At 48.0% G+C, this 71,200-nt stretch overlaps 1 protein-coding gene across 6 annotated transcripts; it reads left to right on the forward strand.

Moving 5' to 3' along the window:
* The first annotated feature begins 312 nt into the window (after positions 1 to 312).
* On the forward strand, positions 313 to 54,063 carry IL1R2 (interleukin 1 receptor type 2). Of its 6 annotated transcripts, none has more exons than XM_020914327.2 (11): positions 313 to 453; positions 895 to 1,036; positions 5,551 to 5,628; positions 34,750 to 34,877; positions 35,820 to 36,078; positions 38,058 to 38,238; positions 41,703 to 41,871; positions 44,867 to 44,929; positions 48,120 to 48,255; positions 49,774 to 49,916; positions 53,614 to 54,063. In XM_020914327.2, exons 4-11 carry the CDS (start codon positions 34,811 to 34,813, stop codon positions 53,793 to 53,795), a joined length of 1,200 nt encoding a protein of 399 aa, XP_020769986.2. In that variant the 5' UTR covers positions 313 to 453; positions 895 to 1,036; positions 5,551 to 5,628; positions 34,750 to 34,810; the 3' UTR covers positions 53,796 to 54,063. The 6 variants fall into 6 exon arrangements, with proteins under 6 accessions (XP_020769986.2, XP_070331609.1, XP_020769987.2 ...); XM_070475508.1 differs by having other exon boundaries at positions 895 to 988; XM_020914328.2 differs by lacking the exon at positions 5,551 to 5,628.
* The last annotated feature ends 17,137 nt before the right edge of the window (positions 54,064 to 71,200 follow it).

The raw sequence follows: 71,200 nt of genomic DNA on the forward strand, positions 1-71,200 counted from the left end.
TCCTTAAAAATCTTCCAGCTATGGGTTGAAGTTTGGAATTTGAGATCATCTTTGGTCTTGGAAATGGACAGACTGAATGCATACATGAACAATGTCCAGAATATGTATTATAAATATAAAATACAAGTTAATATTTTATATAAATATAAAAACAAAACTGACCCGCAGTCTGCAGCAACCAGAAGCCAGCCTGTTATCTCTAAGTCAGCCTTGTCAGAAGTCAGAGTACTGCTGTAGCAGCCAGCCGGCAGCCAAACTATGACCCCTGTAACGATTGGTCCCAAGTGGCCAGGGCTTGATTAATAAGTGATGACTGAACCTGCTGCAGTATCCTTGCCTGGAGAAGCCCATGGACAGAGGAGTGTGATGGGCTACAGTCCACGGGGTCGCAAAGAGTCAGACACCTCTGAGGGCCTGAGCAGTCCTGGGCTGACTCCCCTGCCGTAGCCAGCTGTGAGTAAAGAGCCCTGGCTTGTTCTCATCTGAGTGGTCTTTGTTTATGGAAACAAAAGCTTGGATCTGACCAACAGCCAGACCTAAAACAGAGTGGGCAGGGCCAGCTCAGAGGACTCCTAACTCAGAACTTCTCCCAATTCCTGGAGTTGGGATGAGATTGGGGTGGGGGGGTGGGGGCACAACCCAAGGCTTGAGGGATAGCTTTAGTGGGTACTTCTAGGGCCCCGATGGCAGGGAGACAGGAGGAAGTTTCAGGAGGGTGGGGGTCCTGGAATTCCCTGGCAGTCCAGTGGCTAAGATTCTGTGCTTCCACTGCAGGGGTCACGGGTTCACTCCGTGGTGGGGGCCCCATGTGCTCCACCACATGCTATGGAGCAGCCGAAAAGAAAGAAAAATGAGTGGGAGTCCTGACTCACTTTCGGTTCCTGGGAATTTCAGAGACCTGGAAGCCCTTGAAAGCCATTTGCTCAAGCAAGCGGTCTCTGGAGCCTGGCACGGGCCTTCCTGGCTGCCCACAGCGGGGTGGCCCCGGGTACGTGCAGATCGGGGACTGCAGGAGGAGGGCCAGGCCCACCAGCAGGTGAGAAAAACCAGCCAGGTGTGGATAGAATTACAGGTGTTAAGTTTTAACTTCAAAAAATGATCTGACATAAATTTACATTTACAAAAAAAAGTTGCAAGAATAGTAAAAAGAATGTCCACATGATTCATCCAGATTCTCCAAATCATTTCATTGTGTTTATTTCATCCTTTGGCATTTTCTCCCCTATGAGTGTGTGTGTTTGCTTGCGCATGTGTGTGTTAGTTTTTCCTGAACCATTTATGAGTATGTTGTGTGATGCAATGCTGACAAAGTCTGGGAAGAGGTGACCAGATTATTTTATAACCAGGTAACTTGTCCTTGGGTCATACAGATGTAGTTCCTATGGGTAATGGACCTGACAACACTCTAGTGAGCATCACTGTGTCTCCCTTATGAATTCTTCCTGCAACATTGCTTGTGAAAGCCAAGAAGAAAACAGCCTAAGTGTCCGCCTCCAATAGGACTGAATCAGTATGATACATCTATTTAAGAGAACACGACCAGTTGTAAAAAAGAATGAGCCAGCTTGATGTGTACTGATGTGAAATAATATTTTTGTCAAAATTGTGAACAACAATTCTTGTTGTTTAGTCGCTGTCTTATTTGTCTCTTTGTGACCTCATGGACTGCAACATACCAGGCTTCCCTGTCCTTCACCATCTCCCAGAGTTTGCTCAGATTCATGTCCATTGATTTGCTGATGCTATTATATGCTAATATAAGAATATATATATATATAATATATTCTAAGATTTAAAAAGTTATGGTACCAAATACCGAGTAAGTTGTAGGCATGTCTTTTTATTCTTAAATACTTTAGGGTACATTTCCTGAAAGCAAGGAATCCTTTTATATAACCACTACACAGTGATCAAAACCAGGTCCTTCACATGATGCGAGTGTGTGTGCTAAGTCGCTTCAGTCATGTCCAGCTCTTTGTGACCCCGTGGGCTATAGTCTTCCAGGCTCCTCTGTCCTTGGGATTATCCAGGCAAGAAAACTCGGGTGGGTTGCCGTTTCCTTCCCCAGGGGATCATCTTGACCCAGGGATCGAACCCGCATCTCTTATGTCTCCTGCATTGCAGGTGGGTTCTGTGCCACTGAGCTACCTGGAAAGCCTTTGTGTGATATTTGATCCAGTTATAGACCCCATGCCCATTCTCCCACTGTCCCAGTGGCCCCCGAGAGGGTAGTCATTCACAGCATCTGGTCGTCCTCTCGTGTCTCCTTCTGTGGAACCAGGTCTCCGTCTTTCTTTTTGTCTCACGTGGTTTACCCTTTAGGAGAGTGTGGCTGAGGGCATCTGTGGAAGGTTCCTCCTCGCTGTCTGGTGTCTGCCTGGGGTTAGATTCAGGTTTGTGCCTTTGGCAGGAACCCTTGTGCTTAGGTCAACCTCCTCTCGTGCCTCAGGTCCCTGGCTTTGAAACCACATGGGCGTTTGGGAGTCTGGGTGAGGTTCTGAGACAAACCTGTGCTCTTGGCCTGCGTGCATTCTGGTCAGCAGAGCTCAGGCCAAAGTTCAGTTGGCCTTCTAGCAAAAAGGCCAAATCCCATCTCTGTCGCAATCAACAACCAACAGAATGTCAGGATTGATTTTTTGGAGGAAAACAGTGACCTCTTGTGTGTCAGAATGGATTTTTTGAGTGATAACAGTGACCTCTTGATAACAATTGATGACTCCTGGGCTCTCATTGCTGAGATGAAAGGCCCACATTGTAGAGAACATTCTCCACTCCTGATAAACAGGATATCAGACTCCCCTCGAAGGTGATGCCTGCTCACCTGAGTCCATTCCAGATCACAGGTGGGTTCCAGCCACCCAGTCCTGGCTTGGCCTTGACTTGAATGGATATTCCCTGCCAGGCATGGTCTGCAGCACCCTAAAACTTTCTTGAGCCTACTGAACAGGATGTATGAACATCTTTTGTCCTTGCTGGCTAATGAATGAGTTTAGTTCAACAACGTCTGTGTGTGTGTGAGGCCGAGTTGGTCCTAGACTTTCTTTCACTGTAACCTGGTAGCTGGCTGTGGTGGGGGCTGTCTGCGTCACGGTCTTTGGAGTTGTCCCTGCTAATGTCACCTTCCAAGAAGTTCCTTCAGTCCTACCACCAAATGGGCTTCGTAAACATCAGCTCTGTCTCCTTTCATGGGAACCAGGGTGCGTGGTGGAGCTGATCATGAGTCATCGGGACCAGGGGTCTGTGGACCTGTCCCCTGAGGCCGGGCTAGGCACCAGGGTCACTCTGGCAGGCGCTCAGGGATGTGGCTGGGCCAACGGGGCCCACTTCACCCCTCCCAGCCCCCACCTTGCCTTCCACAAAGGTCACTGCCTTGCACGCACTTGCCCCATTTTTCCTGGCTCTGGCCTATCTCCACTACCACCCACAGCCCGAATGCCTGTGCACGGCCAGGGAGCAGCGCCTGCAGGTCCCAGCCTGACTTGGCAGGGGGGCCTGGGAGGAGCCAGGTCAGAGGCCTGGCAGGGCTGACTCGACATTGAGCCAGATGCCCGGCTCCCTAGGTCCCCTCCAGCTGCAGGAGGCAGGTCCCAGCCCTGGGGGTGTGGCCAGGAGCTGGGGGAGGGCAGACACCTTCTCAGCCCCAAGAACACAGTGCTGTTTCTAGGGGGCTCTCACCCTGCGCCGGGGGTCTTTAGGTCCCTTGAATCCCTGCACTCTAGCTGGGTCCTCGCACCTGGGATACTCATGAGTTGGGCTCAGTCTTGATGTGCTTGTTGGCATTTGCTGGGTGCTTCGCTTGGGCTTGATACTTTGCTACAAGCTGACCTAACCCTGCAACAACCCTGGAGAGATATTGTTGTCCTGATGTACAGAGTGGAAAGCTGACCCAGAGAGGTTAGGAATCATGCCCGACCACTAACCAGCAGAAAGTTGTGGTCACCTTTGCCTGTAACTCCTTAGCAAACGCATGCATGCTCAGTTGTGTCTGACTCTTTGTGACCCTGTGGACTGTAGCCTGCCAGGCTCCTCTGTCCCTGGGATTTCCCAGGCAAGAATACTGGAGTGGGTTGCCATTTCCTTCGCCAGGGGATCTTCCTGACCCAGGGATCAAACCCACGTCTCCTGGGTCTTCTGCATTGCAGGCAGATTTCTTTAACTGCTGAGCCGTCAGGAAGGAGTTCAGTTCCTTGAACTCTTAGTAAATGTACATTAGGTAAGGTTAGTGACTGATACCACTTGAGCATCCATGCCTTCATCGCTGGGTGACTGCCGAGGTTCAGGGTGCAGACTCTTCTCCAGGGGCAGGGAGGGGGCTGGGCTTTCATCGGGCACCCACCGCTGTGCTATGCTGAGGTGGGACCCGGCTCCAGCCCTGGGGGGGGGGGGGTGAGTGGGCTTGAGGAGGGTGGGTGTGGAGAGGGTATCTCACCCACCTGACCTAGGAAGGCATGGTGCCTTTGGCCTCATTCCACTTTGGCAGGAGCAGCAGAGCTTGATGGAATGTGATAGGCTTAACTGGCAGAGTGAGATACAAGTTAGAAGAAGGAGATGGTAAACAAACCCCTCCCGTGTCTGCAGGGATGTGACCTTCTGGAGTGAACAGTTCCACTGCTGCACGCTGGGAAGTGAGGGGGCGGTTTCAGTCTTGTTGGAGGTGTTTGCTATCTTTTTTGGTGTATGTTAATCTTCTGAGGCTGTGGATGGCCATCGGACCCACAGGGCTGATCTCTTCTCAGCAGTAGTTCTCGGCTGCCACCTCCACCCCCAGGCATGAGGGCTAGACTGTGTCCTGTGATGTGCTGGCAGCTCCCCCTGCAGCCCCTGGGTGGTGGGGCCACGAATGTGGACTCCAGAGCCACAGGGCCCAAGGTGGAGGCTCATCTCCAACCCCAGCTACTCTCCCGGGTGGTTTAGAGCTGTAGCAATGAACTTCTCCATTCTGGTGCCTGGAGGTCACCGATCAAAGTGTTCGCAGGCTGAAGTTCCCTCTGGTGACCCCACGGGAGGGTCCTTCTTTGCCTCTTCTGGCCTCCAGCGTCACCAGCCCTCATCCTTGGCCTCCCTTGTGTCCTTCCACTCACATGGCATCTCCTACTTTTGTCTTCACATTGTCTTCCTTTAGGTGGGTCCATCTCTGTGTCCACACTTCTTTTTATAAGGACACCAATTACATTAGATTAGGGCCCACCCTAATGACCCAACTTGGAGAAGGAAATGGCAAACCACTCCACTATTCTTGCCTGGGGAATCCCATGGATGGAGGAGCCTGGTGGGCTACAGTCCATGGAATCACAGAGTCAGACACGCAATATCCTTGCTTCAACTTGGTTGCCTCATTGAAGATCCAATTTCTGGCTAAGGTCACATTCTGAGTTACTCTGGGGGGTGGGATTCCAATATATCTTTTTGGAAGAAGAGAATTCGACCCCTAACTTGAGCTACTTGGACAAGTTACTTGATATCTGCATACTTCATTTTCTTTATCTGCAGAACAGATAATATTGGGTTGACCAAGAAATTTGTTCAGATTTTTTTCATACCTTCTTACAGGAAATCCTGAAGGAACTCTGTGGCCAACCCAATACATCATAATACTAACGTCACCAGGCTATTGGGATGATTAACTGAGTGAGTATGTAAATAACATGCGTGGAACAGAGTTAGGAGCTTAGAAGGTGCCCGGGGAGAGAGTGACTCCTGTCATGATCCCTCCTCAGAGTCACAGACCTGTAGGATGTGTAGACGCTTTCTGAGGGTGTGAAGTTGAATTAGGACCCAGAGATGGCTCTGAAGGAGGCTGGTGTGGAGTTCAGTGTCACTGTGTGTGGCTGACTGCACCCAGAGAGCCCCGAGCCTGGTCTGGAATTAACTCTCTCATTCTGCTTTTTCAAAGAATTGTTTTCAAAGCTGGTGAGGCTTGGATACTCCTCAGGGAGCCAGGGAGAGCTTCAGTCCTCAGTCTTCAACCTGGTGAAGTCCCACCAGCAGGGCTTTATCATCTACAAAGGGAGGGGGTTCCCCAGGCGGGGGGAACTGAGCCTCTTCCTACTCTGACAGCCTGTGGGTCTGTGAATCTCCAAGTACAAGAACAAAACCCAAGGTGTTCTGACCAAACAAGCCCCAAGAACAGTTTGCTTAGTTACTCTAGAACTTGGCTCGAGGTGGCCCCAAACTTGGACAGCTCCTGGAGGCTTGTTAGAACGGATCCGCTGCCTCCTTCTGTCTTTCAGGGTCTGGAGGAGCCAGAACTTGGGGCTGGGTGGGGAACCCCTGGGGTGCTACAATTGCCAGAGGATTAATAGCAGATTGACTGAATCCCACAGAACCTGGCGGATTCTTCCCCATCCCTTAACCAGGGTTATCATGGACTCTGGAGGTGGGATTCCTTGGCACCCCTTCCTGGGTCCACTCTAGGTTCAAGCCTAGGAGGGCAGGTCTGCCCGTGTGTGATTCTAAGACATTGTCTTCCTGGTCACTGTGGGGTGAAGGGTGCTTCCTTGGAGTATTAGGGATGGGAGTCTTACTCCTCCATCCAGCTGCTGGAAAGATAGGCACGAACCTGTGATTCAGGGAGGGGACCATTTCCTGCCTGATGATTCTCAGTCCTTGGTTTGAGAAGCACATCAGCTCCAAGCGGAGGGGAAAGGCGTGTACTGAAGGCTATTGGAAGCCTGTCAATTTCACTCTGGAAATAGATCCAGGCCCACAGAGTGTTCAAAGAAAGAATTAATTACAATTTGCCATCAGTGCATCATCATTTTATGGCACGTGGCTGTTTTTCCTACATATATAACATGTACTTTCTATAATTTTATTTTTGACTTAGCAACCTTTTTTGGTACAGGTGGAATCAGAATACATTTCACCTGAGTCCTGTTTCAAGTGCTAGTACTATTGATGCCCTGCTTTTACTGGGTTAGTGTAGCCAGATCAAGCCTGAGATACCCCAAGGTGAGGTGCTGCAGACTCTGTGGGTGAGAATGCATGAATCCCAGTTGCCAGACTGAATCCAGCGAGAACTGATATATGAGTGACTCTCTCTAAAGGAGGGAATTGTCCTGCTCAGAGGACCTTACTGTCAGTTATTTACCCAGCATCTCGCTTGTTATAAAGTGAACCATTAACATAAAATGTTTTTTTAACAAAATATTTGTTTAAAAAAATTTTATTTTTCCAGTTACATTAGCATCTCAAGTACCTGCCAATTTTTCCAGGAAATGGAGCTTTTAACAATTCTTTTTCAGAAAATTTTTATTATAATTGCTCTACAATGTTGTGTTTCTCTGTACAGCAGAGTGAATCAGCCAAGGCATACATGGACCCCTTCTTTTTTAGATTTCCTTCCCATTTAGAGCACCATAGAGCATTGAGCAGACTTCCTTGTGCTATATAGTAGGTTCTGTCAGTCATCTATTTTGTACACAGTATCAGTAGTATGTATATGACAGTCCCATTCTCTCACTCCTTTGTTCACTCCTTTATTATTGTCATTTTCCTCTGCTAGAATGTGAGTTCTTGGGGCTGAAAATAATGCCTGACTTGGGGCAGGTGCTAAAAAAACATATTAGAAAAGCAAATATGAATGAATGAGCTGCCACCTCCGACCTTGGTCTTTTCTGAGCTGAGTGGCTGTGAACTGGGGTCTGCTCCCCCAGTTGGCCGTTAGACCTGGAAGCCCAGCTGTCTGCCAGACCCCTCTGATCAAGCCTTGCAACCCGGCCTCGCCTGTGTCTTTCTTAGGACCTGTGCTCCGTGAATCACGCTTGGAGTTTTCTTACTTACTGGCATTTGCCCCCTGCAGGAGCCAAAGACATGGCCCTGGTGGATGTGAGCGGCAAGTGCTCAGGCAGCGGCTCTCAGCCCGCAGGAGGTACAGAGGCCAGGCGGGAACTTGAAGGTATTGCCTGGTCCATCTCTACCTGTCCTGTCCAGGTCTCATTGGTGAGAAAGTGTCCTGGCGTTGATATTCATCAGACGCCTCTTACGGGCAGCAGAGATGAGAACCCCTGGAATAGCTTGTCTCAAATTTTGTCCACATCAGAATCATCTGGGGGTTGGGGGGTGTTTCCCAAACCCCAATTGTTCAGTCCCGCATCTAGTTTCTTTTTTTAAAAAATAACTTTATTTACTTGTGTTTTGTCTGTGCTGGATCTGTGTTGCTGCACAGGCTTTTCTCTAGTTGCAGTGAGCAGGGGCTACTCTCTAGTTGTGCACGGGCCTCTCAATGCAGCGGCTTCTTGTTGCAGAGCACGTGGTCTGGGCACGTGGGCTTCAGTAGTTGTGACGCTGTGGCTGCGGTTCCTGGGCTCTAGAGCACAACTGCAATAGCTGTGGCTCCAAAGCTTAGTTGCTCTGCGGCATGTGGGATTTTCCCACATCAGGGATTGAACCCATGCCCCTTGTGTCTCCCACACTGGCAGGCGGATTCTTTACCACTGAGCCACCTGGGAAGCCCCCTCCTCTAGTTTCTGATTGAGTGCTCTGAGGTGGGGGCTCAGAATCTGCATTTACTGGATATTAGGGTATTATTTATTGTTTTGGCCTCACCATATGGCATGCAGGATCTTAGCTCCCTAAGCAGGGATTGCACTTGTGCTCCCTGCAGTGGAAGCACGGAGTCCTAACCGCTGGACGACCAGGGAAGTCCCCAGAATCTGCATTTCGAACAAGCTCCCAGGATGCTCTGATGTTGTCCAGGCCACTCTTAAGAACTGCCGCCCCAGGGCTCGGCCGGGCCTCCCTGATCCTCGCTGAGCCAGCGCCCTCTGCCTCCTAGCCTTGCCCCTTGATTCTCCTTCCTCCAGCTAGCGCACTTGCTATGCCCTCTGTACTGGTCTGCCCTTCACTGAGCTCTGGGTTAGCCCTGACAAGATAGAGAAAAAAGTGTTTTTAATCTGCTTTTCTCAACCCAAGGGAGATGGGAATGCTTCAAAAGGCATTCTATCTGGGGGAGAAATGGGTTCCCGGAAGAACTGATGCTTCCAAACTGTGGTGCTGGAGAAGACTCTTGAGAGCCGCTTGGACTGCAAGGAGATCACACCAGTCAATCCTAGAGGAAATCAACCCTGAATATTCATTGCAAGGACAGATGCTGAAGCTTCAAGACTTTGGCCACCTGATATGAAGAGCTGAGTCACTGGAAAAGACCTGATGCTAGGAAAGATTGAGGGCAGGAGGAGAAGGGGACGACAGAAAATGAGATGGCTGGATGGCCTCGTTGCCTCAATGGACATGAGTTTGAGCACACTCCAGGAGATGGTGATGGACAGGGAAGCCTGTCAGACACGACTTGGTGACTGAACAAACAACAACGGGGGGAACTGAACGCATGGAAGTGAACACATTTCGGGGGTGGCTGCAGTGTGGGCTCTGGGCTGGTTGGTTTGTATTTGAGAGGCACACTTTTGGGTTTGTGGTTGGAACCTCTAGGAACTGGCTAGTCCACGGAAGGGTCAGAGAGGCCCCAGATGTCAAAGCTAACCTGGTTAATGTAAGACTTGGTTAATCCAGGATGGTTCGCAGAGAAATGGGCATCGGGGGTGGGGTGGAGTGGTGTTGGCTCTGAGCTTCAGATCCATTTTAAAGCCTCTATCCTAAAAGTGCCATCCAGTCTCTAAATTATGCACTGGGATGTCACTGCCTCTTGTCCTCCAAGCTCAGCCAGTCTCTCCCATGCCAGGCTAGGGGTGTCCCCTTCCTTTTCCTCTTTAGATGAGGAAGGGGGTCCCTTGCTCAGGGTTCATGGACTGAGACCAGCTGCCGCCGTGTGAGGTCACAGACCCCCTGCAGCCCTCAGGGGACAAGTGTAACAGCGTGGGGTGTGCTGGGGCAGGGGGGTGACTGGAGCCACGTGGAAGGCACCTCCTGACGGGACACCGAGGGAGCCAGACTCCGTGTGACTCTCTTCACCAGAGCCCTCATTCCAGCTGCCAAAGCCTGCGGAGCCCGCCCATGGCAGCCTGCCCTGGGGGCCGGAGTGTTCCGAAGACAAATCAGGGTGGGCTCAGCCCCAAGTCTGCGTGCCTGTTGGGAGGGCTGGCAGGTGCCGTGCCCAGGTGGGGGTTCTTACCTAAGGTGACACATGGATGAGCCGGCCATGGGTGCACCCGGGGCCCGGCCGGGTGACTCAGGCCCCGCCATCGCTGCTTCCCAGAAATGTGGCACTCGGGTGTCAGCTGAGCAAATGTTCTGCGTGTCACTGTGATTGTTAGAAAGCAAAGGAGGGTCCCATGACGCAGTGGGGGCGGGGGCGGGGTGGGGTGCAGATTGTGGAGGCTGCAGGGGTATCAAGGCCAAAGGGGGCGGGTGGTGTGGGACGGGGAGGCAAGATCTGGAAGCTTCCCTTTCCATTTGGGCCAGACTGGAAGGCAATGAGGACTGCCGGCGGCATGTCTTCCTCCCACCCTAGGTGAGCGGATGCTCGGCTGGTTTTCAGCAGTGGAAGCCTGTACGGTGAATAATCCTTGTGTCACTCATTATAGAAATCAAATCTCTGTGATGAGGAGATCTTCCTCTTTCTGTCTGTAAGACAATGGAGTGTTTCTTCACCCCTGCCACTGAGCAGAGAGCGGGGCTCGTCCTCCACGAGTGATCTGGCAGTGCCCTGGGGGTTCTGGGAGTCTTCTCCTGACCAGCCACGTCCCCAGTGCTGGCCCGAAGGTGGAGGGTAAGGTTAAGGGAAGCGGGGGTACAGTTAGGGGACAGCAGGCCTCGAATCAGAGCAGGAGGGGCCTGCTGGAGCCTCCAGAGCCCGCTCAGGGGGAGGGCTTGGTTTGTGGATGAAGGACGGGGTGTCTGGGCTGGGCGCTCTGGGGAGGAAGCATCAGCATGGCATGGGTCGTGTCCAGCTGGCCTCTGTCCTTGCTCCAGGCCCCGCGGGCAGGTTGGAGGGGAGAGTGGGCAGTGGCCCTGAGTGTCGTCATCCAGTTGAGGGTCTCCCTCTGAAACCAGGGCGAGGAGGAGGAAGCCAAGGCCAAGCTGGAAAGAACAGACCTTTCTACAGTGAAGACTGATTTCTTCTGAACTGAATACAAAACTGAATCTCTCTTGTAGCTCCCAAGTGCTCTGTGTGTTGTCTGTAAGCCACACCATCTAGACAACCTTGGCCCTAGGTGTGATGGGAACCGCGTTGTTCCAGCCTACACTTGTGCAGACCAGCGTCCTACACTATGTAGCATCGTCAGGCACAGACTCTGAGATCGGAAAGGCACCTTCGAGCCTGTTGACGGTGAGCCGTGGTCCCCAAAGCACGCCAACATCCTCATCCCTGGGACCTATGATTTTGATACCTTCTATAGCAAAAGGGATTTGACAGGTGTCATTAGGTTGTGGATTTTCAGGATTATTTCAGTGGGCCCCCAATGCAGTCAGGGCTTCCCAGGTGGCTCAGTGGTAGAGATCCCACCTGCCAGTGTAGGACATGCAGGAGACCTGGGTTTCATCCCTGGGTTGGGAAGATCCCCTGGAGAAGGGAATGGCAGCCCGCTCCAGTATTCTTGCCTGGGAAATCCCATGGACAGAGGAGCCTGGTGGGCTACAGTCCACGGGGTCACCAAAAGTCGGACACGACTGAGCCACTGAGCATGCACACACAAATGGAGCCAGGACAGTCCTCGAAAGGGAGAAGGAAGAAGGTCAAGAAGAAAGGCCACCTGCTGATGGGAGCAGGGCAGGAAGGGCGATGTGCTGGGGAGAAGTGAGGACCGCTCCAGAGGATGGAGAAGATGAGCGAAGGATCGTCCCCTGGGGCCTTCAGTAGGACCGCAGCACTGCTGACACCTGGACTGCAACCACCTGGGGCCCACCGTGGACTTCTGACCTCCAGAATGGTTAGAAGATCAAATGGTTTTGTTTTAGCCATTGGTGGTGGTAACTCGATATAGCAGCCGAAGGAAACTAATACAGCACTCGATGAACTCAGCCCTCTCTTTTTATAGTGGAGTAGGCAGAAGCCTGTGTGCCAGTATATATTTTCATTTTTAGTTTGCTAACTTGTAAAGTATTTATGGGAAAGGAATGACTTTTCTCCTGCCTCTGTGAATAAGACATAGAGTGTTTTCCTGTAATTGTCCTGCTGACCAGAGCAGAGAATTTTCGGTTTTACGGGGTCTGATTACTAAATCCATCCTGTGGATTTGGTGACCATATTTTCTCAAATCAAAATGAAAGAACTCTGATCTGATAAGAATGAGTGGGTCTCCCCTGGTGGCACAGTGGGTAAGAAGCCACCTGCCAATGCATGGGAAACGGGTTCGATCCCTGCTCCGGGAAGATTCCACATGCCGTGGAGCAACTGAACCTGTGTGCCACAACTGTTGAACTTGTCCTCTAGATCCTGGGAGCTGCAACTGCTGAAGCCTGTGCACCCTAGAGCCTGTGCTTTGCAACAAGAGGAGCCACCGAAATGAGAGGCCTGTACACCACAGCTGGAGAGTAGCCGCCGCTAGCTGCAACTAGAGAAAGCCCTCATAAAGCACTGAAGACCCAGCGCAGCCAAAAATAAAATAAATAAATAAATAAAATTATACAAAAAAGAATGAGTGGATCTATGGGGATACTATGGCAGAGGCTGTCCCATTAAACTGGGGACCAGTGGCCCATGTTGTAATACACAGCCCAGTGGCCAACCCACAGTATCCTTGCCTCCAGCTCCCCTCTCATCACCCCCAACCTCTGCCTCCACATCATTGCAAGGAAGGAAGAAAAGGGGTGGAAATCTTGCTGCCGGGTTTGCAGAGGACGCTGCTGATTTCTGAACCAGGATGGACTTTGAAAAGTCCTCCTGAGTCTTAAAAGATGAAGACTCATTGCTTCAACCCTTGCAATAAACATCCTGGGTGACCTTCACCTCAAACCTCAGAGGTTTCGAGATGGCACAGAACATGCTGTGCCGTGTTTATTTCCCATCACTTGGTGGAGAAACTTTGCACGGGAAGGAGGATGCAGAAATGAAGCCCTGGAGGTACCTCAGGGTGGGTTCCAGGCCTCCGCAATAATGTGAATATTGCAATAAAGTGAGTCACGTGGATTTTTTTTTTTTTTGTTTTACAGTGTATATAAAAGTGTAATACACTACTGTAACCTATTAAGCACGCAATAACAGTATGTCTAGAAAAAGCACATACCTTAACCGAAAAGTACTTTCTTGCTAAAAAACGCTAACCATCGTCTGAGCCTTCAGCGTGTCATCACCGTTTTGCAATAGTCCTGTCGAAGATCACCATCACAACTATAATAGTAGTAATGAAAAATGTGAAATACTTGGAGAATGGCCAGAATGTGAAACAGACACAAGTGAGCAAATGCTATTGGAAAAGTGGCACCCCTAGATGTGTGCAAACCCAGGTTGCTGCACGCCTTCAATGTGTAATAAATGCAGTATCTGCTAAATAAAACAAAGTCCAGTAAAATTGAGGTCAACCTGCACTGCTGCGGGCCCGTGCAGTCTGGCTTGGATGGCTGTGAGTCTGAGGCATTAGATTTTTTTTTTTTTTTAATTTTTGGCCACACGGCATGCGGGATCTTACTTTCCCGACCATGGACTGAACTTGTCTTCCCCTGCAGTGGAAGCCTGGAGTCACGTGGATTCTTTACCTTCTGGGCCATCAGGGAAGCCCCTTAACCACCAGACTGTCAGGGAGTTCCCTGCAGCATTAGTTTTTTAAAAGGACTATTCAAACAATTCTTGTGGCTTGAGGGTCAAGGTTTCCCATAGAAAAAACTGAGGTTGTGTAAATTCCTCTTTATGGATCGTAAGATAAGCAGTTACCCTTCAGCATGGCCAAAGGCTCATGGCGTGATTTCGCTTCCTCTCTTGGGCGCTATTTACGTGGGCTGCCCTGTGCTATTGAGTGAGGAGGATCCCCAAGAGGCAGGTCAGCTGGACTCCTGTGTTTGGCTGACCACAGTCACAATAAGGAGAGAATCCAGTGATCGACATGCCTTCATCCTGGGATGCTGGTGGTGTTTGCTGAGATTTACCTGCTGAGGTGAATGCGCAACCTCGGAACTGCTTTGGCTGGACCGCAAATTTATAGCATACTTTTTGATTTTACCATGTTAAAGTTATGGGACAGAAACAAGTATTCCCCCTTCAACTGGTCCTTGGAAAAAGATTAAACAGGGATTAAGTGTCACATTTACTCTTTGCCTAATAAACTCTTTTGGTGGGTATTCCCAGCTCCCAGAGACCCAAGCTCTATTCTTGGGTTGGGAGGATCCCCTGGAGAAGGGAATGGCAACACTCCAATATTCTTGCCTGGGAAATCCCATGGACAGAGGAACCTGGTGGGCTACAGTCCATGGGGTCACAGAGTCAGACATGACTGAGCATGTCACACAGACAGCTTCCATAAGAACCTCATCATGAAGTTATACAAACACTAAATTAATCCAGTAAGCTCACCTGTGTACCCCTGTATGCCTGGACCTCAGTTTGTTCTACTTTAAACTGGAGGGTGGATTTGACCATCTCTAAGTCTCCATCTTGCTCCAACATTGTGTTTTTCTCAGATTTTATTTACCCATCTGAGTAGAGACCCCCAAGAATTACCTTCCTTGTTGTTGTCAGTCACTAAGTCATGTCCAACTCTTATGAGACCCCATGGACTGTAGCCTGTCAGACTCCTCTGTCCTTGGGACTTACCAAGCAAGAATACTGGAGTGGGTTTCCATTTCCTTTTCCAGCAGAATCTTCCCAACCCAGGGATCAAACTCACATCTCCCGCATTGTTAGGCAGATTCTTTACCACCTCCTTGTCAGCAGAAGAATAAAACTAGGGTCAGTGGGAGCTTTTGACTCTGAACCACTTGCTGTAGGTATGAAATTCCTAAGATTTCTCTACAAGGGTTTCTGTTTCTTCATTTTCACCTTTAAGAATATCAGTATCTGAATAAATCCGACAGAAAGTATCTGTTAGGATAGTAACAGGGATTTTTAAAGACATTTGGAAATGTGTCCTTCCTTTCCATCCATCAGCACCAGCCTGGGTCCAGGCTCATCCTCTCTCCGGGACTCCATCCTTTCTAGCTCCAGGGACTGCTCCTAAGGGGGGAGTGATTGCCATCTGTCTTGCACAGACATGAATTTCCGCCTCCAGGGTACAGATTACTCAGTCAAATCCCACAAACTCATAAATATTTGGAAAAAACCCCCTTCTTCCTTCACTAACATTTAAACATTACATAAGACTGGGGGCGGGGTTTCTCCTACCCCCAGAAGGACTTCATGGGGGAAGCAGCAACTCTGTCCCTGGTTAAAGTTCCAAAGTCCTCTTTTTCCTCTTGAACAGGACTGTGGCCGGGCAAAATACACATCCCTTTAAAATCAGCTCACAGCTGGAAGTATGCAAGTTTTAGCGAGTCACAAAAAATAGGGAAACTTACACAGAGTCTCCTTGGCCACTTCCCCATTTGAGTGATCACACACCCAGAGCTGCAGCTCTGACGGAGCTCTCAGTGAGAAGGGAAAAGGTGTGTTCACAGCCACACAGTCAGGGGAGGGACGCGAGCCTGATTGGGAAATCCCTGGACAACGAGGATATAAATTCCTGCCCGACCGCTGAGCTTCCACTGAAGGTGAAAGGCCTGGCAGCCTTCCCAGAAGACAAGCTCCAGGTGAGCAATGCAGAGCTGCAGGTAAGGAGGGGTGGGCTTGATCTGGGAGTCAGGGCATCTGGGCTCCATCATTTCTCCAGGGAACCTCAGAAAGCTTCCCTGATGTCTCTAGACTGCAGAGACCTCCTCCAGGTGGCTCCCCTCTCTCTGTGGCCTTCCCCACCCATGGGAAGGGGACCTGGACCTTTTGAGGTTTCAGTTTCTCTATCTGTCAAGAAAGGGGCTGGATCAGAGGGTTTCCAAGGACTTTCTATGATTGGAGGGAGGGAGTGAAAGTCGCTCAGCCCTGTCTGACTCTTTTGCAACCCCTTGGGCTGTAGCCTGCCAGGCTTCTCTGTCCATGGGATTCTCCAGGCAAGAATACTGGAGTGGGTAGCCATTCCCTTCTCCAGGAGCTCTTCCTGACCCAGGGATCTATCCTAGGTCTCATGCATTGCAGGCAGATTCTTCACTGTCTCTGTGATTGGAGTGACAGGCAAAACTGCCATGCAATCAGGAAGGGGAGAGGAATGGCTGAGAGGGTCTGTCTCTGGCTCAGGGGAGGCTGTGCCTCTGGGACTTACACTGAGCTTAGAGGCTTTCCTCTTTGGAAAGATCACGGGACGCTTTCTTTTCCAAACTATGAGTAACTTTTCTAACATCTGGACTCTTGGGGTTGGCTGAGCTCCAAACCTCCTGGCCGCCTTGGAAGAGCAGCAGGCAGAGTGTGGTTAAGTGCCAGTCCCAGAGGCTGAAGGGCCCAGGTTCAAGTCCGGCTGTTCCTGTTATAACTGTGTGGCATCATGTGTTGTATGTTCCTATGGTAATTGTCTTTTTTTCCCCCATTTATTTTTATTAGTTGGAGGCTAATTACTTTACAATATTGTAGTGGTTTTTGCCATACATTGACAAGAATCAGCCATGGGGTAACTGTCTTTTATAAACCCTGTACTTGAGTGAGTCAGGAGTACCATCAATAGAGATAGTCCACCCAGTGGCCAGCAGCTCCCAGTAATCTGCAGTCAAGAAACGTTAAGCTTACCTTTATCCCTTGCTTTATTCCTGTGATGTAATGATAAAACTGGGCATGATTTTCTAAAAAGTCATTTTTACCATCAATTATCATTAAGTAACCCACACAATTTATTTTTACCCTTCTGGCTCCTGCTGTTTCCCACCTGTAAATCATAATGCTAGTGGTGAGGATGCGTGCACTCATGCTAAGTTGCTTCAGTTGTGTCCGCCTCTTTTGCAACTCCGAGGACTGAAGCCTGCCAGGCTTCTCTGTCCATGGGATTCTTCAGGCAGGAATACTAGAGTGGGTTACCATTTCCTCCTTTAGGGGATCTTCCCAACCCAGGGATTAAACCTGCATCTCTAGCATCTCCTGCATTGGCAGGTGGGTTCTTTACACTAGTGCCACCTGGGAAGCCCAGCAGAGTAAATGAATCCAACCCACATGGAGCTTTGGTGCAGTGCCAGGCACAGGGGGGCGCCATCTGAATGTTTTCTCTGTTAACTGTCCTCCTCAAATCCAAACTCCGCTTTGGAAGCCTGTCCTCTCCCTGGCTCCTGGCTTCCTTGGGAGCCCCTGGCCCCACTCTGCCTCTAATGCTGTGTGATCCTGGGTCGGGGCTTGTCATTCTTCTGAGTTTCTGGTAAACTGAGACCATTGACTGACCTGCCCTTCGGAGTTCCTCCCGCAAGTTGCTGTCCACGGTGGGGCGATGGGGCGTCCCTCCGCGCCCCAGTTCTCCCTTCCCTGAGCTCTGCTTTCCAAACAAGGCAGGGGTGGGGAGGGGGCTCCTCCCACACACATCATAGAAGGGGTACCTTCCTTCAAACCTCATGACAGTCTTGTCCATTTTAATTGTATTTCCCACTTTTAAACCTGTCTGGTTATCCTAATGGGCAGGGGGCTGTGAAGAAAGTCACTGCCCCATTTGTTCCCAGCTGGTCTGGGACCCCCCTTTTGCATGCTGCCAGCTGGCCTTCCCCCTCTCTCCCCAAAGTCTGTACTTCCACCAGCCCTTCAAAGCCAGGCTGTTTGACAGTCAACACCTGTGTGGGCAGGAGTGCTCAGAGCTAGGATAGAAGAGGTGGCATCTAGTGATGGCACAGCTGAAGCAGTGCAAGCATGCAGTGTAGCTTCAGGTGGTCTTTTTTTTTTTTTTTTTAAGATTTATTGTTTGGCTGTGCTGGGTGCCGCATGCAGGCTTCCTCTACCTGCGGTGAGTGGGGGCTACTTTCCGTTGCAGTATGCAGGCTTCTCGTTGTGGGGCACAGACTGTGCACACAGGCTTCAGCAGTTGCAGCGTCCGCTCTCTAGTGCACAGGCTCAGTGGTTTTGGCACACAGGCTTAGTTGCTCCGCGGCATGTGCGATCTTCCCTGACCAGGGATCGAGCCCTGTGTTGCAAGGCACATTCTTAGCGACTAGACTATCAAAGAAGCCCCAGGTGGTCTTTTTATGTGTCCAGCACCTGCTCTGTACATGGGGGATACTTGATCAGGACAGTGCCTTTGACAAGAGGTTCTCAAACTTGAGCTTGCTTCAGCATCACCTGAAGGACGTTGTTAAAATGATGGCTGAGCCCACTCAGGGCTTTGGATTCAGTAGGAGCAGGGGAGGGAGGGGACTGAGCACCTATGCTGCTCCTGAGTCAGCAGGTGGTGCTGGGGCTGCTGGTCTGGGGACCTGGAGAACCACTTTCTTAGGAGGTTAAGAGATCTCATGCCCAGAGGCAAATCAGCTGGAACAAGTGAGTATATCAGTGGCTGAAACCACACCTCCGTTTCCTCTCCATTTGTTCCCCACTCATGAAGGCGTATTTCTTGAAGGAGGGAGGAAGAGGACAGCGAAAAGATGAAAGGGATATGGAAGTTTCCAGTTGATGGGGTCACAGGAAAAATAGTGATGAGGATGGTGTTGATCCTCTAGCTTCTCAGAATACCTGCTTCAGTGTTTTAGCTCTGGTTGAGCATTAAAATCACCTGGAGAGCTTTAAAAACTCTGTACCTGGGACCAACTACATCAGGAACTTTGAGGGGTGGGGCTCAGGCATCTTTGGTTTTTAAAGTGTTCCAGGCAATTCTGATGTGTAGCCAAGGCTGATATCCACTGCTCTGTTCTACCTGGTGAGTTCCTCACTGCCACACTTTTATAAACTGTTTAGGGACTTCTTTCTCTTTAATATTTATTTATTTGACTGCATCAGGCCTTAGTTGTGGCATGCGAGCTCTTTAGCTGCAGCGGTGTGAACTCTTAGTTGTGACATGTTGGATCCCTGACCAGGGATCAAATCCAGACCCTCTGCACTGGGGGCATGGAGTCTTACCCCCTGGCCTACTAGGGAAGTCCCAGAGGAGGGCTTCTTAATGTGGGGTCCACTGAAGGGTCTTAGAATTCTGGGAGTCTGTGAACTGAGATGGGAAAAGTATTAGTAGGATTGTTGAGTTGAAGTGAAATCATATAATTAAACCAGAAGTTATTAAGAGGGCTGATAGAGCCCCTGTTAGAGGTCTCCTTTCAGCACCTGGGTTCTGAACCTGTTATGTATCTGATTGACTCTCATTAGGTAAATGGGCATTTGATTCACCAGTAGCATGAACCGAGAGAAATCTGAGAATCTGTATGGAACTCCATTGAAACATTTCTGGAGCATACTTGAGTTAAGAACCTCATATGAAACATAAATAATTTCCTAAACACAGGAGGTCAGTTATCGTGGCACTTGATTGTGGGCCCAAAGAACCCAGTTTAAAATCGGGATATTATCTTGCTACGTGACTTGGACATATAACTATGTTTCTGGATGTTTCATTCATCTGATGAAACAGATGGATTAGAGAGCAGGGGTTCTTTTGTTATTTTAAAAATGTTTTTGGAAAGTACCCACTTCACTCAAATTTTTCATGACATGTCAAGAGGAAATTTAAGAGTGCTTGGGCTTAATTGGGGATTGCTAGCCTGAGTGTGTTCAGGGGCCAGGAAGTAAGTCAAATCTGTGAGGTTGTGAATGACAGGGCCTGTGACCCACTGCAATGAGTCTGTCCCTTGGAAAGACATTTAATGGAAGACAGCTCCACCACTCTCACTGGAAGATACACACCCACATGTTGAACAGGCCTCTGACCCCCAGTCTGTGATTCCCAGTGTAGCTTTGACACCTTGTGACAATCAGATCACATCACCCTTAAGTTAAAGGGACAAGGGCCAAATCCTGGGCCCACCACTTCTATTTGTATTTCCTTGGAGGTGTTATTTAACATCTGTAAATCTCAATGTCTTTACCTCTAAAAGGAAAATAATAATATCTAGTTTGTAAAGTACTGAGAACATTAAAAGAAATCATACATGTCAAGACTTCACCCAGTGCCTGGCACATGGTGGATGTTCAATAAATGTTAGTTGTCATCACCATCCTCATTGTCAGATTATGAGGTACTGACCTCAAAATTTCAAAAACCACTCTGAGAAGGCTGGATCAGAGGCACAGGGACTTAACATTATCTCTGCTCTTAATTTCTGTGGGTATCTGCCTACTTTATTTAAGGATAGAAAGAAGTGAAGTCGCTCAGTTGTGTCCGACTCTTTGCGACCCCATGGACTGTAGCCTACCAGGCTCCTCCCTCCATGGGATTCTCCAGGCAAGAGTACTGGAGTGGATTGCCATTTCCTTCTCCAGGGGATCTTACCAACTCAGGAATTGAACCCAGGTCTCCTGTATTCCAGGCAGACGCTTTAACCTCTGAGCCACAGGGAAGCCCCTATTTAAGGATAAGCCAGGCCTAAATATCAGTGCTTCTCAAATCACATGAGAATCTTGGTAAAGCGCAGCCAATTCTGGTTCCCTAGGTCTGGGGTGGGGCCAGAGATTTTGCATTTCTCATAAGTGATGTATGTCCATGATGCTGGTCCAGGGACCACACCTTGAGCAATAGGAAGGCTTTAGAATATTTGAGACAAAGTTTTCTTATCTGGGAGCAAGGAAGTTAACATATGGCTTTGGATGTGCCCTAAATTATCTAGAGCTAATAGTTATCAGAATGTTTTCTTAACTGTCTGTGGTTGACAGAATTCTCAGACACCCCTCACTGATCATGCTTTGTGTAAGCCCCTCCCCTTGAATGAGAGTGGGTTATCCAAACACTATGGAACGGCTTTCCCACGATTAGGGGACCATATGCAGCAAAGGCGAGGGAATTTAACAGGTGTATTTTAGGTCAGTTGACTTGAAATTAATCAAATGGAAGACCAGCCTGGCACAACCAGTTGGACTCTTTATTTATTTATTAGGATTTTATTTATTTATCATTTTTGGCTGTGCTGGGCTTTTGTTGCTGCAAATGGACGTTCTCTAGTTGCGGTGAGTGGGGGCCCCTCTCTAGCTGAGGTGTGTGGGCTTCTGATTGTGGTGGCTCCTCCTGGTGCAGAGCGTGGGCTCTATGGAGTGTGGGCTTCGGTAGCTGTGGTTCACGGGCTGAGCTGCCCTGCAGCCTGTCGGCTCCTCCCAGACCAGGGGTTGAACTCATGTCCCCTGCACTGGCGGGTGAATTCTTAGCCACTGGACCACCAGGGAAGCCCTTAGTTCTTTAAAAGATCTAAGGGTCAGAGTCCAGAGTGAGAGAGATGTGAAGTAGAGGTGAGATTGTCCTTTGGCCCTGAGGAAACAAACTGTTCTGTTGAGGAGAGGGCCCCGGGGCAGGACGCGGCAGCGGCCTCTAGTTGCTGAGAGTGGCCTTGGCTGACAGCCGGCAAGAAAGTGGGGACCCCAGCTCTACAGTTGCAAGGAACTGAATTCTGCCAACAGCCCCAGGCAAGTGGGCTGGGACCCCAAGATTTGATATCAGTCTGTGGGGCTTCCCTTGTGACTCAGCTGGTAAAGAATTCACTTGCAATGTTGGAGACCTGAGTTTGATCCCTGGGTTGGGAAGATCCCCTGGAGAAGGGAAAGGCGACCCACTCCAGTATTCTGGCCTGAAGGATTCCATGGACTGTATAGTCCATGGGGTCGCAAAGAGTCGGACATGGCTGAGTGGCTTTCACTTCACTGTGGGACCCTGAATAGAATCTACCTGAGCAGGCAGACCCACAATGATGTGAGCTCGTAATGGGGCCTGGTCTCACGACAGTGAGTCTGTGATCTTTTGCTCCAGGGCAATAGAAAGCAAATACAATGTCCTCGTTCTTCTTTTGGATTGCTGTGCCTGAAGAGAACTTTTGTAGACAACCAGTAGGCTTCAGATTATCTCAACACAAGTGTTGGGGTGGAAAATCGGTGTTTCTATTTGATGTTGTTCAGTTGCTAAGTTGTGTCCAACTCTTTGCGTCCCCATGAACTGCAGCACACCAGGCTTCTCCCTGAGTTTGCTCAACTCATGTCCATTGAGTCAGTGATGCCATCCAACCATCTCATCCTCTGTCACCCCCTTCTCCTGCCCTCACTCTTTCCCAGCATCAGGCTCTTTTCCAATGAGTTGGCTCTTCACCTAGGTGGCCAAAGTATTGGAGCTTCAGCTTCAGTCCTTCCAATGAATATTCAGGGTTTATTTACTTTAGGATTGACTGGTTTGATCTCCTTGCTGTCCAAAGGGACTCTCAAGAGTCTTCTCTTGTACCACAGCTTGAAAGCATCAATTCTTGGGCACTCAGCTCTTTCTATGGTCCAACTCTCACATCTGTACATGACCAAAGGGAAAACAGACAGGCACAAGGGGATGGACCCATGGATGGAAGTAAACCTCGGCCTCCTATCAGGGTGTCCTGACTATCCTAGGTGGCCACCATCCAGCAACACGGGCTCAGGGTTCACAGCGGTAGAAGAGAGTGCTGGGGGGAGGGGCACCAGAAAGAAAACTCCTGGGGGTGACCCATGTCTTCCCACTCCTTCTTATGATAACCAATCCTGTGATCATGCCTAACGTGAGGGGTACAGAGAAGTGAAATTCCTTGTGTGCCTCAAGGTAGCACTGGTCCAGATGTTGGGAACCTGAGTCTATCAACACTTGTGTTGCCAGAGAGGAGACAGGATTTCAGATAGCTCAGCTTCAGGATGCTCTGCTCACACCAGGGATGGATCTGGCTGCCCTGGCCGCCTGGGAGAAGCCAGAGGGAGCACGTGTGTGTAAAGGGAATGCCACCAAAATCTTGGCTTTCTCTGCCCACCAAAGTAGGATTAAAAAAACCCAGAGAGTTTGGAGGAAATAGAAAGGCAGCTTCAATCCTCAGCCGGCGGAGAGGGAGAAAACGGTAGGCTCTTGCCTCAAGAACTGTGTCCCCCTTCCATGAGGAATCTGGGGGCTTATGTTAGATGAGGCCTCACAGTCAGGGCTAGGTGATGAGGAACGAAGGTGTAAGGATCCTGTATTCTTTCTCTTGCATTGTTTTAAAAACAGCATGGGCTGGCATCAGGTGGTCTGTTGGAGTGAGTCCGGCCGTCTGGTAGCCTGGTAGTTGAGTCTTGTCTTTTGTGTGTTGTACTGGGCCTTCTTTCTATTATGTAAAAAAGAGAAAAACTACAAGGGGGGATCTGTGGGGAGAGGGCTGTAAAGGTGAGCACCAGATACAGGATAACAGGTGCAAAATGTGAGTTGGGGGGCAGGAAAGCAAACCTAGTTACAGACTACAGATTAGGAACAATTAAAGTAAAAACTCAAGAGTGGCCAGGCCTGCTCACTTTTCTCTTTATATTCTTTGGTCTCAGGAAAGAAAAGAAAAACTCATTCCTCTTTTTTCCTTTTCCCTGCAACAGAAACTCTCCCTCTGGCCCCAGAGGAGAGCAAAGAGTTTCTTGGTGGGACTTCCTGGGTTGGTGGAAAATCCAATCAGTTCTGGGCTGTCTTCAGGCTAATGACTGGGGATTCTTGTGCCAAGGACTTTCCCCACACCCAATAGACCTGAATTGTTTGGGTTTCCTAGTGTGATTGGTTTTTTTTTTTTTTTGGCTTGATTTTCACCTGCTCTCTTGTCTGTGCTGGGCACAGGGCTGGGGGAAATTATGCCTTCTGTGACCCTTAGGGGACAAGCCATTCTGGGTGGGCATATTTTCCAGGGAGTAAGAGATGATCTTTTGAAGCATAAAAAGAAAAATCTCCTCTGTTCTGACAGCTTAATAACTTGGGGAGGAAATATTTCTAAAATATATGTATGGTGGTGAATATTTGTACTCACTGCAAGCTGATGTCACAAAAATGAGCTTTTAATAACTTTTCTAATAAGAATCTCATTTGGCTCCTGAGGCTCCTGTCAACTTAAAAAATAGTCACAACCTAAAAGTTGAGAGCTATGTCTTATTTGATGGGAATTTTTTAGGACTTCAGGCCTGGGAGACAGCAACTCAAGTAACCCTAAGAGAATTACTCTGAGGAGGTGGTGGGGAGGAGTTAGGTTGTATAGGAGTTTGCAACAAAGGGTAGGTAGTCTGAACATCAAAAGTATTTTTGTGAATTATAGAAAACCAATCTCGAATTAAGGAATTTAGTGCCCACCTGTGTATGAGAAGATGCAAGAGTCTGGGCTCACTGAAATCATTCCTTTCATATGCATCTCAAAACACACACCCAGCATCCTGTGTTTTTTTTCACATCCTGAGTTCTTCAGGGCTGACTGTAGAGAGTGACTGCTCCCTAATGGTTGGCAGGACATGAAGGTGTTCTTTCTGAGTGCCCTGGAGGGCTGGGATTGCTGATGACTGTGACATCTTTGTTTACTGATATGGCAGGAAACCCTCCATTTCTCACTCCTATTAATGAGTAAAGGGGAATTTAAGCTGCTAGCTCATGTTACTCTGGTCTAGGTTGGCCCAGCTCTGCCTCTCTGGGTTTTATTCATACTCTTTTGGGTATATGGCTCAGATCCTGCAGTATAGGAGACCCAGGTTAGATCCCTGGGTCAGAAAGACCCCCTGGAGAAGGAAATGGCAACCCCTTCCAGTATTCTTGCCCAGGAAACCCCATGGACAAAGGGGCCTGGTGGGCTGCAGTCCATGGGGCTGCAAGAAGTCAGACACGACTGAGCAACTAACGCTTTGGGTAGATGCTCCATCTTAGAGTTTCTGAACTTGCCACCTACTTCTCGCCAGGACCAGAGTCTGAGAACTGGGGAAGCTGTGTCCCCAGGGTGTGATGGGGAGGGTGGCTGGTCCCCATCTGCTGGCCCGGGGGCCCTTCACTGGCTTCCATGAAGATGTTCCTGGACCTGGCTGGTCACACAGTGTCCACCTACATCTCCTGCTGAAGTTCATGGCTGGGAAACCTGGGGTCTGGTCCTTCCTGGGAGTCAGAGGCAATGCACTGGCTGACGTGGCCCCACGGTGCCCTTGGTGGCTCCATGGTCTTCTGTGCCCCAGCCATGGCCTTGTTTTCCCCCTGGCTTGGACTGGCTACCTGTGCAGGGGATACCCAAAACATGTACCAACCAGCAGGGCAGGAGCACCGATCCGTCAGAACAGCTGCTGCACTAGGCTTTGGACCATAAGGATCTCAGGGGAGCATCTCTGGAAAGGCAGAGTGTGGAGAGCTCAGGGCTTAAGGAAGTGGTTATTTACTAACTGGTAAGGACATGTTTCTGGGCTTCCCAGGTGGCACTAGTGGTAAAGAACCTGCCTGCCAACGCAGAAGAGAAAAGAGACATGGGTTCGATCCCTGAGTTGGGAAGATCCCTTGGAGGAGGGCATGGCAACCCACTCCAGCATTGTTGCCAGGAGAGTCCTACAGACAGAGGAGCCTGGTGGGCTACAGTCCATGGGGTTGCAAAGAGTCAGACATGACTGAAGCAGTTTAGCAAGGACATGTTTTCATAATCGGCCGTCCTGCTTCTTATGGACTGAGTGTCCCGCAGCCTCTAGGTCATCTTGTCCTTCATCACGGCAGCCCCATATCAGCTCAGATCTCAGCTTGCCCCAGTTCTCCACTGGAAGCACAGGGGGAGCTGTGTTTCCTCTCCATCAGCAAAGAACTGAGACTCACAGGTAACTAACCCTGCCTCCCTCCACCTTAACATGCCAATGTCTCCATCCTCCTTGGTGCTGCCATCCTGATCAGGGCGCCCTACTTTACCCTGGTGGGAATTCCTTGAGGGACCCCTTGGGAAAGCAGAGCTGTCCCTCTGCACTCAGATTTTGAGCCTGGAAGTGGGGGCAGAACCCATTTTCCCAACTTGGACAGCCCCTATGTTATGTCCACTTCCTGCCCTCCTTACCGAGCAAGTCTTTGCTCTTCCCCTTTTTGGGGACCATAGTGGCTGAAGACTCAGAGGAAATGGGAAGGGAAATACACTGGAAGATAATTCGCTGTTATCCCCACCACATGCATAATGCACTTCCTAATCTTGAGAAAGAAGGTCCAGAGAAAATACATTAATTTGTATCATTTCTTTTTAGATTCACCAATAAGGAGTCATATGAGATTTCTCCTTCTCTGCCTGACTTACCTCACTCAGTAAGACAATCTCTGGGTCCATCTATGTTGCTGCAAATGGCATTGTATCATTCTTCTTAATGACTGAGAGTGAGATTTAAACTGTTCTTCATGATTCAGGGAAAATCATACAGACACCAGCTGTTTTGTGCTGGAACACCTGGACACTTTCAGGAAGCGTGGAGAGGTGGAGGGGGATGTTAGCGTCCACTCTTATGGGGCTCTGTTGTGCTGTTTGGTTCTTGTTCTCATCTTAGTAGTTTTTCTTCTCTGTTGTTGGGCAATCAGCTGCTGCATCTTTGTGGGTGTGCTTTCCTCTGTCAGCCCTCCCTCTTTTTCTGAGTAGCTGCCTCTTCTCTAAATCTAGGCTATGACAAATCTAGATAGCATATTAAAAAGCAAAGACATTACTTTGTCATATAGTCAAAACTATGGTCTTTCCAGTAGTCATGTATGGATGTGACAGTTGGATCATAAAGAAGGCTGAGCACCTAAGAACTGATGCTTTTGAAATGTGGTGCTGAAGAAGACTCTTGAGAGTCCCTCAGACTGCAAGGAGATCCAACCAGTCAATCCTAAGGGGAATCAACCCAGAGTACTCATTAGAAGGACTGATGCTGAAGTTGAAGCTCCAATACTTTGGCCACCTGATGCAAAGAACCACACTCATTGGAAAGGACCCTGATGCTGGGGAAGGTTGAAGACAAAAATAGAAGAGGGCAGCAGAGGATGAGATGGTTGGATGGCATCATCGATTCAGTGGACGTGAACTTGGGTGAACTCTGGGAGATGGTGAGGGTCAGGGAGGTCTGGTGTGGTGCAGTTCATGGGGGTGCAAAGAGTTGGACACAGCTTAGCGAGTGAACAACCTCTTCTCTGCTTCTCTTCGAACCATCTGGTCACCTTTCCCTGACCCTCAAGCCTCTCAGAAGACAGAGAAGGACTTCTGAGCTGTCCCCCCAGAGTAGAATCTGGCCGTTGAGTGGAGCTTAGGGGTAGGCAAGCCTGCATTCTGAAATGACAGAAGTTTCTGATGATGGGTTCTTTCTAAGGCTGGAAGTGTCCGTCTGACAAGGTGCCAGCGTGGCCATCTGTGGAGGATGCTGTTTGGGAAGACTCTGTAGGTGGGCTGCTAAGCTTGGTGGCTCCTGGAACCTCCAGCACCAGGTGCTTCCACCAAGCTGAGATCCAGTCCCAAGGATGAGGACCGTGTAGATTCAGGTTTACCTCCTGCTGCATCAGTCCATTAGCTCTCTGGCCTTGGGTTACCTGCTCAATGTACCTGAGTCTGTTTCCATTGCTCACGTTGACAGTGGGGATGACACACTCTTACCAGACCCGTGGGTTTAGCTCTGTGGAGTTGTTCAGAGCACCGAACCCCTTTTACACAAACCTCGGGCTGGGAGAATTTGAAGCCTGGTGGGTTTGTACTGTGGGTGCCAAGGGCCTCAGGGGCCCAGCTGCCATGTCTGTCCTGCTGGGTGACTGCAGGTGACCATTTTGAGCTAGAGGAGGGCTTGTTGAGGGTTGGCCTGTGGGAGGGGCTGATGCGGGAGGAAGGAAGCGTCTTTGCTTGTGGGTCCAGAACCCCCAAGGGTTCTGAACCACTGCGGCTTGCTGGGAGTGAAACCCATGAGTGGAGTGTTTGAGTGGCAGGATGAGCTGGGCTGATTTGCTGAATCTCTTGGTTAATGGTTCCTGGGGCAGAAGTTGGTCAAAGTTCAAGAAGTTTGACAGGGGAAGAGTGATGATTTTACTTATTTTTTTATTTAACTTTTAAAATTTATTTTTGTTAAAATTTTTTTTATTGGAGTATAGTTGATTTATAATGCTGTGTTAGTTTCAGATGTACAGCACAGTGAATCAGTTATGTATATACATATATTTGCTCCTTTTTATTTTTTAGATTCTTTTCCCATATAGGTCATTACACAGTATTGAGTAGAGTTCCCTGCACTGTACAGTGGGTCCTTGTTGGTTTTCTGTTTTACATGTAGTAGTGTGTATTTGTCAATCCCAATTTCCGAACTTATCCCTCCACCCTTCTTTACCCCCTGGTGGCCATAAATTTGTTTTCTCCAGGTGTAACTCTCCTTCTGCTTTGTAGATAAATTCATTGGGAAAGGGTGATTTTAGAGCGAAAGGTACTTACTGGTAGACAGTAAAATAAAAGAGAGTGTGTAGCCCATGGTGGAGCTGAGTCTCAGCCTTACTGGGTTCTCCCCTTTGAGATTCCGCCCAATGTGGCCCAGCGGCTGGTTCTGCCAAAGATGGGTCTTCCTGTGCCCTGGCTTCCAGGTAGCACATCTGTCCCCCTGACCCCATTAGGGTCAAGACTTGCCAGTGACGCAGCCACGCAGACCTGAAGACATCCCACCGTCCTGCTCCGAATCCCCTTAATCCCAGAAGGGAGGGAAATGCTAGCCTCTCTTTTCTATAGGACAAAAGTAGTGTGTGCACATCTGTCAAGGATTCCGCTCTGAACCAACATGTTTGTCTGCCCCAAACCTGTCTTTTATTTCTCTGTGTCTGAAGTTAGAGAATCTCAAATGCCTAACATTCTGTGCTTCCCAGAGACTTAGTTCCAAATACTTTTTATTTGGCTTCAACATCGAATTAGTAATTGCTTTTCCAAGCTTAATTTTGATGTAAATAATTATTTCCTCATAGGTTTCAGGGGGTTTTGTATCACATGCCTGAAACACCCTGTTTAGATTTTTAGGAATCTATTTTGCATACTGGACGTGACTCAGTGGTAGGCGTGAGGCTGGAGAGCTATTTGACTTCACTGATAGTCAAGATCTGTCACCTCATTTTTGTGTTTTGGATGACTGTACTTCCTGACTCATAGATGGAAGCCACTCATAGTGGCTTAAAACCTTCCGGGAACAAGGTAAATGTAGAAATAAAGAAAAGTTTCATCTTCTAGGTGAATTAAGAGAGATACTCAAATATACTAGACAATAAAATGTTTGCTCCTTTTAAATGCCTGAAGATTTATCTCTGGAGCTAATGTTTGCTTATTTACTCTCAATAAACTTTCAGGTGTTCAGGGGAAATTATGTATGTGTGTGTGTGTGTGTGTGTGTGTGGCCCAGGTGGGCCAAACAGGGCTGGGGGTCCAGCCAGGGTTTGGGGGCCCAGGCCCCACTTCTGAAAACTATGGGAAATTAATATTTACATCAAAATTAAGCTTGGAAATTTTTTCTAAATTAAAAGCTGAAGCAAAATGAAAAGTATTTGGATCCAAGTTTCTGAGAAGCACAGGGGTCATGAGGGGCCCAGAAGGAGAGACAGACAGAAGACAAAGAGAGAAGATGAGAATAAACCAAAATTGGTGGCTCTGGGTAAGATACACTGGGCCTCCCAGGTGGCACAGTGGTAAAGAATCCACCTGCCAAGGCAGGAGACACAGGAGACCCTGGTTCGATCCCTGGGTTGGGAAGATCCCCTGGAGAAGGCAGTGGCAACCCACTCCAGTGTTCTTGCCTGGAGAATCCCATGGATGGATAAGCCTGGCGGGCTACAGTCTGTGGGCTCTCAGAGAGTCAGACAGGACTGAGCAACTAAACAATAATAACAAGGTAAGATACATACCGGTGTTCTACTTTTTAGTATATATCACGTTCTGCAACTGGTTAGTCTGTTGGAATTGTTCAGAATTAAAGTAAAAGGTGAAGGAAACACCTGCACACGTGTAGGCTGCATGTCCATCCTTGAGCAGGAGTCAGGCCCAGGGTCACAGGCGGGTACAGTCACCCGGGCCTCAGGGGGCCCGTGGTGGACGCTGCTCAGGCCTCCCCCTCCTTCCCCCGCCTGGGCACCCCTGGCTTAGGCTGAACCATCAGCAGTTTCCACCTTACTTCATTCTTTTTCCTTTTTCAATTTTCCCCACATCTGTGGTCATTTTCTGAGCCTGGCCCTGCTTTGCCTCCTATTGCTCTCTACTTTTACACTGAGTTCAGCAAAACAGGTCGTTTGACAGAAGAAAAAAAATAAAGCTAGAATTGTAACTCAAATACTTGGAACAAAATGCCTTTATAATTTCTTTCTTCCAGTAAGAAGGTCATCTCAGATTCAAGCAGAAATGTCAAATTGCCTGTAATTTAAAGACACATTTAAAGAAAGTAGGACAGGAAAACAGCATTTTGCTGCAAAATGAATTCTTCTTCCTCGAGGCTGCCAAAAACTGATGTTTCCCACACCGCGGCAGCTCTGGTTCCAGCCTGCTTCTGAGGTTTAGATGATTGAAAATGATCACTGCTATGTGTTTGTGGTTTAATTGTCTGAAGCCACTTCCTGGAGAGGTCACAGGGCAGCTGCTGTTTTGCCAGAGTCCACAGAGAGGACTGGAGACAGCTGCCTTGGCTGGGGGCCCAGGCGGGTCTGGGGGTCCAGGCCAGGGATTGGGGAGCCTTGGTGGCGCTGGGGGCCCAGGAGGGGGTCCGTGGCCCAGGTGGGGCTGGGGGTGCAGGCAGGGTCTGGGGGTGGCACTAGGTGGACTACGGGGGCCTAGTGGTGGCTTGGGGAGCCATGGTGGGGCTGGAGGTCCAGGCAGGGCCTAGGGTCTATGTGGGGGACCCAGGTGGGACTGGGGGTCTGGGCAGGGGGTCAGGGGCCCACGTGGGGCTCAGGGTCCAGGTGGGGGGTCGGGGACCCAGGTGGGACTGGAGGGTCCAGGAGGGGTCAGGGATGGATGGGCAGGGGCTGGTCTGGGAGGAGAGCGACAGTGTAGAATTTCATTCGCCTGGAACAGGGTGTCCTTGTTGCATCAGCTCTGCTTCTCACCCCCCCCTGCCCCCAGATGTGGTTTTGAGAGGAGGGTTAATGTCTGTCTGACGTTCATCGCCTGAAAAGAAAGTGATGGCACGAGATTTCTTGGATCCCCTCCCAGCTCCAAGGCTTCAGCAAGCAACCACCCCAGAGTGGACGCAGCCTGACTCTTGGGGTCAGAGTGACTTTTAAATAGTTACAAACCTTCTCCCCATTAGAGGAGGCTAAGCCTCAGCCTTGGGGGTGCTTTCATCCGAGGAGAGTTGAGATGACTTCTTACAGTCAATGGGCAGAGATGTTTTAATTTTAAGAGTCAGGTCTCAGAAAGAAGAGCAGTGAGAATGTTATGTGTGACAGATCCCTGTGGGGCTCCTTCCCTGAGCTCCTTGAAATTAGGGGTTCAGGATAGGAGTGACGGGAAGCCTGAACAAAGACGGCAGTTGGGGTCGGGGTGGGGGCAGCTCCACGAAGGCACCGAGGAGCAGACTCCTTCCGCACATGGTCTGCACGTGGCCCCATCCAGCCACTATATCCACACTGAGCTGGCAGCAAGGCAGACTTGGAAGCTGAGACTTTTAAGTTTTTCGGACACTTTTAAGTTGACTTCCGGGAGGATCATACGTTTCCACTTACATTTCATTGGCCCAGATTTTATCATGTGGCCACTCCTAGTTGCAAGAGAGGCTGGGAAATGTAGTCTTTGTGTGGGATGGGAGGTGCTCAATTAAGAGTCGGGGGGTTTCTGTTATTGGGGAAGCAGACACTGGAGAAGGAAGTTAGCATCTGTCATAGAAACTTTGTTTCTGAAGACTAAGGGCTTTGGAATCACCTATCCTGGGTTTAAACATCAACCCCGTGTACTAGCTGTGACATATTGGCCAAGTTACTTCACCTCTTTAATCTCTTCTACTTTAGCATCCATAGATTTGGCACGATGTTCACATCACAGGCACAAACAAAAGAATCAACACCCAGTATTTAGCACAACAGCTGTCGCTGGTCCCCTGGTCCCTGTGTCAATGTCTTTGACTTCATTCATTTATTCAGATGTGTGGTATTGATTGTTGTTCAGTCACTAAGTTGTATCTGACTCTTTGCCACCCCATGGACTGCAGCACCCAAGGATGCCCTGTCCTTTACCATCTCCCGGAGTTTGCTCAAACTCATGTCCATTGAATCAGTGATGCCATCCAACCATCTCATCCTCTGTCACCCTGTTCTCCTCATGCCCGCAATCTTTCCCAACATCAAGGTCTTTTCTAATGAGTCGGTTCTTCACATCAGGTGGCCAAACTATTGGAGCTTCAGTTTCAGCATCAGTTCTTCCAAGAAATATTCAGGGTTGCTTTCCTTTAGGATTGACTGGTTTGATCTCCTTGCTGTCCGCAGGGATTCTCAAGAGTCTTCTCTAGCTCCACAGTTCAAAAGCATCATTTCTTCAGTGCTCAGCCTTCTTTATGGTCCAGCTCTCACATCCATACGTGACTACTGGTATTGATTGTACATGTGTTTAACTCCTATTTCTTCCAGTCCTCACCAGAGATCTCATGAGTCTGGCTAGGACCAGTACAACTAGGATGTGATTAGCTGCGTGTGTTAGTCACTCAGTTGTTGTCTGACTCTTTGCGACCCCTTCGACTGTAGCCTGCCAGGCTCCTCTCTCTATGGGATTTCCCAGGCAAGAATACTGGAGTGGGTTGCCATTTCCTTCTCCAGGAGATCTTCCTGACCCAGGGATCGAACCTGGGTCTCCCCCATTGTGGGCAGATTCCTTACCATCTGAGCCACCAGGGAAGTCCCTGTTCAAAGAGGATAAAGCAACATGGCCCATGTTGGGGTGAGCTTTATGCTAAGTAAATGGCCTGGTGAACCTGGGGTTAGAGGTGAAGTTACAGGAGTAGAAGCAGGAAGAGCTGAGGGTGAGACAGCCCGGAGTGGACACCCAGCTAAGGGGAAAGTTCAGGCCCTCCATATCACCACTTGTCACCAGTAGGGGTGCTCAGGACACAGCTCTGAGCCCTCATCTTCTGGTGGTTGCCCAGTGATGAGGTGGGGGAGGTTTCTAGAGTTCAAGGGTCACTTCCTCTGTCTGCCAACACTGCCCTGGCAAGCTAAGAGCCAGCTGGGTTTACTGCGAGCCATTCCGAATGACATCTGTGCCAGGAATGGGGAACAAGCCAAACTCCTTCAAGAATATGAAGGTGGGTGCTGGCAAGGATGTTTTTATCTGGATTCATTGATCACTCCCAGTTTCCTAGCAGACTTTCAGTTGGACACATTCCCTGGTACTTTCTGGGAGTGGGCACCGTGTAGTCCCTGAAAACTGAATAAGATGGAGCCTCTGTCCTCGTGGGCTTCCCAGGTGGCCCCCTGGTAAAGAATCTGCCTGCCAGTGCAGGAGATGTGGGTTCGACCTTCCCCTGGGTTGGGAAGATCCCTTGAGGGAGGGCATGGCTACTCACTCCAGTTTTCTTGCCTGGAGAATCCCACGGACAGAGGAGCCTGACGGGCTACAATCCAGAGGGTCGCAAAGAGTTGGACACTGAGCCGCTGAGTATTATGTCCTCATCTGTCCCCACCCCTGGGATCCACAGGTGAGGTCCAAGGCCTGATGGCGCCCACTTCATTCCCTCCTGGGGCAACTCCTCCCTCTACAGGCGGGGGTGTTTACCTGCCCCACAGACGGCACGTCTGGCCACGTGTCTGGCTTTGGCCAAGGGAATGTGGGCCAACAAGAGTGAGCTAGTTCTGAGCAAGCAAGGCCTCGCGTGCTTTTGCCCACGTTGTTTATGTTTTGCCATCACATGAGAACATCACCTCCCGGAAAGTCACTGGTCCAAGGAGAGTGAGACATCCATGGAGCGGACTTGGGTCCCACCTGAAGCTCAGAGCTGAGCCTATCCCAGCCTAATCTAGGTCAGCCAACCTCGGTCTCACCCACAGTCCTGTGAGTGAGAACGGAAGACGGGTGTTCTGTGGCATTGGTTTGGGGGTGCCTGCCTAGCAGCATTGTTGGGGCAGTGGCTAGTGATACAAGAGGCAACAGTGATAGAGCGTGAGAAGGACTGGGGGAGATGCGGATGGCCCGGGGGGGAGGTGTGGGGGTCACATGGGGGGAGGTGGTGGGGGGCCGGAGGGAAGTACAGGGGGCATCTGATCCTCCAGCTTTGGGGAGGTTGACAGGGAGGAATGCATCCTGAACTTGTGTAAAATATTCAGTTTTTGGCCCTCACTTTGCTTTGTCCTCTGGGTTGCTCTAGACCACAGATTATATAGAATTCCTCAGGTTACCTCTGGGTTGCTCTAGACCACAGATTATATAGAATTCCTCAGGTTACGTCAGAATTGTATGTAAAATAAGAGTTAATCCATAAGGCCTATAGCAAAAGTTCTCTGATAAGTTAAATATGAGGGCCTTTTGACTTTGTGACTCATTCACTCATTCCCAACAGACAGGAATTAGGAAGCAGCTCTGAACAGAAAGAATTAGAACCCCGAGCGAGCACCTGCAGCTTACATGCTGGTGAGAAGAGACATAGCTGATGACAAATGTCAAGAGAGCAGGAGAGCTGGAAAGGAAAGATGGAGTGTTGGGGCAGAGGTGGGTGCAATTATACGGGAAGGTCGGGAGGACCTCGTGAAGAGTGATGTTTGAGCCAAGACACTAGCAGTGGCCTTAGGTGAGGAAAGAACCCCTTGGGCCGAAGAGCAGGGAGTGCTAAGGCATGTTTCAGGAGATGGAGAGACTTAGGATACGAAACTCCTATTTCCAGCGAAAATTGCCAGAGAGGAAGAACAGATTCAAAAAATTTGAGTTTTCTTGTTTAAAAAAAAAAAAAATCTAGGCTAAATGTTTCTGTTGTCAGGTAAACGCTCCAGAAACCAGCCCAGGACCATCCTCATGGGGTCCTCTCTTTTGGTGTTGGTGGTGCCTGGTGACCCCCGCCTCTGTCTCCTCCTCTAGGCCCTGCTGTGCAGGACTGGCAGTCTGCCCTCCCTGTGTCCTCCAGAAGCTTCTGGGAGCCATGTTCCTCTTGTCCGTATTGATAATGGGTGTGTCCCCCTTCGCCGTGCAGTCTGAGGAGCACACGGGTAAGTAGTGACTCTCGGCTGCAGGGACTTGCCTGCAGCCTCTCTGGGAATGTTGTTGTTTAGTCATTAAGCTGACTCTTTGCAACCCCATGGACTGTCACCCACCAGGCTCCTCTGTCCATGGGTTTCCCAGGCAAGAGTACTGGAGTGGGTTGCCATTTCCTTCTCCGGGGGATCTTCTTGACCCAGGGATCAAACCCATGTCTCCTGCATTGGCAGGTGGATTCTTTACCACTGAGCCACCTGGGGATAGGAGTTGCTTATCTAGGGAGATTTTGTTGTTATCGAGAAGCAAGGTGTGACCATCTGTGCTTTGGTGGGAGACAAGAGTTTTCTCTTGCCAGTCTCCTCTGGTGGATGAGTTTGCTGTGGGTGTCAGTCATTCCTGCCAAAGGAACAAACCAAAGAGACCATGCTTTTGCACTTGATAAAAGGTGCTTTTGGATTTTTATCATACAATGTGTTGGAACTAAGCTGAACTCAATCAATATCGACCTTGAATGACCAGGTGTCATCAAGTCAAAAATAAGATCAAACTTGAGACTTCTGGTGGTCCAGTAAGGTTAAGACCTTGCCTTCCAATGCAAGGGCTGTGCGTTTGGTCCCTGGTCAGGGAGCTAAGATCCCACATGCCCCGCAGCCAAAAATCCAAAACATAAAGCAGAGACAGTATTGTAATAAATTCAGTAAAGACTTTAGAACTGGTCCACATTAAAAAAAAAAATTCTTAAAAAAGACCAAAATTTTTTTGTTATCTTGTGAACCTAATTTAACTTTTCCCACAAAATGTGGATGGAACTTGTTAGCAGCCCTAATGTCATTATCTGGGAGCTTTGAGAGCATTGTGAGCTCTCAGATTTGTTGGTGGGACCCCACATCGTCAGGGCATGTGGTGTCCCCGGAGAGACCCCAAAATCTGACCGTGGATTCTCTGTCCTTCAGTGGCCGCAGGAAGCTGCCGATTTCATGGCAGGCACCCCAAAACAAGGTTCAAGGTAGAAGGGGAGCCTTTGGTCTTGAGGTGCCCCCAGGTGCTCCACTGGGAGTCTACCAGCACCCATGTCAACGTGACGTGGCATAGAAATGACTCCGCCGTGGCGGTCCCAGGGGAAGAAGAGTCGCGCGTGTGGGTCCAAGACGGAGCTCTCTGGATTGTGCCAGCCTCCCAGGCAGACTCCGGCACCTACATCTGCACTGTCAGGTCAGCCCCTTGGGGACAAGAAGCGGGGAGGGGCGCTCTTCCACAGCGGATGCTTGCATGGCATTTATAACAGCCTGGCCTTCCAGATGCAGCCCACAGGTGGGAACCTACTTTACATCTGCCTCACTGTTCCTGCAATACCTCCTACCCGGGAGCCTGTCCCAGACATCCTCACGGTGCCCTGTCTCCCCTTACTGGGGTCTTTAAGTGTCACCTCTATGAAGAGGATGTCCCTGGTGACTTTGTCTAGAGCAGGATTCCTGTCCCTCTCTCTCCTGAACCTGAAGTTCTTTGTCTTCATCTGACACGCACGTACTGGTTTCATGTATTTAAGGATTCGTCTACTCCATTAGAACATACACTCCAGAGCACAGGGACGTGGTTTATTTTGTTCGCTGCTGAATCCACAAGGACTTAGGGAATACACGCAGAACCCCAAGCCAACTGGAGACCGGGGAGAGACTTTAGGGAGAAGTTAACACAAATGCTTGTTGGGGCGGGGAGAGCCAAACCCATATTCTCCCGGGTGGCGGGTGTGGAGCTGAGGCTGGAACCCACAGCTCCTGGCATGGGACTTAGTCCCCACTTTTTTGTCTTGCTGCTTTTTTCCCTCTTTAATTGTGGTAACACAAGGATAATAGAACATTTACCATTTTAACCTTTAAAAAAAATTTAATATTCAGCTGAATTTATTTTTGTTTGTTTTTAAATTTTAATGGGAGTGTAGTTGCTTTAGGGCTTCTCCGATGGTTCAGTGGGTAAAGAATCTGCGTGCAGTACCGGAGACACAAGAGACGCAGGTTCGATTCCTGGGTCGGGAAGCTCCCCTGGAGGAGGAAATGGCAACCCACTCCAGTACTCTTGCCTGAAGAACCCCATGGACAGGGGAGCCTGGCAGGCTCTAGTTCAAAGGGTGGCGAAGAGTTGGCCACGACAGTAACCAGCACAGAGGGTTGCTTTGCAGAGCTGTGTCCGTTCCTGCTGCCCAGCAGAGTGAATCACCCGTGCCTGCGCCGTAACCACACCCTTCTGGATTCTCCCCGTGCAGGCCGCCGCAGAGCATTGGGTAGGTTCCTGGTGCTCTGCGGCGTGTTCCCGACAACTGTCTATTTTATACATAGTATCAACAGTCTATGTGTCCATCGCAGCCTTCCAATTCTGTTTCTATTAATATCACCATTTGGCCTCTGCCTTTTCCTCAGTTCCAGGGTCTTGATAGAATGATACTGAGATTATTGTTAGACCAACCAAAAAAATAAAACCCAAACAAACTTACCAAGTTCATTTCCCCCATGCAGTATTGAAAAAAAGACTTCACAGATCTTACCCAAAGATTTTAAGTTTCCTGATATTTGATTTCAGTTGGTACATGATTTCCAAGGGAAGTAAAGGGGATATTCTTCCTATGGAAACAGTGGCTCTTGGGAAACTGTCTCTCCGTCTGGACAAGTTTTCCTGGACCGGGAATTTGGAGCATGTTGGGGCTGTGCTGAAGCACCCCCAGAACCTGGGAGGGTGTGGACCCCTTTGAAGAGGACTTGGAGTTTCTTGTGTACGTGTGCTAAGTCACTTCAGTCGTGTCGACTCTTGGCAACCCCATGGACTGTAGCCCACCAGGCTCCTCTGTCCACGGGATTCTCTAGGCAAGAATACTGGAGTGGGTTGCCATTTCCTTCTCCACTGGGAGACTCCACTAGGAATTTCTTCTTAGTGACCTCAGTGGCCTTGAAAGCAAGCTTGTGAAGGGTCCTTTGAGAAACATGCAGAATACATCACCATTCCTATCTGACAATTATGACATGGTACTTTTTCTGCCCCCCAAAGGTTCAAAAGGACTAGGGACAGAAATGCTACAATACTAATGAGAAAAATACAGAATGAATTATTCACTGAGATTGGGGAAGTTATTCTTAATTTCATTTAGTTTTACTTTCATTTTGCCTTGCCATTTAGTTTTCTTTTCTCCCCTTTTAAATCAGAAATGCCTCTTACTGTGACAAAATGTCCGTCGAGCTCAGGGTTTTCGAGAAGACAGAAGCCTCTGTGCCTCTCATCTTCTACCCCCAAATTATACCCTTGTCAGCCTCTGGGCTACTGGTTTGTCCTGATCTGAGCGAATTCATCGACAACAAAGCTGATGTGAAGATTCAGTGGTACAAGGTACATCTCTGAAAATTGCCATTTAATGAATGCATGTTTAAAGAGCCATAGAAAAGATATAAAATGCCTATTCTGAAGGCATTATGTTCACTTTTCTATTTCTATTTTTTTAACATGATTAGTATATTCTATACATCTTTACAAGGCTAGAGTAAGCATCCTTAGATAGTGATTTGAAAAGACAGTGTGAAATGAATGCAGAATAAATAAAAACTGATGAAAATAGCTTTTTACTCTATGCTGGGTCTATAGAAATTTAGAAGGGACTGTTTAACAATTTTATATACGTGTTAATAGAGTTTTTATAAAAGCACATGAAAATTAACCTTTGGGTTAAAGGACTAAATATTGGTGTAAACACAATTTCGTGTCTTTCTCAATAAACACTGCTGTCAGCTCCCTTGTGTAGACCAGGGGTGGGCAAAAGACAGCCGTGGTCCAATGAGCTGCCCCTCCTTTGTTGTTTTTTAACTTTTTATTTTGTATTGGAGTATATTTAATTAACGATGTTGTGATAGTTGCAGGTGGGCAGCCAAGGGACTCAGCCATATGTGCACATGTATCCACTCTCCCCCAAACTCCCCGCCCACACAGGCCGCCACGTGACATCGAGCAGAGTTCCCTGCGCCGTGCAGTCGGTCCTTGTTATTATCCATTTTAAATATTAGCTGCTACTCAGTTTTGGATGTTAACTATCCAGTTAAGGATAGTTTTCTTGTTTTTAAATGGTTTAAAAAATTAAGAGAAGACTAATATTTCATGACCTGTGAAAATGATATAAAACTCACGTCTCAGTGTCTGTCAGTAATATTTTACTGAGGCATGCTCTTTTGTTTCTCTTTTTATGGGGCATCAGCAGCTGAGTCGAGTGGTTGGACAGAAGACATGTGGACCATAGGCCTAAAATATTTACTTTCTGGCTTTTTACAGAAAAAAAGTTTGCTGACCCCTGATATATACTGGGAATTGATACTAAAAAGTACAGTTACTTGTTTAAAAATGGATAGAAATGAACACTTTAGTAAAAAAAAAAATAGGTTGACCACCTGACAAGCATTCTAACTACAAAATAGTGTAGTATGTCAATTTAATATTGGAAACTTTTAAATGATTTTCAGAGAAAATATTGAGTTGGCCAAAAAGTCTGTTCAGTTTTTTGTATAGGATGGCATGGCGAAAGCTGAACGACCTTTTTAGTGAACCCAGTAAGTAGCCAGCTCTTATGAATTAGTCCGCCCAGTAGAGGATCTCTTAAGAGATATCTTAGAGGTTTCATAAGAACATAAAAGCAAAAAGATCTCTTAGAGGTTTCGTAAGGGCATAAAAAGGTCAAGTGAGAGATTTACCGTAGAGGAGAGCGCACAGGTTCTGGGGGTGACCAGTCTGCTCTCTGGCCTGGGTCAGCTTTTTCCCTCTTTAACCTGTTTTCTCTGCAAGGCGGCACTTCATCCCTCCCACACCTGGGACTGTTTCCAGTTGAAATAGAGCACAGGGTGTGAAAGACCTTGGGCAGTGCTTGGTGTATAAATACGGGTGGACAGGGGCATCCTGGTAGCATTTAATGCTATCAGTTCCCGTCCTAAGAGTGCTGGCCGTCACTGAGCACGTACTGTGTCCAAGTCTGTTCTAAGCTCCCCGACATGAACCCAGTGCAGTAGGGGCTGTTAATATCTCCATTTTACGGATTAGGAAAGGGAGACACACAGATGTGAGCACCGTGCCCAAGGTCACTCAGCTGGCAGAGGGTGAAGTCAGACCTCTGACCGTGGAGGCCAGAACGCGCACATCCCTGTCACACGGGCAACCCTGGAGACTTGCAGACCCTGGAAGAACCATGTGGCTCTGCCCTGTTTTAACTTTTTAAACCTAATCGACACAATAGAGAGTGTTCACATTTGAAGTACACTAATCAGGGACCCACACTCTGTGTGTGTGGGAGTCGCTCAGTCGTGTCCAGCTCTTTGGGACCCCATGGACTGTAGCCCGCCAGGCTCCTCTGTCCATGGGATTCTCCAGACAAGAATACTGGAATGGGCTGCCAGTTCCTCCTCCAGGGGATCTTCCTGACCCAGGGATCAAACCCGGGTCTCCCACATTGGAGGCAGGTTCTTTACCATCTCAGCCCTGTTAGGGTTTGTTCACATTTGATCACATGTGTTGGGAATGATGAAATCTCTGTTTTTAATTAAGTATATTGTTCAATTAGACTTAATGAGTCATGTGGCTGACAAACTCTTCCAGTTATGCCCATGTTCTCCTTCAGATAAGTCTGTGAAATGACTCAGGGTTATATTAGATGATTGCAGTCGTCCTGGTTTTGAAAGAGATGTTCCTGAGAACATTTTGTGCTCATGAGGTGCTTCCTCTGCTCTGCCCTGCAGTACCTTTGTCCATATGAGAAGTGCGGGCTCATGTCTCAAACTCGGTTTTCTCTTACAAAATTTTCTCCATCTCTCCTGACTCTTTAACTTGAAATGATTCTTAACATGACTACTGCAACATCAACTCTTGGGGGCATTCACCATGACTACATCATAGCACTCCTTTCTGGATGTTTCCCAGGGCCTATAGGCAGCAGTTACACCATAAATATATTTATATTTTAATGGCCTACTTTGTCAAAGAAGATAGTTTCTTTTTTTCCCGTTTTGCCAAAGCAAATCTGCTTTAAACCTTGTAGACCCAGCCATTTATTACAAACTTTTTATTTTGCATTGGGGTATAGCCACTTCACAATGTTGTGATAGTTTCAGGTGAAGCGAAGGGACTCAGCCATACATAACATGTATCCATTCTCCTCCAAACTCCCCTCCCATCCAGGTTGTCACATGACATTGAGCAGAGTTCCTTGTGTTATATAGTAGGTCCTTGTTGATTATCCATTTTAAATTTATCTGTGTGCACATGTCCATCCCAAACTCCCTAACTATCCTTCCTCCCATCCTTCCCCCCAGCAACTATAAGTTTGTTTTCTAGGTCTGTGAGTCTATATCTTTTTTGAAACAAGTTCATTTGTATCATTTCTTTTTAGAATCCCCATATAACCAATGTCATATGGTATTTCTCCTCTGTCTGACTTACTTCACTCAGTGTGACAGTCTCTAGCCCCATCCATGTTGCTGCAAGTGGCATTATTTCATTCTTTTCAATCTAGCCATTTTATTTCACATGCTAACAAACTCCCTCTCCTAAAAATACAGTTAAAAAAGCATGTCCCAAAGGACAATATTTGCAAAGTAAATACCAAGGTGATTCTTGGGTTGCAAATTCAATAGTGATGCATGATACCGATGCTGTTCATAGCTTTTGAGACATCAATTAGAATATAGTTTAACATTTTAGAAAACTTTTAATTCTGTATTGGGATATAGCCAACGCTGTGATAGCTTCAGGTGGACAATGAAGGGATTCAGCCACACATATACAAGGATACAGTGTAACTTTGAAAAATGTTTTCCCTTAAGGATTCTGTCCCTTTGGATCAAGACAAGAAGTTTCTCAGTGTGAGGGGAACTCGCTTACTCGTAAACAATGTGTCCATGGAGGATGCGGGCTACTATACCTGTGCCATGACGTTTGCCCACAAAGGCAGGCAATACAACATCACCAGGAATATCAAACTCCAAGTCAAGAGTGAGTACTTGCATGGCTAATTCATTTCAATGTATGACAAAAACCACTGCAATGATGTAGAGTAATTAGCCTCCAACTAATAAAAATAAATGGAAAAGAAAAGAAAAAAAAGAGTGAGTACTTGCCATCAGGAAACCTCTGTACCCTGGTTCAGCAACAAGCATGCAAGGGAAAAATTAGGGCTCACATAGAACTCTTTTTTCCCCCAGGTTGTTATCTCTTGATTGAATTTTTTTTTAAATTTTAATTGAGGGAAAATTGCTTTACAATATTGGTTTAATTTCATGTAGAATTCTTTGAGTGTCTTTGGTATGAGAGGAAAACAGATATGGCAAATCTCTCGGCACCAGGCTTGTGAGACGTGTGTGGCACTTGGAAGGATAGAAAGCTGGGTGATTTTATGAACAGTGAATCCCTGGGTAGTTGACAGGGTTCTAAGTCTGAAGTTAAGATATCCACCACTAGAGGGAGCCAAACAGTAGTTCACGTGGAAGGTCCCTCTGCAAGGTCCGTTTGGAAGACTTGCCCATCGAGGGCCAGTGATCAGAACACAGTTGCCGTAACTTTGCGTCTAATTCTAGGATGTCCATGCATGCTCAGTTGGTGGGTCGTGTCCGACTCTGTGATCTCATGGATTGTGGCCCACCATGCTCCTCTGTCCATGGGATTTCCCAAGCAAGAACACTGGAGTGGGCTGCCCTTTCCTTCTCCTAATTCTAGGATACTAGGATTTTTTGGAGTTTTCAATGAGAAGTCTACACATTGGCATAGCTGGTGAAAAATCTCTCTCTTTTTTGATCTTCCACAAGCATGTCTAGCCTGAAGGTTCAGATGGTAAACAATCTTCCTGCAGTCCAGGAGACCCAGGTTCAATCCCCGGGTTGTGGAAATCCCCTGGATTTGGAAATGGCAAGCCATTTCTCGTGGCTCTTAAAACCAGAATTTGAAACAGCAAGGGCTCTCATGGGTTTAAATGAATTCTACCTGAAAATAATGTGTGAAGAGTACCAATTAGCATGTCAAGCTTGTTCATTGTTTCTTCCACGCCTCCTATGTGCTGAGCATCAAGCTTGGTGCACGAGGCACACAAGTGGTGAAGTCCTGGCCCTTTTCTGGACAGTATGGTGCATCTCTTAATTTTATACACTGAATAACTACCCAATCAGGGTCTTTTAAAGGCTTCCCAGGTGGCACTAGTGGTAAAGAATCCGCCTGCCAGTGCAGGATATGCACGTGATGAGGGTTAGATCCCTGGGTCAGGAAGATCCCTTGGAGGAGGGACTGGCAACTTATTACAGTATTCTTGCCTGGAGAATCCCATCGACAGAGGAGCCTGGCGGACTACAGTCCATGGGGTTGCAAAGAGTTGGGCATGACTGAGCAAGTAAGCGCGCGTGCGCGCGCGCGCACACACACACACACACACACACACACACACACACACACATATTTCAGAGAGCTTTGAAACTATGTCCAGGTATATAATTAGTCTACGAAGGGAAAAGACTTTCTTCTCCCAGAGAATACTGAGATTCAGTCTTATTACAGGGAAAATAGAATCTTCCATGAATGGAAATCTCTGTGTCTGGTGAGGATTCAATCACATCAGCCCCTTGCTCCCCCGCAGAGGGGATCCCCTAGTATCCCGCCCCCCTCCACCGTTATCTTGTTCATGTGATACTGCACAGGAACACGAGGGGGCGCCAACCTACCTGTTATCCTGCATCCCGACCAACTGTGTCTCAGCTGTTTTCAAGGGTGGTCCTCCGCCAGCTGCAGCATCACTTGGGTACTCATCAGACACGCAGACTCTCAGGCCTCCTCCCAGACTTACTGAATAAGAAACAATTTGCAGCGTATGTTTAATAAGGTCCCAGGTGATCTTGACATGCCCTGGAGTTTCAACCCATGGATGTATCTCGTCCTTGGGGCATCTTTTCCCCTTTTGTGCCTCCCTGAAGCAGCCCTGTGACCTTGAAGGGAAGTGCAGGCTCCTGGTCATGATCACGGTCACAGTGGAGAAGCCGGCTGCTCTCTGGGCTCACCTGGGATGCTGCCTAAAGCTTATCCCATTAGGGTTTCAAATGCTCTTTAGTGGAAGACATGAGGAAGGAGCCGTGGTGAACATGGGCAGCCCTTCATCCACCCTTCGCTGTCCTTTCTGCCCCAGTTCAGATGCTCAGTTTCTTCAAGCTGCTGGGAGAACTGCCTCTTGGGGAGCTGGGCTCTGCTTCCTCCACAGAGAGTCAATTTCCTCAATTACAAGCCCAGGTGGCCAAGCTGGGTTACCCTGTTTCTTTCTCAGTGTGGGCTTAGCAGGCTTCCCAGGCGGCCATTCCCAGTGGCACCTGCCTGCCATGCAGGAGTCGCAGGTTCCACCCCAGGGTCGGGAAGAGCCCTTGGAGGAGGGCATGGCAACCCACTCCAGGATTCTTGCCTGGAAAATTCCACGGACAGAGGAGCCTGGCACGCTACAGTCCATAGAGTTGCGCAGAGTCTGACACAACTGAAGCGACTTAGCTTCACACACATGGGGTTAGCATCACAAACAGGTGGTTCTGGATGTCCTGTGCCTTCTTTATTTTTCAGAAGTGACTCCAGGATTCTATTGCAGGTGTGGAGGGGGCTACTTTAGGGTGAGGAGCCTTTGGAATAACACCCGTCCGTGGACTTGGAGAACATTCCTGCTGAGGGTTCGTTCAGGAAGCCGGGGAGTGGAAGGGTTAATTGTTATCGCAGAGCATAGAACATCTGCGAGAGGAATGTGTGTATAACTGCGGCTTCTTCCAGTAATCTCTCTTCTGGGAAAAGCATCGGCCAAAGAGCCTCAGTTTCGTGGCTAGCCAGTTTCCTTTGCCAGACAAAAGCTGAGTCTCACAATGTCTGGCTCTGCTGCAAAAGAGAATTTAGCTAATTAGTTAAACAATAGATCCTGACCCTCAGCTCGCAATGAAGTGCTTCCTCATTGAATCTCCTTTCCTCCTGTCTTTCTCAGAAAGAGATGAGGAGACCATTCCTGTGATCATCTCTCCCCACCAGACCATCTCAGCCTCGCTGGGTAAGGACCGTGTGACCCATGGGGGTGGCTGCAATCCCAAACCTGGGGCCCCGGGACCCCTGCAGGTCTCTGGTGGAGACCCTCCCTGCAAGAAATAACAATGTTGTTACCCCATTGAGAGTTAACAAGTGTGAGGAAAAATTTCTCTTTGAATGGCATTGTTGGGAAGCATGCATATTTTACTTCTTGAGAACTCTACCTACAAAATAACTCGATGCAAAAAATCAGAACATTCCAGTGACCATTGTTAACTACGTGAAAGGAAGAATGGATGGCATGATGTCCCAGGCAGCACCTGAGGTGTATTTAAAATAGTAATAATTCACTTCACCAACATGTGGCTAATGCTAGCATTACGCCCAAGGCTCAGACTGCCCTGCCGGCTCCCAGGAGACAGTTCCTTGTCACTTAATGTCAGGTCAGTGGGTCAAGGGAGGTAACGCTTGTCAGAGGTTTTCGTTTTTCACCCTTTCACTGTTCCAGCCAGCACACACTTTCTTATCAAACACTGTTAAGTCTAATAAGATGTCTTTCAATGCCAACATCAGCCCTGTGGAATGGTCTTATTTCTCCCATTTTCCTGAAGAAAAGATGCCTGGGTTGAGGGTGGTGGGGGTCATTGGCTCAGTGTCTGTCAAAAAGTCACAGCTGAGTCTGGTTGGGGTTCAGACCCAGGCCTGTGTGTCTGTGAAGCCTGCACCTTTTGTGTCTGTTCGTTTTTATATAATCGTTTTTTAGGTCTTATGCTCATTATTAAACCCTGGCTGCAGAGTTCTGTCTATCTATCTATCCATCTATCAATCACATGTCTATCGATGCATCAATCATTTATCTATCCATCCATCCATCTGTCTGTCTACCTACCTATCCCTTCTGTTTGGTCTTAGGCTTGTATTTTAAGGGCTTTCCAGGTGGCTCAGATGGTAAACAATCTGCCTGCAATGCAGGAGAGCTGGGTTTGAACCCTGGGTTTGGAAGATGCCCTGGAGAAGGGAATACCCACTCCAGTATTCTTGAGGCTTCCCTGGTGGCTGAAATGGTATTCTCCAGTGTTCTTGCCTAGAGAAGCCCATGGATGGAAGAGCCTGGTGGGCTACAGTCTGTGGGGGTGCAGAGTCGGACACGACTGAGCAACTAGCCCTTATATTTTAAACTCTAATTGGTGACCATGGAGCCTAGGGGGCTCTCGCAGATGCTGGGGTTGTGGCCTGACACCTGAGTTGCAGCTCCCGAGGCTATCTCGGCTCTCAGAAGACCCTTCTGGAAGCCTAGGGAGGTGGGGACCCAGGTCAGTGCTGACCCTGGCTCCTCCATGTTCACCAGCCCACAAAACTGCACCTCCTACCCTTTGCTTTGCACGCATGGATGTGCCTGGCAGAGTCACTTGTGGCCAGATTGAATGGGCTGCTGCTGCCTGAGAAATCTTCTAAGGTCAGAGGGTTGTGCAGGAAGAACAAGAGCAGGCTTTCTGAGCCTAAAGTGGGGCCAAGGGGGTTAAAGGCCAGGCCCCAGGGAGGCCCATCACAGGTGAGGAAGACACGCATGCGAAGGATTTCTTCTTTTGTTCCCCACTTTGGTGACTAAAAAAACTTACAGTGATTGAGGCAAGGGACTCAGGACTATCACATCACACAACTGTAGAAAGTACCCTTCACCCTTCATGTAAAACACAGTGGCTTTTTCTTTTGAAAGTTTTTATTTTGTATAGGGGTATAGTCAGTTAACAATGTTGTGATGGTTTCAGGTGGACAGCCAAGGGACTCAGCCATACATACACATGTATCCATTCTCCCCCAAACTCCCCTCCCATCCAGGCTGCCATGTGACGTTGAGCAGAGTTCCCTGTGCTGTAGAGTTAGGTACTTGTTGGATCCATTTTAAATATCGCAATGTGAACATGTCCATCCCAAACTCCTTAACTATCCCTTCACCCCGTTCTTCCCTGCAGGCAACTGTAAGTTCAGTCTCTAAGTCTGTGAGCCTGTTTGTGTTCTGTAAGTTCATTTGCATCATTTCTTTTTAGATTCCACATATGTAAGTGTTAGTCGCTCAGTCGTGCCCAACTCTTTGTGGCCCCGTGGACTGTAGCCCACCAGGCTCCTCTGTCTATGAGATGTTTCAGGCAAGGATACTGGAGTGGGTTGCCATTTCCTCTTCCAGGGGATCTTCCCAACCCAGGGATCGAACCCAGGTCTTCTGCACTACAGGGAGATTCTTTATCAACTGAGCTACAAGGAAAGCCCACATATAAGGGATGTCATATAATATTTCCCCTTCTCTGACTGACTTCACTCAGCATGACAATTTCTAGCTCTCTCCACGTTGCTGCAAATGGCATTATTTTGTTCTTTTATACGGCTTAGTAATATTCCATTGTATGTATGTGCCGCATCTTCTTTGGGCTTGCCTGGTGGCTTGGATGGTAAAGAGTCTGCCTGCAATGCAGATTCAATCCCTGGGTCAGGAAGATTACCCTGGAGAAGGGAATGGAAACCCACTCTAGTATTCTTGCCTAGAGAGTCCCATGAACAGAGGAGCCTGGCGAACTACAGTCCATAGGGTCGCAAAGAGTCAGACATGACTGAGTGACTAACACACATATACACACACACACAGTATTCCATTGTATATATGCACCACATCTTCTTTATCCATTCCTCTATGGACATTTAGGTTGCTCCCATGTCCTAGCTATTGTAAATAATGCTGCAATGAACACTGAGATGCATGTATCCTTTTGGATTATGAATGTAAAACATAGTGACTTTTGAAAGAGTTAATCCTAAATTAACATGACCTGGGTGGAGAGCTCCCTGGGCAAACAGGAGAGCTGAGGCCAGCAGTGGGCAAAGAGAATCCACACACACATCCGGATTTTTGGAGGCAGCGAGAATGAATTGTGGAGGACGGTGGCCTGGGACTTCAGAATGCTCTGTAGGAGCCCAGTGGCCTTGGGAAGCTGTTTGCCTTTGAATTTCCATCTGCCATGAGGAAGGAGTTAGAGATGCTTAGTAAATACCGATGCTCGAGGTGAAAGCTTAAGGGAACTAAGATTCCTTCTAAGATAAAACAATAGTGTGGTGAGGGTGTCTGAGAAGAAGTGGAGAGGCCCACTGCTCAGATCCCCTGACCTGACCCCTGTCCGCCAGCTGGGTTCTGGCGTCTGACGCACTATGTCTTGCTGTTACAGGGTCAAGACTGACAATCCCATGTAAGGTGTTTCTGGGAGCCGGCATACACACAACCACTCTGCTGTGGTGGATGGCCAACAACACCCTCATAGAGGATGCCTACCGCGGGGGCCGTGTGACCGAGGGGGAGCGCCAGTAAGTGATGGGGGGGATCTTCCTTGTCCCCCGGGCAGGGCTGTTGTGACCCTCCGCAGGCTCACTTCTTGTACAGACAGTGTCCTAGCCAACCCATCCTATATGACGCACACACACGTACCACAGTATAAACCTATGTATATCTTTTTATTCTAATCTGTTGGATTTTTAGCATCTTCGACATTGAGTTTTGCTAAGAATCATCAACTGCTCTTGAGAATCAAGGCTTGTAATGCTATGAGTTGAGTAGCAGCCTAATACTTGGTTGGTGTTGCCTCTTCTAGTTGTTTAATTAAACGTTTTTCTCTGGAGTGTTAAAGTTTTCAGACAAATACTTTGAGCTAAGATGTGTCCATTTCTGACTTTGCAACCTGAGAGTCCAACATTTTCACAGCCCTTAAAGAGACCTTGAGATATAGTGCAGGATCTGAGCCCCGCCTATTTCTCAGGAAGCCGTGGGCTACCACAGTCTCTAAGGAAGGATGCTATGAAAGAAAGCAAGAATTCTGTTCTCAAAAGCCTTCATCTCTTTAAAATGTTTTCTCACTCTGAATGCAGAACAGTCAGGCCTTGTAAATGGGAACCATTTTTGTGTGAGGAAGGCAGACCCTTCCATGTTCCAAATTATAAAGGATTTTTAAAATTGTAGTGTCAGTACTCTGAATTTGCCTGAATTTTTGCTTGCCAAATTCTTGTCTTTTTGGAAAGATCTATCCAACAAGAACTTTCTGGATGCAGTTTAGTGGATAGAAATTAGGCATGGTTAGCACAGCCCTTTGCTTGTGGATCCTCGTTGCAAGAAGTTTGGGCAGAATTCACATGCCACATGTCAGCTTGCTCATACTATCCATTTACTTAAAGGAGCCTATTTTTTCCCCTGTAGATGAAAAAAAATAGTCACAGTGGATCCACAGCCACGATATTTTTATTTGTACTATTAAGTAATGTGAAGCATCTTTGGATTCCTGGAACATTACAAATGGCAGTGATGTTGACTAGAGCCCTCCCCCGCGTCGGCCGCCCTTGGTTCTGAACTTGAACTTCCAGAGTGAGAGCTGGCAGTGAATGCTGATGACAGCAGACACCGAGGAGGATTGGATTCCTGGAAACTCCCTCCCTCCCTTCAATATGCAAACGATTTGTTGCTCATACAGTCCAATTTCCCCAGACTAGACATTTCTGTTCCCACCAATGGTTCACGGTTCATCAAGAGCCTTAAAAAGTGACCCCCCCCACCGCCCCCACCTGTTTATCCAAAGAAGCTGGCTTCTGTAAATTCTCATTGTCACAAGCATCCTATATCACAGTGACCAGCATCTTAAGAGTTAGTCTCACCTTCAGGAATAGGCTTAGAAATTCTCCCAAATAAATAACAACTGTAATGGCAAGTGGCCCTCGCTTGGTAACCCGTGCCATCAGTTTGAGTACGGCGGAGCTCTGAGAGTGTGTAGGAGTCTGTACTGAAAAGACAAGCGGGCGTTTGACAGTGGGTGTTGAGGTCACTCTTTTCTTACTCAGGGCATACTCAGAAAACAATGAGAACTACATTGAAGTGCCACTGATTTTTGATCCCGTCAGAAGAGAGGATTTGCACACGGATTTTAAATGTGTTGTCCGTAATACAATGAGTTTCCAGACGCTTCGTACCACAGTCAAAGAAGGTATGGATTTTGGGGGGGTGGGTTGTGAAAGGGAAAGACAAGTGCTGGGTACTCTGTGGATGTGAAACAAAGGTCCTGATTCAGCAGGTGGTTACTTAGTGAGTCTGTGAGTTTTCTGTTAGTGGAGCTCAGAAAACACATCTCTTTGTTTTTGTGAATGTTTTTGGTAGGCTGGAGGCTGGCTTTGGGAGATTATACTCAAAGGGAGATTTAAAGAGGAAGCTGATTTTTTGGAAAAAAGACAAAATGGTTCTATGATAGATTTTAAAACCAAACCAAACCAAACCCCGTGTCTCCTGTGGTTCTGCCGGATCAGCAGGGCCAGTGTGTTTCCCTGAGCCCTCGAGGTGGGTGGGAGGGTTTTCATCCTGAGGCTGAGAAACTTCATCCTCCCAGGGCTGGGAATTGGGAGGTACCCAAAGCTCAGGTGTCTTTAGGGTTCAAGCCATCAGTCACCAGGAGATAGGGCTTCTCTGGTTGCTCAGTGGTAAGAAGCTGCCTGTGATGCAGGAGAAACGGGTTTGATCCTTGGGTTGGGCAGATCCCCTGGAGAAGGGAATGGCAACCCACTCCAGTATTCTTGCCTGGAAAATCCCATGCAAGGAGGAGCCTGTCGGGCTATAGTCCCTGGGGTCACAAGGAATCAGACACAACTGAGCAACTAAATAATAGCAACATCAGGAAATAAAGTGCAAGGCTGTAGCTGGATCAACTCACTGCTCAGGGAGGAACATTGAAACAAGGAGAAAACAAAAACCTGATTTATCCTTTTGACGTGGCTCAGCTGGTAAAGAATCCTCCCGGAGTGTGGGAGAGCTGGGTTTGATCCCTGGGTTGGAAAGATACCCTGGAGAAGGGAAAGGCTACCCACTCCAGTATTCTGGCCTGGAGAATTCCATGGCTCTATAGTCCGTGGGGTTGCAAAGAGTCGGACATGACTGAGCAACTCTCAAAATAAAAAAAAATCATTTTGACAGATCGATTTCTTCTCGGTGTTTGAGTGCTGGGCAGGCAAGGGAGGTGTGAGTGATGTAGTCTGTCAACTGCTCGGAGGACAAGAAGGGAAGGGACAAAGTGATTCCCATGGGGACCTTACCCTGACTTCTGGGCCTCAGCACGATCAGTAAACACAGCTGCCCACGTGTGGGTATTTGCAGAGGAGGCAGCTGCAGACAAGTGTGTTTTTTTTTAAGTTGAGCGTTACTTCTGGAGGGCACCCAGGAAGAACAATACCTATGGTCCGGGCCCCCACCAGGCTGCACCCACTTCCTACAGTGACCACGGAGGAGCTGGGGGTGGGCGGGGGGAGGCTGTGAAAAACCACGAGATGCCCCAGAAAGCTGAGATGTATAGGAAAGGATCAATTTTAGTTAGCCCAGACTCTTGCATCTTCCCATACATAGAAAAGTACTAAATTCCTTAACTTGAAACATCAGGCAAGCTTTTAGTGGAAAGTTGAGGATCTGGATAAGTCTCAGGGCAGGAATGACCACACAATACAACTTCTCTGCAGCTGTGATCTGTACACATCACCATCCCGCACTTGAGCCACTGGTTGACAATGCAGATTCCTGGGTCATCCCCAGACCTACCCAGTGAAATTTTCTGGGGGGCGGGGGGAGGCCAAAGACTGACACTTAGCAAGCTCCGTTCATGATGTATTTTGAGAACAGTTGTCGGAGCACAGAAGCAAGGCTGACGTCTCAGATCATTTCTCCGTGACGGAGCTGGTGGTGGTGCAGACTTAGAAATGGAGGATCCACTGCCAGGCTGCAAAGCAGTAATCCAGAGGAGGCCGTGGCGGGTCTGGTCCTGAGGCTGGGAACCTGCTCACATTTCTAGGACGTGAGCCCTGACCTTGCATGTCCTTCGCTGGGTTGGCTGTGGCTGATCACAGAGCTCACAGCTGAACGCTTTCACCTGGGCTCAGAGGTGCCTCCCAATAGTTGCTCCAAAAATGAAAACTTCACTCGGTTTGTGGAATTTTAAGATGCAAGAATCATCTGGAGAAGTTGCCTGAGATTGTGTTTTTTTCCCCCAAATCTGCACAGAGTAGGGTAAATAGTAGCTTAGAAATGTAGAATTCTGGCCTCCTCGTCCATGTGTGATCAATAATCAGAGCCTCTTTTGTGACTATCACAAGTAATACACTTGTTAACCTTTTCATCAGTTTTTATTGGAGCGTAGCTGCTTTACAATGTATGAATTTCTGCTCACAGCAAAGTGAATCAGCGCTATGTTTGCACTTATCTCCTCTTCTTTGGATTTTCTTCCCATTTAGGTAACTATGGAACACTGAGGTTCCTGTGCCATACAGTAGATTCTCATCAATCACCTATTTTACACACAGTATCACTAGTGTATATATATCAGTCCCAACTTCCCAGTTCATCCCCCACCCCTACTGTTACCTCTCGGTATCTGTTCGTTTGTTCTCTGCATCTGAACTACACCCTCTCTAATTCCATCTTTACTCTTTTTTTATGCGTTTATATTTATTTTATTGAGAAATTATTCACATACCATAACAGTCACCATTTTAAAGTGTTAAAATATACTTGTTGGCTTTCTAAAATTTATTTGTTATTATATTTTGGAGTACAGTTGGTTTACGATGTTGTGTTGGTTTCAGGTGCAGAGCTAAGTGGTTCAGTTGTCCATTCTTTTTTGGATTCTTTTCCCATATAGATTATTAGAGTATTGAGTAGAGTTCCCTGTGCTATACGGTATGTCCTTGTTAGTTATCTATTTTATACAGTGTATATATGCCAGTTCCAACCTCCCAATTTATCCCTCTCCTGCACTACTTGATAACTTTTAATCAACACTTGTTTCCTATATTTTCATAACACAGAGCTGCAAAGGAGCAGAACTTAAAATAACTGGATCCCGGCAATGATTTTGACACCTAAAGCTCCTTTATTCCAAATTTTTCTTTTCCTTTGTTACTTTACTGACTCCTCCTGACACCAAGGCTCCCTGGAAAAGGACATATTATACCATGGCCACATCACAGTTGGCCAGCAAATGCCTTGATAGACACCTTATTGCATCCAGTCCAGCAGGTGGAACAAAGTTAGACCTTGACACATGCCCCACCCCACCGCCAAAATCTACACTGCTTCTCTCTGATGGATATTTGTTCTACTTGACTTTGTTGATGTTATTATTTATTTCTTTACCCATTGTGGAGCACATGGGATCTTCCCCAACCAGGGATCAAACCCGTGCCCCCTACACTGGAAGCTTGGAGTCTTAACCACTGGTTGTTCAGTCACTAAGTCATGTCTGACTCTTTGTGACCTCATGGACTGCAGCACACCAGGCTTCCCTGTCCTCTACCATCTCCCAGAGTTTGCACAAATTCATGTCCATTGAATCGGTGATGCCATCCAACCATCTCATCGTCTGCCATCCCCTTCTCCTCTTGCCTTCAGTCTCTCCCAGCTTCTGGGGCTTTTCTAGTGAACCACTGGACTGCCAGTAGATTCCTGTTTTTACCCTCCTTGTTTCCATAATGCCACCAATATCATTCTCAGGTACCCTTGATCCAGGCGTAGGGGACATGCTTTCTGAAGATCAGTGCATACGTGTTAGAAGAAACGAACGCCGTTTCCTTCCCTGTAGAGTGCATGGCAGTGTCCTATTTGGCCACAGGAGCTTGTTCACCTCTCATGTGTCTCTGTTCTTCCTACAGCCGCCATGTTCTCCTGGGAGATCATGCTTGCCCCCCTGTTCCTCATCGTCTTGGTCCTGGGGGGCATATGGATGCACAGACGGTATAAATGCAGAACTGGAAAAGACTATGGTTTGATGGAGTTAAAGACTGGCCATCCAGACTCGCAATCCTATCCGAGTAAAATAAAGGAAATAAAATAGTTCACATCAAGCCAAGTCCTTTCCAAGGGAAGCAGCTCAGCTTTGTGAAGGATGCTCTTCTTGTCCTCGGTTGTGTACCAAAGCTACTGTGTTTATAGTGGGTTTGTAGTGAGAGACTGAAATGTCCACATAATGTTTATTGTGAAACCAGATCACGGGAACCAGTGTGCATGTGGGTGGGTAGAGGCGCCCTTTGAATAAGAGTTGAAAACATCGAAATGAGTTTTGAAATTCATTTAATCATTCCATAAAAATGTGTTAAAAGTTCTATGTTGGCTATGCTCTGTGGCAGATATTCTAGATACAAAAATAGTGAAGGCATGGTTTTCCTTTTGGAAAGGTGGAATTTTATCTCGAAACTGGAAAGGATGACTTAGAAATAATAAAGAGGGAGAATCCTCAAGAATTGGTAAATGCTTTTTAAAAGGATGATCCAGAAAATGGCAGTGTCAAATAGATGGTCTGAAAAATACATAACGTACTAGTGAATGGAGAAATGGATTCAGCTTTCATAATTAAACTTCTGAAAATAAAAAGAAAGGAAGAGTGTTGAGATGATTGCATACACATTGTGGGGGAAAAAAATCACAGCCTCTTTTATATAATATACCAAAAATAAATTCCTGATAAGTTAATGAGTTAAATTTAAAAATCAAGTTGCAGGAAAATTGGCATGACTCACTCCTTCACCTATTCAAGTCTTGGTTCAAATGTGATCTTCCCACAAGCCCTTATAAGAGACCCTCTCTGTCCCCCCACCCACTACGCTTTGTGTCATTTTAGCTCTTACCCCCACCAGACCTTCCATTATGTATTTGCTTGTTTATTTTCTGTCTGTTTTCCCCACCAGCATGGGAGCTTCTTGAGGGCAGAGATGTTATTTTGAGCACAACTATATATTCCCTGTACCTAAAATGAAGCCTGCTGTTCCCTGGGCATATAATAATTATTTGTAGAATAGAAGAAAATAGGATGAATTCTCTTTATAGCAATAAAAGAACCACCAGAGTAAAGATGGGCAGGATTCATTATGTTACAATTTCTGCATAATAGAATAATAAAAGCAAAATGTCAAAGAAATTGCGTCAAGCAAGATCAAGGCATTAATAACTATAATCTGCAGAGTGATTCAGGGTTCTAAGAAAGGTGTCAGAACTGAACAGATGAAGGAACATGAGTGAAGAATTGCAGAAGAGACATGCACCAGGGAACCGTGGTCTCAGTAATAACCAGAGATGAATTAAATCAGCGCTCACACACTTTTGTTGTTATTCAGTTGCTAAGTCCTGTTTGACTCTTTGTGACCCCACGGACTGCAGCATGCCAGGCTTCCCTGTCCTTCACCATCTCCTGGAGTTTGCTCCAATTCATGTCCATTGAGTTGGTGATGCCATCCAGTCATCTCATCCTCTGCTATCCAGTGTTAAAAGGTGATACCAAGATCACTACAAAACAGTCACACTCACACCCTGTGATGCCGTGCAAACATTGGCACTGGGAGGTGGCAAGGAGTGCATGACGCCACTGGGGTGCTGGGACCAGCGTCCAGTCCTGTGCGTGTGGGCGCAGTCGCGTCCGACTCTCTGTGACCCCATGGACTGTAGACTTCCAGGCTCCTCCACCTGTGGACTTCTCCAGGCAAGAACACTGGAGTGGGTTGCCATTTCCTACCCCAGGGGATCTTCCTGACCCAGGGATCGAAACAGAGTCTCCTGCATCTCCTGTTGGCAGGCAGGTTCTTTACCACTGTGCCACCTGGGACTGGCTTGCAAAAGAGCCAGCTACTGTGTTCAGTGGTGTCATACTGTAGCTTAAAACCAACTCTGGTGGGAGTATTTACATCACAGAAAGTGGCAAACGCCACAAGCCTCCCCTCTGCGGTACTCCACCATGAGGACCATAGAGATGCCCAGTACTGCTATTCCTGGGAACTTAGGACCTGATTCAATAAAATAGACAGGAGATAACATTCAGTGAAACTTACCACCCTGATGATGAAACATTATGCCTCAGTTATAAGTGATAATTATCAAGGTTCTGAGACCAGGATATTTATAGTATTAAGGGAAGTTTGTAGGCAAAACAGTAACTGTCTTATACAATTGGACTGCACCTCACAGGTCTGCAAGCCTTGTAATTGCTCAGCCTGGAGACCCAAGAAAGCTTGGAAACAGTGGCAGAGACATGAGTGGCTTGTTGGATGGGGCCAAGTGTCCTGGAACCACAGCTCACTGTGGCTGGCTAGCAGCACAGGGTGGCACTTCACTCCTGGGGGAGCAGGCAGCATTAGTTGCTCAATCGTGTCTGACTCTTGGTGACCCCTTGGACTGTAGCCCACCAGGCTCCTCTGTCCATGGGATTTCCCAGGCAAGAATACTGGAGTAGGTTGCCACTTGCTTCTCAGGGGATCTTTCCGACCCAGGGGTTGAACCTGAGTCTCTTGCATTGCAGGCAGATTCCTTAAGCTGAGCTACCAGGGAAGAGCAGGAAGCTACCAGTTCTAAAGGGAATTGATGCAGATTGGCTTATTGGTTACCTGGGAAACCAGCTTCAGGCCTGACCTCACGGCCCCTCAGGTTAAAGATGTTTCCCCTTAATAGGCTAACAGGTGGAGCCCTTCTGGCCTAAGGATCAGAACAATCTCGGGCCTGGAGCGGAGGGTGAGCACTCTCGTGTGAGTGGGCGTAGGAGGGGTCCATACGATTCACGCGTGGGACGCATGGACAGCAAGAGGAGCCTCTCTTGTGTCCTGCGATATGCAGTTTAAATGGTTGCGGCAATGTTAAAATTTGTTTGCATTGAGACAAGGAGAAAAGCAAAACCCAGAGGCTGAAAACGTGTTTCTGAGGTTCACGCCAAGCTGCCTTGGTGACCCTGCAAGAGTCCTTCCATCTCACGGTGGGTCAGTCTTCTTATCTGAGAAATGGGGGCAGTAACAGGACTGACTCTGCAGTCTTTAATAGAGGCTTTCACTCTTTTTGTTTATATATATATTTTTTAATGTCTTTGGCTCTTTAATAATCAAAAACCATGGTGGGAATTCCCTGGCAGTCCAGTGGTTAGGACTTCAGGGATTTCATTGCTGTGGACTCGGGTTTCATCTGTGGTCGGGAAAACTAAGATCCTTCAAGCTGAGTGGCAAGGCCAAATAAACAAACAAAAATAACCTAGGAATAGACAGAAGTAAATATAGCTGTATTGTTTAGACCAAAGGTCAGCAAATGAGTTTTCTGGCCAAATCCAGCATGGCCCCTGTTTCTATAAATTCAGCTTCATCAGGACACAGGAAGGCCTGTTTGTGGATGCACCGTCCACGGCTACCCTGGCTCTTTGAAGGTGGGGCTGAGTAGTGGAGCTCTGGCTGGAGAATTTACCCTCTGGCCCTTTACAGAAAAGGTTTGCAGATGGCTGGTTTGGACAAGGAGATGATGGGCAGTTTTTGACCCTTCATTTTAGATCCCCTGTTACTATCATCTCTCCCCTTCTTTGCCTGTTTTCAAAACTGGCAAGGCAAGAGAAATAAGACGGTGCAGGCAGAGGTCTTTTGCACCCATCAGGAACTTTCACGCAAAGGAGTGGAAAGTGAGGTTGGACAAGGCGGACAGGTGAGAGCCTTGTGAGCTGCTCCAGGGGCTTCTCCTTTGCTGGGTCTTCAGCTCGGGGGCCACGTGGCATTTGTCCTGCTTCCCTCCTGGGGCCCCTCCTCCAGGGCTCTTCACCCCGCCTTCAGATTTGGGCGGCTTCAGCCACGACCCAGAAAAGGAGCCGCCTGCAGCCGGGAGAGCCACCACTACTAGATTCTGCCTGACAGCTCCCTTATGCATTTCCTCTCCTCCCCAAAGATTTGAAGTCTGGGTCACGGCGTCAGAGAAAGTGGGAGACACTCGGGGAGTCTGGGGCACTGATTTATGATAACATCAAGGAGTAAGTGGGACACCTGGGTTTCCCAGGTGGCCTTAGAGGCAAAGAACCCGCCTCCCTGTGCAGGAGACTTAGGAGATTTGGGTTTGATCCCTGGGTTGGGAAGATCCTCTGGAGAAGGAAATGGCAACCCACTCCAGTATTCTTGCCTGAAGAATCCTCTGGACAGAGAAGTCTGACAGGCTACAGTCCATGGGATTGCAAAGAGTCAGACACAACTGAAGCACCTTAGCATGCATGCGCAGTCTAGTGCTGGAGTGGGAGTGATGTGAGTGAAATAAGACTGGCCATGTGCTGATCATTGCTTACACCGGTCATGGTGTGTAGGACATTCCTTACACCAATCTCTCTATGTTTAAAAGTTTCCGTCATAGAGCAGTTTAAAAACAAACACATAGAAGCAACGCAGATGCCACTAGACAAGACAATGGGTACATAAACTGAGATGTCATAGCACAGTGGAATCTTCTACAAAGGTGACAATGAATAAATGACAGCTACCTGCAGTTGAATCTTAGAAATATATTCTTGAAGAAATAGCAAATCCCAGAAACATTGATTTATAGAATGATGTCCTTTTATATGATCTTCCCCGGTGGCTCAGCGGTAAAGAAGCCCCCTGCCAATGCAGGATACCTGAGGTTTGAGCCCCAGGTTGGGAATATCCCCTGGAGGAGGAAATGGCAATTCCAGCATTCTTGCCTGGGAAATCCCGTGGACAGAGGAGCCTGGCGGGCTACATTTCATGGTGTTGCAAAGAGTTGGACACAAGAGAGCACACACACACCCATTTATATAAAGTGAAAAACAACTAAAACGAAACTCTCTACATACATACACGTGCGTATATTAACATTCCAACTTATATCTGAACACATGTGATAAGACTGTTTTAACTGTATGTGAATGTATCTGTATTTAAAGAGCACATATGTGATTTGAAGGGTTTAAAATGGCCTGTACTTTTAAGAAAGCAGGCTTCCCTGGTGGCTCAGGTGGAAAAGAATCCGCCTGCAGTGTGGGAGACCCAGGTTTGATCCCCGGGTTGGGAAGATCCCCTGGAGAAGGGAATAGCGACCCGCTCCAGTATTCTGGCCTGGAGAATCCCATGGACAGAGGAGCCCGGCGGGTTACAGTCCATGGGGTTACACAGAATTGGACACGGCTGAGCAACTAACACTTGAGAAAGCAGGAGAACGAGAAATGTAATTTTCAGGACATCATCAGGTGACAGGCAGGGCCAGGGTGGAGATGTGGAGGGGTATGTAAGTTTCCTCAAGTGCTGGCTCTCACCTCTTGTTTAGTCACTAAGGCAGGTACAACTGTTTGCAGCCCCATAGACTGTAGCCCACCAGGCTCCTCTGTCCATAGGATTTCCCAGGCAAGAATAATGCAGCGGGTCGCCATTTCCTTCTCCAGAGGCTCTTTGCAATCCAGGGGTCAAACCCACTTCCCTGCATTGCATTGCATTGCATTGCAAGTGTATTCTTTACCACTGAGCCACCAAGAATGCCCTGGCTCTTATATTGGGTGGTGGATTTTTATTTTTATCAGATAGATCAAGTAACAGTCCACTTAAGTGTATGTGCCCTGAACCAAAGATTCTGATTAATCTAATTCTGAGCACCTGAGTCCAAATTAAACAAAAAGAAACAAGATGGTTCTTAATGTGGCTGATCTCATCTGTTTTACTTTGATTCCATTGGTTTCACTTTCTTAAGGTGAATTTTTTCACCTCCTCCTACAAAATGGGTGCAGGGGGAGATAGCATCTGACTGCCTTGCACTTCTCTGCTGCCCATAGGAAAAACAAGCCTGAGGTCATCACATCTCACCAGGCGAAGGACTGCCTGAGGATGACAGGTAGCAACAATAATTTATGCATGAGAAACGAAATTTGATGTCTCAAGCATTTCATATGCTCCAGGAGCAGATAGGTACTTCTCGGAGAAGGCAGGGTTGTCTTTCTACCGTGACAGCCCCCTGGGGCAGGGGTGTTCTTGCTCACTGATGTATCCCCAGCACCCACAGGCCCTGAGGAAGTGTCTGCTGGGGGGATGGATAAGTTGTGTGTGACCTGAGTTCTCCGGGAACTTGCGAGCCTGTGTGAACAAACGGGATGGCCTCAGTGAGACCCTCGATTTTCCCTTTTCCTGACCCTGCTCCCAAACTCTCTCTGTTCGATTTCGTGGCTCTCACCGTGGCTCACTCCAACATGAAACGGGTCTTGTGCTTTTGTGGTTTCTTACCTGTTCTCGTCCCGCCCCTCCACCCCCACTGGTATCTGTCACTCATGCCATCTTGTCGGGGCCCCGTGTTACAGCTGCTGGCCTCTGAGAGCGCTGTCACCCTACAGAGTGTTCTGGGGTGACCCGACTGGGGAGCAAGCGGCCCAGCCGCTCCCCCTCCCCGGCTGCAGCCTCTTTTGGCTATGGTGTCAGGAACTGCCTCGTACTGTCCTAGGGACCCCCGTTCCAGGCATCACAGTGGTGATGCTGCTGGCCTGACAGCCTCCCTCCCACAGGCCTGGCCACAGAGCCACCCTCCTCCTCCCTGGCCGCCTGCCGAAACCACTTCCTCGTTCCTTGGCAGACAGAGAAGAACCAGATCAAGCCTCCTGCAGAGAGACTCCCGGGGGTGCTGACCACTGCTTCTTCAGAAACGGCACAGCTGCCGAGCCCTGAGGAGGCCCAGGACTCGGGCTCCGCGGGGCCAGGAGCTGCTCGGCCAGAGGCACGGACTCAGGGAGAAAAACTGTTGATGTGGGAGAGGAAAAAAGAAAAAGCAAGAATGGACAAGAGGAAATAGACATTTAAGCATCTGTAAATGTGCAAGATTTTCCGTTTTAACTAATTTAATCCTCAAAAAAAATCTGCAAGGTGGATACTATAACTCATGTTTGAGAGATGAGGAAACCGAGGAGTTTAAATATTATTTCCCAGAGAAGGTGGCTTAGATGTGCAGCCACAAAGGGTTGCCTAAGACTGGATTCCAGAACTCAGCACAGCTGAGAACAGCTGGTCCAGGCTGGGGGCAAGTTCTTTTCAAGAATGTGGGAGGAAGGGGCAGGGCAAATATTTGTCTTTTGGGGTGGCGGGGGGGCAGAGCGCAGCCTGACTGTCCAGAAGCACTGAGCCAGCGGAGTCCAGCTCCTCTCCCAGCTCATCTAGAATCCGTGAGGGAACAGGAGTGACTCGTGGGGGTCCTTCCACGTGGAGGGACGCACCAGATGCCAGAAATGGGACCCAAGTGGTCCTGTTGCCTTCGCTGGGGCTTGTTCTCCTGGCTCTTGGGACTCCAGCCAGGGCCCCGCTTACCCCACGGGGATGGAGGTGAGCAGCCCACCAATTCAGTCCCACTCAGTTCAGGAAATACAGGTGTACTTTCTGGATCATTCTGAGCCTGCTGTCGGACAACATGCATTTAGCCTCCAGAAGGCTCAGAAATGATTCAGAACATGATGGGAATGAGATTAGCAGCAAAACCACGCTCTGCTCAGAGCTGGAAACTCACCTGACTGTATTTCCTGTCCCCAGTAACCACATGAAAATGTAGGTTTTATTATTTTTCAGGGCTGGCGAGTCCAGCAGATCAGGAGATGAGTGTCACTGGAAAGATGGCATGTTACTCACAGATCCCAAGAGAAGGGGTGTGCTGAACCTCGTAGGGTCACACAGGGAAGCGCCAGTGTGGGTCGGGGGGCTGAAGAGAGAGCCCTTATTGTGGTTCCTGTAGAAGGAATGGGTGAGGCAGGGGAAGCGGGCTTAGTGGAAGCTCGTCTGAATCATTTCAGTGAGCTCTGGGGCATGGGGCTGTCCCTGGTGGGCTGGGGTGTGGGTTGGGGCAGGTGAAGAGTGGCCCAGAATGTGAGAGCTGATAAAGGAGATGTTTGGGGTGTGGACTCTATTCGACACACATGCTCTGGGAATTGGCTAGCCTGGGGAGGGGAAGTCCCTTCAGAGCCAGTGAAGCCTGGATATCAAAGCCTCAGAAACAAGTGTTTAATACATTTATGCCCAGTTAGCCTGACACAGTGATGAGCAAGGAAATCGGACGGCCAAAAGAAAAGTGCCAGCCAAACAGAGAGGCTCCCAGTTTTATTCTTTTCAAGGAGATGATCAAATAGCCTTTATTTTTTTGTTTTAATTTTTAAATTAAGCAGATTTTTATAATGTTTGTGTTAATTTCTGCTGTATAGCCAAGTGATTTAGTTATACATATGTATACATTCTTTTAAAAATGTTCTTTTCCATTATGGCTTATCATAGGGTTTGATATCTGGGTCGGGAAGATCCCCTGGAGAAGGAAATGGCAACCCACTCCAGTACTCTTGCCTGGAAATTCTGATGGATGGAGCCTGGTGGGCTACAGTCCATGGGGTCACAAAGAGCTGGACACGACTGAGCGACTTCACTTTCTTTCACTTTTATCATAAGGATAGTGAATGTAGTCTGTGCGGTGCAGAAGGCCTTGTATAGTAGGCTGCTTCTGCTAATCCCAAACTCCCACTCCTCCCTTCCCCCAGCCTCTCCCACTGGGCAACCACAAGCCCGTTCTCTGTCTGTGATTCTGTTTGTTTCATATGTACGTTCATTCGTATTACATTTTAAGTTCTGCATATGAGGATGTCATGAAATTTGTCCTCTTTCAGACTCACTGCACTTCCTATGATAATGTCTGGTTGTATCCCTGTTGTAGCAAACGGCATTATTTTGTCCTTTTTTTTGGCTGAGTGATGTTAACATTGTGTCCATGTACCGAGTCTTCTTTACCCAGTCATCTGCTGATGCACATTTACGTGGTTTCCATGCCTTGGCTGTTGTGAATAGTGCTGCTGTGAACATAGGGAGACACGTGTTTTTTTTTAAATTATAATTTTGTCTGGATATATGCCCTGGAGTGGGACTGCTGGATCACATGGCTGAAACATGCTTTATTAAGCACCAGTAAAACAGTCACCATAAACCTGGCAAGCATTAGCAGTTGAAAGTTAGTGCCGCACATAAAATGGAGCCTCTTGTCTGTGGCTTTGACAGTATCCAAAACAAACACAAAAAGTATTATTTTGTACTCCCAAGTTTGATTTTCAGCCTTTTCCCATTGTCTAGTTCCTGAGAAGACATTAAAGTCCAAAGATTAAGTTACTTTGCCCTTGTAAATTGAAGTACAATGAAACCAAATCTCACAAATGTTGAAATTAAGGTCTGTGTTTCCTCCTCATCAATTTCTTCCTGCTAAGTTCCAGCAGGGAGACTGCTCTGTCTGGGAAGGGGGCCACAGTCCAGGTCGCCTTGTCTTCTGCAGGGAAGGGTGTGGCTCCTTGGGCCTCCGTCATCAACTTGACCTCCCACACACCCCTTTATTTGAAAAAAACAAACAACTAAAACCTTTCTGTTTAAGTATAGCCGATTAACAATGTTATGATAGCTTCAGGTGAACAGCCAAGGGACTCAGACAGACATATACATGTGTCCTTTCTCCCCTAAACCCCTCTCCCATCCAGGCTGCCATATGAGACTGAACAGAGTTCCCTGTGCTATACAGTAGGTCCTTGTTGGTTATCCACTTTAAATATAGCAGTGTGTGCATGTCCATCCAAAACTCCCTAACTATCCCTGCCCTCCACAACCCCCCCAGCCACCATAAGTTCATTCTCTAAGTCTGTGAGTCGTTTCTGTTTTGTAATTTCATTTCTATAATTTCTTTTTAAATTCCACATAAGGGATGTCATATGATATTTCTCCTTCTCTATCTGACTTATTTCACTTTGAGCGCATGCTAAGTTGTTTCAGTCATGTCCAACTCTGTGAGATCTTATGGACTGCAGCTTGCCAGGCTCCTCTGTCCATGGGATTCTCCAGGCAAGAATACCAGAGTGGGTTGCCATTTCCTCCTCCAGGAGACCTTCCCCAACCAGGAATAGAACCCTAGTCTCTTGCATCTAACCTGCATTGGCACGTGAATTCTTTACCACTAGTGCCACCTCCACCTTCACTTTACACATCCCTTAAAAAATGACCCTGATGTTAGCACAAGATTATCACATCTCTGGGCCCAATTACATGAAATTGTAGTGATACCAAGGGAACATTTCATGCAAAGATGGGCACCATAAAGGACAGAAACGGTATGGACCTAACAAGTAGAAGATATTAAGAAGATATGGCAAGAATACACAGAAGAACTAAACATAAAAGATCTTAACGACCCAGATAACAATGATGGTGTGATCACTCACCTAGCTCCAGACATCCTGGAATGTGAAGTCAAGAGGGCCTTAGAAAGAATCACTACAAACAAAGCTAGTGGAGGTGATGGAATTTCAGGTAAACTATTTCAAATCCTTAAAGATGATGCTGTGACAGTGCTGCACTCAATATGCCAGCAAATTTGGAAAACTCAGCAGTGGCCACAGAACTGGAAAAGGTCAGTTTTCATTCCAATCCCAAAGAAACGCAATGCCAAGGAATGTTCAAACTACCACAAAATTGCACTCGTTTTGCCAAAATTCTCCAAGTGAGGCTTCAACAGTATGCGAACTGTGAGCTTCAAGATGTTCAAGCTGGATTTAGAAAAGGCAGAGGAACCAGAGATCAAATTGCCAACATCCATTGGATCATTGAAAAACCAAGAGAATTCCAGAAAAAAACATCTATATCTGCTTTATTGACTAAGCTAAATCCTTTTACTGTGCGGATCACAACAAACTGTGGGAAACTCTTAAAGAGATGAGAATACTAGAACACCTTACCTGCCTCTTGAGAAACCTGTATGCAGGTCAAGAAGCAACAGTTAGAACCAGACATGGAACAATGGCCTGGTTCCAAATTGGGAAAGGAGTCCATCAAGGCTGTATATTGTCACCCTGCTTATTTAACTTATATGCAGAGTATATCATTTGAAATGCTTGGACTGGATGAAGCACAAGCTGGAATCAAGATTGCCAGGAGAAATGTCAATAACCTCAGATATGCAGATGACACCACCCTTATGGCAGAAAGCGAAGAAGAACAAAAGAGCCTCTTGATGAAAGTGAAAGAGGAGAGTGAAAAGTTGGCTTAAAACTCAACATTCAGAAAAGTAAGGTCATGGCATCTGGTCCCATCACTTCATGGGAAATAGATGGGGAGACAGTGGAAACATTGAGAGACTTTATTTTGGGGGACTCCAAAATCACTGCAGCTGGTGGCTGCAGCCATGAAATTAAAGGACACTTACTCCTTGGAAGAAAAGCTATGATCAACCTAGACAGCATATTAAAAAGCAGAGACATTACTTTGCTGACAAAGGTCCATATAAGTCAAAACTATAGTTTTTCCAGTAGCCATGTATGGATATTAGAGTTGGACAATAAGGAATGCTGAGTGCTGAAGAATTGATGCTTTTGAACTGTGGTGTTGGAGAAGACTCTTGAGTGTCCCTTGGATTGCAAGGAGATCAAACCAGTCAATCCTAAAGGAAGTCAACTCTGAATATTCATTGGAAGGACTGATGTTGAAGCTGAAGCATCAGTACTTTGGCCATCTGATGCAAAGAACTGACTCATTAGAAAAGATTGAAGGCAGGAGGACAGAGAATAAGATGGTTGGATGGCATCACCAACTCCATGAACATGAATTTGAGCAAACTCTGGGAGTTGGTGATGGATTGGGCAGCCTGGCATGCTGCAGTCCATGAGATCGTAAAGAGTTGGACATTACTGAGCAATTGAATTGAACTGAACTGGTCTCTGGGGCAGATTTCCCAAGCAAATGCTGCTCCCAGAACCAGGTGCTGAGTGTCAGCAGAGCCTCAGGGGTACCTAGAGGAGGAAGGGAAGACAGGTGCCAGCACAGAGCATGGACCCCAGACCAGTAGCATCAGCATCCCAGGGAAGTCACCAGAAGTGACAGGGCTGCTGATGGGCTGGGCCCGGGAGCCATTGCTCACAGGCCCTCTAGAGTGGTCTGGTGCTCGCTCAAGGTCGGAGCCCCCCTGTGTTCTGTCTAGAACCCATGGCCTGGGAATGTGAGGTCTGTTGGGCCAGTTCCTCCAAGAGGCATGAGCTACAGCACCACGGTGATCATATCTGCGAAATCCAACTTGTGCGTTGTAGCTCAGCCTCTGGTCCTGATGCTTTCATGAGTAATGCAGGCATTTCCAGGGGGTAGTCTTTCCCTCCACCCTCATCTCCCAGGCTCTGGGCCATGTCACGGCCTTTCTTCCCCACCCAGCATGCTCAGAACTTCTTACTGGGTGTTTTACCCTAAGTCATGTGTTTTGGGCCCTTTCTGGTGACAAACTGTCCCCAGGAATGTTATCATCAGGCACAGACAATCCTGGGCCAGAACACTGAGGACCACGGCCCCCTGAGCAGAACTTTCTTTTTTTTCTTCTTTTTTATTTTCATGTTTTACCTTCAGTGGAACAAACCAATGAATCACCAATTTTTAAAAAATACTTAATTTCTTTGGTTTTGGTTGCCCTGTGTCTTGATTGCTTTGCGCGGGCTTTCTCTAGCTGCGGGGATGGGGTGGGGTGGGGTGGGGTGGGGAGGCCTTCTACCCCGTTCCCATGCTAGGGCTTTTGGCTAAAGCGGCTGTCTTGTTGCTGGGCACAGGCTTCAGCAGCTGCAGCACATGGGCCCTTAGAGCACAGGCTTCAGCAGCTGTGGGGCGTGAGCTTAGATTCCGAGGCACGTGGGGTCTTCCTGGATCAGGGATTGAACCCGTGTCTCCTGCACTGGCAGGAAGATTCTTTACCACTGAGCCACCAGGGAAGCCTGTGAGTGGAATGTTCTAGGCCTTCCCAAGGGAAGCACTCTCTCCCTGCCCCACTTCAGCTACAGAGCCATCCTCAGAAGATCAGTGGCCTCCCCCAAGCCCTCGGGCCCGTGAGGATGACCCTCTGACCGTGCAGTGGATGTTCTCTTGATGTTTGAACGGTGAGGACCGCATGCAGCCTTGCTCCGTCATGCACATGGCTCTGATGTGGAGGGCCTGCTTCAAGCCTGTGTGGCCCAGGTGAACGGGAGGTTCCAGCCTTGGCTGCTCACAGGGACCCTCTGGAGAGAGGAAGGCGGTGCTCTGCCCACTGAGCTCACCACGTCGGGGCTCCTGGGACCTCAGGTGAGTCTAATGAGGGTCCAGCTGGAGCCCTGGTTTCAGCTCTCTAATTTTCTAAGTCAGATGCCACATCCTTAGCCTCTGACTTTGCCTTTCCCCAGGCCCGGCAGTGGTCTGTGTCCTTGTCTGTGCTTCCTAGTGGATCCTAGGCTCCCTGAGAGAACGATCCTTACCTTCTACACCTTGGCTTTGCCCTGGTGACTCAGGCTTAGCATGCATTAAACACCCACTAGATACTAGGTGAGCGAATGAGTGAAAGAATAAATGAAGGACAGTGCGAGGGTTCTGGGCTTGCGAAGCACAGCCCCTGCTTCCCACCTCCGTGTCGGCCTGGGAAGCTCACCCTCCTTCCCGGAGTGTCCAAGAATCAGCTCTGCCTTAAGAGCCCATTTATCTCTCTTCCTGTGTGCAGCTCAGTGCTTTAAATGAATCCATTCTCATCAATGTTACTTAGAAAGCAGAGGTCCGCAGATTTCTCAGCGTCAAAGACATCAAATGAATGGATGAATGGACAATGCTGGCTGCTGGGTATTCATGGGAGTTGGTTTGTTCTGAGGGCTAAGGAGGATGTTTCTCTCTGTGATGGAAAGAGAAGATTAGAACCTGATTCCAGGAATCAGTCCTTCCTGCACTCAGAGGTCAGAGAGGCTCTTTCTCTCTTTTTTTAAAAATTATTTTAAACTCTATTGAATATAGCTGATCAACAAACAATGCTGATAGTTCCAGCTGAACAGCCCAGGGACTCAGCCATGCATATGCATGCATCCATTCTCCCCCAAACTCCCCTCCCAGCCAGGCTGCCACGTAACATGGCGCAGAGTTCCCTGTGCTCCATTAGGTCCTTGTTGGTTATTCATTCTAAGTACAGCAGTGTGTAGATGTCTATCCCAAACTCTGTAACTGTCCCTTTCCCCCATCCGTCTCTCTGGCAACCATAAACAGAGAGGCTGTTTCTTGAAGAGATAATTCTGCCAAGCTCTGTCTCTTCAGCCTGAGCCCACTGTGAAAAGAATCCTCAAATCCCCCCTTTGGTTTTAGGTGTATAATACCTTCCGTGTGAGGGTGGAGGATGACTTTCGGAGTCCCTGGCAGGGTTCTGAATGTTTTCTGTACCATGGACTTAGAGCTTCCTGTTTGAAAGTCTGGGAGGATATCGCTGTCGGGCAACAGGGTGCTCTGACTAATAGAAGCTTATTATTAAATTATTTTAGACTCTAATAAAAATATTTTTAGAGTAAAGTCCTTTGGGAATTATGCTGAGTGCTGAGCACACAGTTTTTGGTAAATACTTGGACCTGACAGGTCTTTTTTCAGAAGCTTTTGCTCAGCGGGCACATCCTGAGGAAATTTAGGAGACTTATCTTCAGACTCAGAAGCTGGGGTTGATTTCAGGAACCTCCTGGAGAGAAAGGGTCCTGATGAGCTATCTCACAGGCAGTGCTTTAGGGTTTCTTTTATGTTCTTTCACCTCTCTTTAAATACAAATTTCCTGAAGCACACTTGAAATGACAGTCTTTCAGGGCAGAAGATTTATCACGACACCACACTCAGCCTTCCATTCTCTGCCGCACCGCCCTGCACGCAGAGCACTGGGCGGCCAAGGTGGGGGTGAGCGGAAGGGAGTCGGGGGACTGTGAGCCGCTTGACCTCCCCATGCTCACTGACCCCGGTATTTCTTACCTTACAAGTCTTCTCCCGTAGCCCAGAGCAGATTCCCTTTTCTTCCTGCTTGTGTTCTAAGTCACTTCAGTCGTGTCCGACTCATTGTGACCCTATGGACTGTAGCCCACCAGGCTCCACTGTCCGTGGGACTCTCCAGGCAAGAATACTGGAGAGGGCTGCCATGCCCTCCCCCAGAGGATCTTCCCAACCCAGGGATTGAACCCACATTTCTCATGTCTCCTATATTGACAGACAAGTTCTTTACCTGCTTGCTGCTGCTGCTAAGTCGCTTCAGTCGTTTCTGACTCTGTGTGACCCCATAGGTGGAAGTCCACCAGGCTCCCCCGTCCCTGGGATTCTCCAGGCAAGAACACTGCAGCGGGTTGCCATTTCCTTCTCCAGTGCATGGAAGTGAAAGTGAAGTTGCTCAGTCGTGTCTGACTCTTAGCGACCCCATGGACTGCAGCCTACCAGGCTCCTCCATCCATGGGATTTTCCAGGCAAGAGTACTGGAGTGGGGTGCCATTGCCTTCTCTGTCTTTACCTGCTTAGAAGCAGTTTATTTACAAAAAACTGTTAAATACCCACCATGAGTAAATGCTGTCCTACGTGAGGGTTTGGGGGGAAACTCATCAGTAGTGATCCAGCATGTCCTTGCCCACCTGGAGCTTGTGGAGCAAGAGCAGGCATGACATTTTCATAGTTTGTACCTGCTCCTGCAGACCACATATTCCCTGGGAGCCACTGGTGCAAGGGGACACATGAATGGCAACTAAAAATCTTCTATAGCTCTAGATTGATATCAGGGATGCCTTTGCTTGCAAGAAACAGAAAAAACAATAGAGACTAGTTTATACAAAAACTGATGTTTATTTTTTCTCATGTTGCTAGAAGTATAGAGATTGGGCAGTTCAATGATGTCAGGGTCAGCGACTCTTGAATTTTTTACTTTCCCTCATGGTCACAAAAGGACTGCTAGAGTACCAGACATAGTGCCTACACTCTAGGCAAGGAAAAGGGAAGGGAAACCTCAGTTCTGTATTTACCTTCATCTGGAAACACTTTGTGGAGCTCCCTGCAGGCTTCCACTGGGTCTTATTGATCAAAATGGCTCCATGGGCTTCCCTGGCCCCAGGGGAGACTGGAATGCCATGTCCCAGGCTTACACACTCAGTTTGCTACTATACAACAGTAAAACCCTGCCAGCAGCCTTCCCTTTTTTCACCTGTTACAGCCCAGTTTCCTAAGACGCTGGTTCAGTGTTTCTGTGGGCTGGGTTGGCAGGAGGCTGGTGTGCAAAGCCAAAGAGGACGAGGTGTCCCAGATGCCAGAGTGAGGCAGACTTGTGTCAGGACAGCAGGCGGAGGGAACTCAGAGGAGAAATGACTTCCAGGGTGGTTGTATGTTGGTTGGTGGGAGGCTGACCATGCATGAGTCACAGAAGAAAGAACATTTAGTCCACGCTTTCATTTATTCATTCATTCAATGGGTCTTAGCTATTCCTTCCTTAGCCAGACATGTCTCCTGACCTGTGGGAGCTTAAGCCTCATGAAGAAGACAAAGATCACACAATGAATGAGATGAAATGTGAAATTGTGCAACGTATAAGATAGGAGAATAGATGAGGGACTCTAATTAGGAGTGTCACCCACTCAGAAGGTCAGAGAAGGGTGTTCAAGGGCAAGTGAGATTTCAGCAAGGGGAGGAAGGGGAGAGGTGCTCCATTAGAGGAACCGACTGGTCATGAACAGGGCTGGGGGCACTGGCCAAGCTGGGGAAGGTGGGTGGCCTGGACCCCAAAGATGGCAGAGAGTGAGCAGAGGTTGGGGCAGTGGATACCAGGCTCTTGGCCAGATGTTTTTAATGTTCTGAACTAGGTAGAGTTTATGCTTAGAACAAACCTCTAAGGTGAGAGTCCCTATAGGTTTGGCTTTAGTGAAAATAAATTCTGAGACACGGTGGATGCTGGTGGTTGAGGAGGAAGGGGGTTCCAGAGCACAGGAGTGAGGGGAAGAGGCACAGAAATTAAAAAACCTCATGAAGGGTGATTTATGAGGGTCATCTGCTGTGGCCAGGGGTCTCTTATCCACCAGGGATGACTGAGAGGTGTATGAAAGCTTGAGAAAATGACACAGATCAGTAACGACGGTCCTGGAGATACCTGCTCCAGGTGTTATATGCATTTTAAAGTTAAGGATCAGAAAATACTAGCCTTTTGCCCAAATTTTCACAGCAAGTAAATGATAGAGCAGGGTTTTGAACCATGGTGGGCTGCGACTGCAAAGTTCATACCCTTACCACCATCCTCTTCACTGTATATTAAAGACACACAATTGTCAAGAATACAGTGAATTAAGATGGATATGAAGGTCAGTGTTGGTGTGATATTTTTTATTTATTTTTAAGTTGAAGTATAGTTGATTTACCGGGTTTGATCCTTGGGTGGGGAAGGTCGCTTGGAGGAGGTCATGGCAACCCACTCCAGTATTCTTGCCTGGAGAATCCCATGGACAGAGGGGCCTGGTGGGCTACAATCCATAGGATTACAAAGAGTCGGACATGACAAGTGACTTAGCATGCATGCATAGCTGATTTACAATGTCGTGTTAATTTCTGCTGTACAGTAAGGTGATTCCACTATACACACACACACACACACACACACACACACACACACATTGTCTTTTAAATATTATTTTCCATTTTGGTTTTTCACAGG

Source organism: Odocoileus virginianus, chromosome 2 (assembly GCF_023699985.2).
Source record: "Odocoileus virginianus isolate 20LAN1187 ecotype Illinois chromosome 2, Ovbor_1.2, whole genome shotgun sequence".
In the NCBI taxonomy this organism is placed as follows: Eukaryota; Metazoa; Chordata; class Mammalia; order Artiodactyla; family Cervidae; genus Odocoileus; species Odocoileus virginianus.

Bases quoted from the DNA above. Each gene is read 5' to 3' on its own strand.
- IL1R2 (XM_020914326.2), top strand. The intron at 36,079-38,057 runs GTCAGCCCCTTG...CTTTTAAATCAG, and splicing joins ACCTACATCTGCACTGTCAG to AAATGCCTCTTACTGTGACA. The intron at 44,930-48,119 runs GTAAGGACCGTG...TTGCTGTTACAG, and splicing joins GACCATCTCAGCCTCGCTGG to GGTCAAGACTGACAATCCCA.